The sequence below is a fragment of the Apium graveolens genome, chromosome 10, assembly GCF_009905375.1.
Source record: "Apium graveolens cultivar Ventura chromosome 10, ASM990537v1, whole genome shotgun sequence".
Classification (NCBI taxonomy): Eukaryota; Viridiplantae; Streptophyta; class Magnoliopsida; order Apiales; family Apiaceae; genus Apium; species Apium graveolens.
In genome coordinates, this window is record NC_133656.1 from 155381448 (window position 1) to 155453536 (window position 72089).

Below are 72089 nucleotides of genomic sequence, written 5' to 3' on the forward strand. Positions count from 1 at the left end.
CTATTGATAGCAGTAACACAGTCCCTACTACTGATTCTTCGAGGGGTACTGCTGCGAGGCCTCGTTTGAATGATAGGGCTGCTGAGGAGGAGTACACTAGGCTTCTGGGGAAGCCGATTCTGAAGGAGAGGGGATTTTTACCATCGGGGAGGGATGGTGAGTTGCTGCCTATGATTGCTGAGAAGGGGTGGATAGCTTTTTGTGAGTCGCCTGAAGCAGTGCCTATGAGCGTGGTTCGCGAGTTCTATGCGAACACGAAGGCCAAGAAGAATGGGTTTTCTGTGGTCCGGGGGATGACGGTTGATTATCACCTTGCGGCGATTCGCCGGGTGATTGGGCAGAGACAGAGGAAGCCCACGGAGGAGAACTGGAATGAGAAGACTGCTAAGGATTTTGACTTGGATTTGATTTGTGGTACTCTCTGTAGGTCGGGCACTGTATGGACTTTCAAGACTGGAACTAATAAGTATCGTCACTTTCCGGCGATCGTGATGAACAGGTATGCCCGTGCATGGAATGCGTTTATTTGTGCTAATATTCTGCCTTCTTCGCATGCACATGAGGTCACAATGGAGAGAGCACAGTTGTTGTGGGGAATTTTAAATGAGGAGTACTATGTGGACCTTGGTGAGTTCATCTACCAAGGAATTCTGAAGTTTTTGAGGGGAGCTAAGCACATGAACATCCCTTATGCATCCACGGTTACTAAGCTTTACCGAGCAGTTGGGGTTCAGTGTCCGTCTCATGAGCAGTTGCAGTTGCCGGCCACTCCTATTAATTCCGGGACTTTGAATGCGATGCAAGAGTGGACCGGTGGTGAGCCCGAGGAGCATGGGCTGGGTTATCGTCTTCCAGGAGGGCGTCCATCACGATATGCTACTATGGCGAGACTGAGGCGTGATGAGGCTGGTTCTTCTAGAGCTCAGAAGGGTGCTGTGATGGCTGATGCCCAGTATAGGAGGCTGTCACGGAGGATGGATGCTATGTACGAGACACAGAGCAGGTTTGCTCAAGAGCTCACCCTTGCGCTAGGGACTGCTTTTCGAGGCGTTGGAGCTGACATCCAGTGGCCAGTTTTTGGTGAGGACTCTGCATATCCGCCTCCTGATACACCACCCACTGAGGGTGATGATGATGATGACTCCGAGTAGGTATACCCTGTATTCCTTTCTACTACCTTCACTAGGGACAGTGAAGATTTTAAGTTTGGGGGTGGTAGTTAAGGAATATTTTGTGTGTATGTCATATAGTTGCATATTCATGATAGTTTAGTTCATATAATTGTATCATTTTTGCCATATAGTTTTTTTATTTATTTATAGCTTTATTTGTTTATCATGTCATGTAGCTCATACATATACCATGATCCCTTTTGCGATGATTTTCCAACTGATTTGTGATGTCGATGCGAGTGTAGTGATGGCGTTAAAGTGATGTTGAGTCGTGTAGGTTGATATGCATGCTAGAAACACTTGTATTTTCACTAAGTCTTAGAGAATGCTTAAGGACTAGGTGGTTGTTATGGTCTGATTGTTTTCGAGGTTAATCTATTTATCATGCTTAGAATTTTATAATAGGTTCTTAGTGATAAAAGGCATGAAAAGAAAAAAATGGAGTAAAAAAATGGAATTTGTTGCTAATTGTGGCTAGGCGTCAAATGGCTAGTAGCCGGCTCGTATGTTTATACGAGTAGTCTAGGGTTGAGCAAGATGGAGCGAAACGCACTTGCTCAGAAATTAGGAAAAAAAAGAAAAGAAAAAAAGAGAAAAAAAAGAAAGAAGAAAAAAAAGTATGTGTTTATGCATAATTGATCACGAGTGGGCTCTTTAGTATTTGAGTTATTAAGTTCTTAGGGGAATTTGTGCCTAGTGACCTAAGGCTTTTAGAGTCTGGGATCCGCTAACCTAACGCTCACTACATGGGTACCATTGTATAAGTCTTTTGTGGACCTCACTCATTGCACGGTCAAATAAACATTATTGTTATGAATAAAAAGCATGATTCCGTAATAAGCTCCAGGATTCTCGTAGTGTTATAAGTCACTTTGTGCCTAGAATTTTTATTCTTTGTATTATCATGTGATTGCCTTGATGATAGTTGAGTCATGATAATTGATCTAGTTCCGAAGCATATCTGTTAAGCACCTGCACACACCACGTTTCTGGCTGTATGTTAGTTTGCATGATGTAATTGATCTTTAGTCGCCTAACTTCATTTGTTGAGATGTTGTAAGTTGGTTGGTTTGGTCGTAGTAAGGGGAATCGCTGCATTTCATATAGATTGCATTCATGCATGTTTTTATTTTGTTTTTGAGTCTGTGACGCTTGAGGACAAGCATCGATTTAAGTTTGGGGGTGTGATAAGTGGCATTTTATACCACTTAGAACGTCTTATAATAGCTTAAATTGGTGTCTTGAAATCAAGTATTTTGTGTATTTGATGCATTTTTCTAGTATTTGTGCATTTCAGGGTATTAGTTGCATTTCGGGGGAGAAATCATCAATAATAAGCCTTGGCATGTGTTCAGCATTGCAAGTGGGAAGAGAGGAGCAGATTACAGCGAAAAATGGAGCAAAAACAGACTATTTTCCAGTAGGGGTCTGAGCGCCCGCTCAGCTATGCTGAGCGGCCGCGCAGGGTCGAGAATTCAGAATATTTATTTTAGACTTCTAATTCTGTTTAGCTTCCAACTTCTATGTAATCTGAGTTTTATGGGACTCCTATATAAGTAGATTTCATAGACGTTTCACGTGTGTTGGATCGTTGTATTAATCAAGGAGCGAAGGAGATAAGGAAGAAGACCGTTTTAGCACACCGCAACGAAGAGGAAGCTTATTTTCTGTGATTCTTTGTTTCGTTGTAACGTTGGATGCTAGTTTTCTTTACTTTGAACCAATTTACTCTTGTGACGTACTCTGGTTTAATATAATTAGTTTATTTATTATTCTCTTGTGTTATTTTATCATGTTTTCATATGAACCCATGATGACGATGAGTGCTAACATGGGCTAATCGTGATCATGGGGTCGTAACGAATTTACTATGGAATTCTTTAGTTAGTTGTTTAATACCTTAGTGTGTGATGATTGTATGATATCTAGTATTGGTTGTGCGTATTCGTCTTATGTGCGTCACGAACATATAAGATAGGGTGTTAATCTCTTGTGAAGCGACGGTGGATCTTGAGATTTAGAACTTGCCATGCTAGCATAGGTTCATGTACGATGTTGCATGGTTAGTGGGTAACTCTAACCGTTTTATTCGTCCTGTGCAATCAAAAGGAATAATTTGTGCTTAAATCATTATGTTGTCAATTTCTGTAGACATATAGGGACTCAACATAATTGATGCCTATTCAACTTCTATCTTAATTGTGGATGTTTGGTAGAATGGTATTTGTACAATGAAAGCTGGCTTTTATCAGTTTCGTGTTATTCGATTAATATCATCACTGTTGCATGCTAAGGGTAATAACAATGACTATTGAAGGAAGTAGTAATGAAGTTGTGATCTCATGAGTGTTTTAATATTGTTAATTCGAAGTGTTAATTAAGTGGTTAATTTTAGTAGTTAATTATAGTTAATAATTAGTTAATTAAATCTAAGTGTTATTGTCTTAACATTGAGAAGTAATCATACATTGGTGAGTGAGTTTAATTGAACATAATTAGTCTGAGTCTCTGTGGGAACGAACTAGAAAGTATTCTATATTACTTGCGAACGCGTATACTTGCGTGTATTATTAGCGCGTGTTTCCGCCCTAACACAACTCCAAAATTCCTGCTACTTTTCCCTGAGTCAGCCTCTGGGAAGTATTCTGGTATTCATTAGCAGCCATCAGTTTAATCAATTCATAAGCTTCATTATAGCTCTTAGCCCACAAGGCTCCTCCTGATGCTACATCGAGCATGGGTCTAGAAGTAGCACCCAATCCATTGTAGAAATAGTTTATAATCATCCAATTAGGCATGCCGTGGTGTGGGAACTTCCTTAGCATCTCCTTATATCGATCCCTAGCCTCACACAGAGATTCACCAGTTTGCTGAGCAAACTGAGTAAGAGCATTCCTGATTGCAGCAGTCTTCGCCATAGGGAAGAATTTAGTGAAATTTTTTTGAGCAAGATCCTCCCAAATGGTGATAGACCCTGGTGGTAGAGAATGTAACCAACACTTTGCTTTATCCCTGAGAGAAAATGGGAAGAGTCGCAGCTTGATAGCATCTTCAGTCACACCATTGAACTTGAAAGTGTCACAGATCTCAATAAAATCCCTGATGTGCATGTTGGGGTCTTCAGTAGGAGAACCCCCAAACTAAAATGAGTTATGTATCATTTGAATCGTGCTTGACTTGATCTCAAAAGCATTAGCCAAAATGGCTGGTCTGATGATGCTTGACTGAATGTCGTTGATATTAGGCTGAGAAAAGTCCATCAAAGCCTTATGAATTTATGTTGGATCCCCCATCACTACTAAAACTAGTTCCTCGATTTTCTCTTCTTCTTCTACCTTCTCTTCATCCTCAAAAACTTCCCTTCGAACCACTACAACTTCTTCCTCGGCTTTATCCAGAGTTCTCTTACGAGGCTGCGAACGCGTATGCATACACGCTCGCTAGAGTACTTGAAATAAGACAAGGAAACAGATAAGTAACAATGTCCAAGTCAATGAACTTTAACGACCATTGATGACAAACACATAAACTAAAAATTAACACCGAGTCCCCGGCAGTGGCACCAAAAACTTGTTAGTCGCTAAACACGTGCTAAAATTCGCGCAAGTATACGCATTCACAAGTAGTATAAGATATAAATCAGATTCATTTCCACGGAGACTGGTTTAGGTTAACTTTGCAATTTTATGCACTTATGCAACAATGATATGGCTATTATTCAATGCTAAGACGATTAACAGATTGAGATTGTTTTATAACTAAGATTTAAACTAACAATTATAACTAAGAGAATAAGAATAGTTGAATTAATATATATGACAAACATGGGATTCTAACTTCATTAAATACTTCATTCAATAGTCTTTTCGTTCTTAATCTTAGCACGTAATGGTGATGACACTAATCAGATAACACGAAACTGATAACCACCAACTTTCGTTGTATGAATACCATGCTACCATACATCCACAAAATAGATAGAAGCTGAATAGACACCAATTATATTGAGATCCTATATGTCTATAGAATTTGATAACATAATGGTTTAATGCACAAGTCATAATGGTTTAATGCACAAGTTATCTATCGTGATTATATAGGGCAAGTAAGATGGTTAAAATTACCTACGAATCATGCATAACAATAACACATGAACCTATGCTAGCATGGCAAGTTCTAAACCCTTAAATTCACTTTCGCTTCATTAAGAATTAACAAACTATCTTATAAGTTTGTGACGCTCATAAGACGAATAAGCACAACCAATACTAGGTTATCATACAATCACCACACACTAAGGCATCGAAACAAATCAACTAAAGAAATTCATAAAAAAATCCACTAGAACCCCACGATAACGATTAGCCCATAATCAGACTCATCATCAACACGGGTTCCGATGAAAGCATGGTGTAATAAATGTAGTCTTTATAAATGAATAATAAAAAAGTATAACACAAGAGTATAGGTTCAAGAATAAGAAAACTAGCATCCAACATTACAACTTAAACAAAGAATCACAAGTTAAAACTAGATCTTCTTTTCCTTGGTTGAATTGTGCTAAAACGCTCTTCTTTTCTCCTTCTCCTTGCTCTGTGATGTGTCTCTCTTGAAAAACGAACATAATTATGTATATATAGCAGCCCCATGCAGAGTAGAAGTCTTCTAGATCAAAAGCCCATTAGAATCAGGATTCTTTGAATTCGACCTGGCGCGGGCGCACGCTTGACCAGCGCGGGCGCGCTGAGTTTCTGGACTTTGGGCGCGGGCGCGTGCTATCACAGTGTGGGCGCGCTGACTCCCTGGATCAACTCCTGATTTCTTTATTTTCTTTCTGAATTGAGTTGGCTTTCCAAGAGCTTTTATTCCAATACCACCTTAACACCAAATTAGCACCAAAATAATGCTAATTCACCTGATTACCTAGAAAATGCCTGAAAATGCAAAACCACTAGAAAACACATTAAAATACCAACAACTTGAGTATAATTACACCAATTCAAAGCTTTACAGAGCGTAATAAAGTATCATAAATACCACTCAACATTGAGAACAACCCAAAATGGAGGGATGAGTTCCTTAGGCTAACCTGGGCCGGAGGCGATTGGGCCAGTTTATTTCGTAGGCCCTTTTGCAAGGTAGTTGATGGTAGCCCAGCTAGCATTAGCTGCCGAAGAGGAGGACACTTATCAAGCCCTTATTGCGGATAACGGCCAAACAGACACCTGGACTCTCCTAAAGGAGTTTTCTCTCAAGAAAGTTGGCCTTTCTCAGGCCTCTAATAGGGGTAATTTCACTTGCATTTTCCTTCATCTTTTTATTTATATCCTGTTATGCCTTAATCAATTATGGGTCTCAATGTTTATTTTTCAGCTTGTGAGGCTATTAAATATCTTAACAAGCCCAAGGAAGGCGAACCGAGCCGTCATAAGAGGGCCAAGCTCAGCAAAGACCCAAGGAGCAAGCCCGGTGGGCCTTCTTTTCTTAAGCCTCACGTCCATGAGGTTTCTTTGGGGGATGACGTGGATCCCCTAATCAAGGGGCACGCTTACAGGCCCAATTGGGGCTTCAGAAGAGGTGATACGGTGGTTGGGTCCACCAAACACGCGAATGATTGGTCTTTCCACTCTATCACTCCCCAGGACTACACATAGATTGTTACGAGGAGTGATATCGAGTCCATTGAACACTTGGGCTCCCGGGCTCAAGCTTCGGTAATTTTTTCTTTTATTTTTCCTTTACATTTCCTTTCTTAGCATACACAAATTGCTGCATGAACTTTCTTGTAAAGATTTTCAATATTATCTGCATCAATTCCTTTCTTAGCATACACGAATTGCTGCATGAACTTTCTTGTAAAGCTCCTCAATATTATTTGCATCAATTCCTTTCTTGTTATTGACGTTATTTGAATTTTTCCCCCTTCTGTTGCACAGTAATGCCTTCTTCCAAGCTGCACTCCACCAGGAGAAGTCCTGAAAGGATAACTCTGATGAATTTGAGAGAGAGATGAAGAAATGGAAGGAGAGGGCTGAGACTCTGGACAAGAATCTGAAGAGCAAGGGCGAGGAGTTGTCCAAGGCTCATGCCAAGCCGGTCAAGCTTAGAAGCGATAAGGAGACTCTCATCGACGAGTAAATGGACTCCCAGAAGTTCAAGGACTTGATGGACATCCATGATGAGGGTCTCTTTCCCATCCAGTTTATGCAAGGTTCAGATGCCGCAGTGAAGGCCGTGGCTGAGAAGTACCCTGGCTTGATAGAAACCAAGGACTTTATTAGTCCTGAGTAGCCAGAGCCCGAGGACAGCTTGGATGCTCTCTTTGGCTCCCCTATGCAAGAAGATCGCATCCTCGACCCCAACACTACTTCTCCTCCTGCCTCCCCAGCAAAGAATGCAGAAACTTTTGCTAATGCAGATGAGGGGCCCACTGAGGTCGAGAAGGATATGGATGCTGCTTCTAGGGATGAGTAGATTTCTATCTATTTTTAGACTTATGTATTATCTTGTTGTATTTCAAACTTATCACCCCTCGGGGTTTATTTATATCATTTCCCTTGCCTTATTTTCTAAGTACTTTTGGAGTTAGTACTTTCAGAGCATAACTTTGCTAAGTAGGCAATGTATCGGTAACTTAATGTTCCAAAGTTCAAAATAACTTTAACCCAATAACATAATCTGGTTTTTCAAAATCTAGAATAACTCTTATTCTGAAATTTAACTTGGCTTTCAAAACCTTACATAAGATGGGTGTGCCCCTGATAGCCACCAACTAGAATATAAATCCTCCTAAAACTGAGATATAAAAATCCTAAGCAAGCAAAGCTTCAAGGTGCCTTTGAACCTTGTTACCACTATAGTAAGTACGAGCTATAGGTATTAAACTTTCATGTTTTGAGCATGCCAAGTCTGAGGTACTTCTTCCCCATCCATGGTCTCAAATTTGTAAGATCCTCTTCCTTGAATGCTCTCAACCTTGTGTGGCCCTTCCCAATTTGGGGTGAGTTTTCCTTTCCGCCCTACTCCAGAAGCTTCCACCTTCCTTAGGACCAAATCTCCCTGCTTGAAAAACCTCTCCTTCACCCTCAGGTTATAGTAAAAGGAGGCTTTTTCTAATAGTCTACGATCTTTGCATGCGCTGCATCTCATACTTCATCTATCAAGTCTAGGGCTAACCTTTGCCCTTCTTCATTTTCTTCAACATTATATGCTTGGATTCTTGGAGATGAATGAGATATTTCCACTGGAACGACCACTTCTGCCTCATATGCTAGCATGAATGGTGTTGCTCCTGTAGTAACTCTACATGTAGTTCTGTAAGCCCAAAGTATTGGCAGTATTTCATCCACCCAACTATTTTTGGATTTTTCAATCCTTTTTTTTAAACCCATCTAGAATGATACGATTTGCTACCTTTGGTCTCCCATTGGCTTGAGGGTGAGCAACAGAAGTGAATCTTAGGTCAATTTCGTTTTCTTCACAATATTTTCTAAACTCTTCATTATTGAACTGTGTTCCGTTGTCGGTTACCAAGATTCAGGGAATTCCATATCTACACATAATATTCTCCCACAGGAACTGTGAGACTTGCTTAGTCGTAATCTTTGCCAAGGGCTTGACTTCAATCCATTTGGTGAAGTAATCAGTCGCCACAATCAAGAATTTCCTTTAAGCAGTAGCCATTGGGAAAGGCAAGAGAATATCCACTCCCCACATAGCAAATGGGATTGGGGAGTTTATGTAAGTCATCATTTCGGGAGGTTGCCTTACTATAGGGGCATGTTTCTGACAACGATCACATTTCTTAACATATTCTTTGGCGTCAACCATCATTTCTGGCCAATAAAAGCCTAAGCGAGCAATCTTGTTGGCTAGGGCCCTGCCCCCCAAGTGTTGGCCACATATACCCTCATGCACTTCCTCTAAAGCAAGTCGAGCCTCATCCGGCCTGAGACATCTTAAATAAGGAACCACAAAAGACCTTTTATAAAGAATCCCATCAATCAAAGTATATCTTAGGGCTCGCACAAACAACCTTCTTGCTTCCACAGCATCATTAAGAAGCCACCCGATTTGTAAATGAGCCTTAATAGGATCTATCCACGACCCTTTAAGTCCTATGGGGCAATTAACTTGACGTCTATGCTCCGTTTTTTTCAAAACACGAAAGTACACACTCCCAGAGCTTTCTTCTATTTCTGATGAAGCAAATTTGGACAAGGCATCGTCCTTAATATTTTCCTCACTTGAAATGTGCTCAACATGGCATTCATCGAACTGAGTCATCACGGCCCTTACTAGGCGCACATATTTCGCCATAGTTTCATCTCTTGCCTCAAAATGTCCCTTAAGATGGGATACCACCAGCTTCGAGTCCCCACAGACTTTCAAGTTTTTGACTCTCAACATTCCCGCTAGGCCAAGGCCAACTATTAGAGTTTCATACTCAGCTTCATTATTTATGGTTGGGAAATCTAACTTCATGGCATATTCAATCAAAAATCCATCCGGGCTTTGTAAGACTAGCCCTGCTCCACTCGAATTTATTTTTGATGCTTCATAAAAATAGAGAACCCATAATTCCTTGTCTTTGTTCTGTCCTCATTCACTATCCTTTATACCTTGAGATTCAGTATCTTCCCGCCCCCCGACTTTTTGGTTGGGGATGGTACATTCAACCATGAAGTCAGCCAATGCCTGGGCTTTTATCGCGGTTCGTGGCTTATACTTTATGTCGAATTCTCCTAACTTAATAGCCCATTTAATCAGCCTTTCACTAGCTTTAAGACTGTGAATGATGTTTCTCAAAGGTTGATTCGTTAGCACTTCAATTTTATGAGTTTGAAAGTAAGGACGCAACTTCCTTGAATCACCAGGGCTAGAGCGAACTTTTCAATAGTCGAATAATTCAACTCAGCTCCATGCAGAATCTTACTAAAATAGTATATTGGTTTCTGGATTTTAAGTTCCTTCTTAACCAAAATGGCGCTCAAAGTATTTTCTAAGATGGCTAGATACCAGTATAAAGTTTCATTCAGGACCGGTTTAGCCAACAACGAGGCTTGAACCATGTACTTCTTTAATCCCTCGAAAGCCTCTTGACTTTCCTCGGTCCATATGAAATCTTTTACTTTATTTAGGGCTTTAAAAAATGGCAAGCACTTGTCTACTGATTTGGAGATAAACCATCCCAAAGAAACAACCCTTCCAGTGAGTTTTTGAACATCTTTGACGGGCCGCGGAGACTCCATGTCCAAAATGGCCTTTATCTTATCAGGATTTGCTTCAATTCCCCTCTTGAAGACCATCAATCCCAAAAAACTTTCCGGATCCCACTCTGAAAGCACACTTTGTGGGATTTAACATCATTTTGTGGTACCTCAGGACCTCAAAGGCTTCCCTCAAATGGGTTATATGGTCAGTCTTCACAAGACTCTTGACTAACATGTCATCTACATATACTTCCATTGTTTTCCCAATAAGGTCTTTAAAAATCTTATCTACTAACCTTTGATAGGTAGCTCCTGTATTCTTGAGACCCAATGCCATAACAAGATAACTAAAAACACCAAAGTCAGTGATGAATGATACCTTGGGGATGTCATCCTTATGCATCTTGATCTGATTTTATCCACTTAATCTATCCATAAAGCTTAGCATTTCATGACAACCACTAGCATCTATCAATGTATGTATCCTTGAAATTGGAAAACAATCCTTCGGGCACACATCATTCAGATCATTGAAATCTACACACATTTTCCATTTCCCATTAGCCTTCTTTACCATTACAAGGTTTGCTAACCATTCCGAAAATTATCTCCTCAATAAAATCAGCCTCTAAGAGCTTCTCTACTTCTTGCTTGATTGCCTCCTGCATCTCAGGAGCAAAACTCATTTTCTTTTGCTTCATGGTCTTTCGATTCAGATCTACATTCAATTTGTGAGTGATCAGCTCTGGGTCTATGCCAGGCATATCAGCCGCTGACCATGCAAACACATCACAATTTTCTTGTAAAAACTTCACCATTTTCCTTATAAGGGGCTCCTCCAGTGATGCTCCAATGAAAGTCACTTTCTCAGGATCTTCAGGAACCAAAGGGATCAGAATTAAGTCTTCTGCTGGCTTTCCTCTTTTCTCATCATTCTCACGAATATCCAGATCTTCGATCAGCAAAACCTGCCCCCTACTCCATCATCCCTAAGGGAGGCTACATAACAACTCCTCACCATCTTTTGATCTCCTCTCTCTTACCCAATCTCATTCCAGATGGGGAACTTCATCACTGAATGGTAAGAAGAGGGGACTGCCTTGAAAGCATGTATTCCCGTTCTTCCCATGATTGCATTAAAAGTTAATCCAACATTTACTACCACAAAGCTTAACAACTGTGTTGCTTTCCTAGGTCATTGACCCATAGTCAAAGGTTGTAATAACCCCAAAAAATTTGGACTTTTTGTAACCCTTATGAATAGTGATTTTGCTGATTATGCTGAATAAGAAAACTTTTCATGCCACACTATGTAGGGGTTCTTTTATTGATATTCTGAGATCTTATTAGTACTCTATATGGTGTATAAGTGTATGTAAAGATCATCAGAATCCAAATTCGAACACTTTGATTTTTTTCCCGAAAATCCACCAGATACAGAAAGAATTGAGTATAAGGTAACATGATTAAAAGGATTTTAATTCAAGGATTATAAGAGAGAATCATAAAAGGAATATAAAATATTGAGAAAGGTTTAAGGGAACCTAAGTAATGAGATCCAGGGTATGATCCCTCAAATGATAAACGAGAACGAAAGTTAAGCGAACCGTATAACAGATAAGTGGTCATTAGCCAAGTAATTAGGGGTTAATCAAAGAGGTTAGTGGGTGATGATGTCATCACACCAATAAGAAGAAGACAAGTGTAAGAAGATGGCATAAGAAAGATGACATAAGCATGGTGACTTAAGCATGACAAATGGAGGGATTGATTGGTTGATTGTGAGCCATTCATTTCTTACCATGGTAAAAAGTTAATTAACAACAAAAGGATATCAACCAAGCCAAAACAAATCATAACACAAAAACACAAGTTGACTTTCATTTTGAAGAAAGAAGCTCTTGGCTTCTTCATTTCTTCAAGGAGAAGAAAATCAAAATCCAAGATCCAAGTATTGTTAAATTGTGAGGTAATTATCCAAGGTTCCTTAAGCATAGATATAGCTATCCTATAAATCTAAGCTTCCATTTCCTTCACAATATCTTCCAATAATTCATGGAAGAAGAGGGTGAATAGTGTTTTGAAGATCTTGGAAATTTTGATCTTATGTTTTTGTTTAGATATAGCTTTTGTAAGGATTTTCAAGGGTGGTTTCAAGCTCCTTAGTTACTTCTACTCACCAAGGAAGGTATAATCTCATACCCTAGCCCTACTTTTGAATATTTAGAGTTTTTATGTTTGGTATGGTTCATGAGAAGCATGATTCTTGTATACTTAGAGTGTGGTTGGATTTGTAATGAGTATGAAGTTGTAAATCTTGGATTATTGGTTAATGAACTTAAGTATAGATTTAGTTCATGTTTAGGAGTAGTATAAATTGGAAAATCTTGAGATATTGGGGCTGTTGTAGTAAAGTATGGATGGAGTTTGGTTGTAATGATGATTGTGGTTTGATTTGTGGATTGTTTGGAATGGTTTAAAACTTTGGTAATTGCGTAAACATAGTCGTCGTAATGCCCGATTTACCTTAGACTGTTTTAGTTCTTAACTTCAGGACCCTTGAACTCACTGTAAGAGTCTGACCATTGCCATTTTTAGATAGTTCATGTTACGAGCTTCATTTTGATATGTGGTTCGCTTGAATCCGATGCACGGTTTAGGAGAAACGACCGTTTTAAGTAACGATATTTCGCGAACGAACCATTACCCCTCACCTTACTTTAAAACCATGGTTAAGGTCCTTAAATGACTAATTGGGGTAAGAAACAATTATGTAAAGTGGATTAGGCAGTTGGAAGAGTACTCGCGAAAGAATCGCCTTAAAATTCTTAATGGTTAATTTATTAAAAATGGTGGAGCTGAGGGTACTCGAGCGACTTAAGTGAATCGTTAAGCGCAAAATCGAACGTTAGGGTCTAATTGGTTAAAGTCTAGATTCTTAAGCGACTTTGGTTTAATTCTGACTTATGTTGTTGTTCATAGGTTATCGGACCCACTCTAAGCTTAAGTCTATCCGGGAACACTCAGGTAGGGCTGTCAAAAATATTCGAAAAATCCGATATTCGTCCGAAAAATCCGCATTCGTATCCGAAATAAAGCGGATATTATCCGTATCCGACACAAAGCGGATATTATCCGTATTCGAATCCGACGATTGCCGATACGGATACGGATATAGGCATATTCGTATCCGATAATATCTGAATCCGAATAAATATATTTTATATTTAAATACTTAAATAATTTGAAAATATATTATATTAAATTTATAGTATGTTAATGTATACACACATACATACAAATATATATATATATATATTAAATATTATTTTTATAAAAATTTTATAGACATATAGAAAAAATCATTTGAGTTCAACAATTAAAAGATAATGATTATATTGAAAAAAAAAATAAAATTAATTTTTAAAAAATTAAAATATAATTAAATCACTTTATCACTTATTTTAATTTTTAAAAATGAATTTTTATTTTTAACTATATTTTTTTAATTTTCTTTTAATTTTTTTTAATTTTTAATATAAAATAAAAAAATTGATTAAAAATCGGATTCGGATCCGGATATTATCCGTATCCGGATAGTATCCGTCGGATCCGGATTCGGATATTATTCTTTAAATATTTCTGGATTCGGATACGGATACGGATACGGTTTTCCGGATTCGGATCCGGATCCGGATCCGGGTATAGGCAGATCCGTATCCGAATTATCCGTTTGACAGCCCTACACTCAAGCAAGTTTTCTACCCGTTATACTGTTGTTATGATGTAAATATATGTATATGCATTATCTTGTGATAAGTGCATGATTGTTATTAGCAAATCTTGCGATATATTGGAGCATGCTGATATGGTATATATGCATGCCTGTTTCGTAATCTTGATATCTAATTGTTGATTCAAATGCTTATATGTTGCATAATACCTATGCTAGAGATAAGCAGTAGTTGTGTAAACCCTTAGTATAGGGGACCCGAAGGTGAACATTTTCTAAATCGGGAGTCGATGATCCCGAGTATAATATATATATATATATATATTGATATAGTTTTCAAAACTATTAATCGAATAAGGTTTATTCGATAACTTTATTTTATTTAATGAATATTATTTGGAATATTCATTCGAGGACTTATGACTCCGCTTATTTTATTAAATAATATTCTTTATTTTATTAAAGAATAATGTTTCGACAATCAAATTTATTTTCGATTATTCAAATAAAGATCGTACTTTCGTATACGTATATCTTTGGTTATTTATTATTCATTTCAAGTATGAGTTTTAAAACTTTTACTTCAATTATTTTTATAAAGATTATCCTTTATGGGAATATTATTTAAGTAATAATATTCAGATATTTTCTCTAACATATCGGGACTGATTTATTTTATTAAATCAGCATTACTCCAAACATTCTTAAAAATGTTTTTGAGTCTTCAAAATGATTTTAAAAGTTAGAGCGGATCCTAAAACTCGTTTTCAAATTTAAGATCTTTCTTTCGAAGGGGATTTAAATACTCGCTTAAAAATCTGAGGGATCCGGCTCTGTGGTGTATTTTATATTCGCAACGAGGTTGTTGTTTTGAGAAAATATTTTGATTACTTGCTATAAGGAAAGGAGACCCGAGACGGTACTCCTATACGAAAATTCATGGACCTGTCTAAACAGAACTTAGAATTTTAACCCCCCAAACACCACCCTGAGGAAACAATGTAGTGGGAAATTCTTTCAGGGCCTTTAAGTCGCTAAGCTCTCAGAGTTCCAAGGAACAAGTTGACCCAATTGAGGCAAGAGCCTGGCTAAAGGAAATAGGGGAATGGTTTTATATTCTAAATGATTGATGAAACACAAAAGACTGTTTTATCACTTACCTTCCTAAGAGAGAGGCCACCCGCTGGTGGAAGGCTAAGGAAGATAGAGAGATAGTGTAAAAGCTTTAGAGCCAGAACAAAGGCGGACGAGTATGATGAATTATGAATCTAAGTTGTAAAAGTTGTAAAGATTCGTTCTGAGGACAAGAATCCCAGAACGACGTGATGTTTGAATTCAATGATTAGTGGGTTCATGAAATGATTGTAAGAGAAAGGAAAATAAAGGGAGACTGAAGTGGAAAGAAATAAAAAGGCAATACAGTTTGAGGAATGATAAGGGAGTTGGGTATGAGGAAACCCTAAAGACTCATAGCAATAGAAATAGAAAAGTATGTAATCGTCAGGATGAGGGTGATTCACTATGAGTTAAAGTTGATGGTTGAAGGTATAAGAGATACATATATATTATTCTCTTTAAGTTGGGAGGATTCGAGGAAACCTTGAGATAGTTCGAAGGATAAATAATGAGACGCGGATAGACGGAGGAGACAAGAAAGTAAGAAATTAGGAAATTGGATGAAGGAAGTAACCTTCAAAAATGTGAAGTGTATGTAACACCTTTGACTTGATACCCAAAAGGGAGACACCAAGTACAAAAGATATCCCAACATTGAGATGACTGTTGAGATAAACAACAAAAGTAAAAGAGGATTTGGTAAAAAGAAGTTCACGTTGAACACGACCAATATCTTCCAGAATATCCATGTTATCATTACCAAATCAGGAAAGAAAAATGGATAACCGTTATTGTCTTTTGGAGGCCATATGGATTAACCTCATTTTGGATAAGGATATTATTATGAAATTTGGTATAGAATATCGAGGGGAAATGATTGAATAAGATACCCTTATCAGGGATATATGACTTGATTTATCCATGGAAGGATGTAAGTACCTTTTTAAAGGTGGAATTAAGGATATAACCTCAATAACTTGAGATGAACCATGGGGGGAATGCACAAAGGTTGGCATTTCACCCTTAATGGGGATATTATGAGTTTGGATGGTACGGAATGAAGGACTAAGGCAACAACAACCTTTAAAGATCAGTGGAGAAAGTTTTCAGAACTATATAGACAATGGTTCTAGTATTAGTAAATGGTATCTTGATATGCCATGTACCTAGGGAGTACAGGATGAAGGATTTAAGGATAACCTTAGAGGTTTTACAAGGAGAAAGGTAATTTTCAAAGTTCTCAAGAATAGAAATTTTGATAAAGGAAATATGGCGTAATTATAATAATGCCAGGTGGGCACGTGTTAAACCATAAGAAGTATAGATTGAACCAATGGAGGTTTGAATTGTTAAAGCAAGAAGGACCCAAGATAAAAGACGTCCTAAGTATGATCGAGAGTCAGCCGTGACAATGTTCACATCTAAAGACTAAGGCAATGACTTATGGAAAAATGGTGATTTTTTTTTCTCTCTCACCAGGACTTAAGAAAAGCATTTTCACATAAGCAGTGATTGAAATGAGGTAGAAAATTTAGTTGGAGGTGGTTAAAATGACATTGATTGTAAGGAAATTTTACTATCAGGAAAGGCCAAAGAGGTGGCCGACACTTTAAGTGTAAGAGAGCAATTATAGGCGCTCGTGCCAGAGGAATACAGTGATGATGGTTAAAGCCGTGAAGGTTATATTATGGTGTGAAAGATTGACATTCCTTCTGATGATTATGCGATACTCAAACGTAATAGTAGGTCGGTAAAGATTTAATTTATTTAACCACCGTGAGGAGCCTATCTATCTTAGAAGGTCATATCTTGAGATAAGCCAGGACCATGTTACGAGAGGACTAAATGAACCTTTGAGCTTCATGTTTCCTAATAAGGACATATGGTTAATAATGGTATTAACCTGCTATCGTTGCTTTCATTGAAACTCTTCTGCAATTTTATCTGCTTCATGTCATATGTACGTCAAGTTTAGGAGTGTTCTTCATGAATCATGAATGGTGATTATATTGCCTCCTTAGAAGAATTTTATATGACATGTATGGACTCCGTATGGTTAGCTATTAAGATTTCATGGAAAACGAATGACGACAGTGGGTCAGCGGTGGACCATAGTAATGCATCAATGATTCTGCGAGTAATGAGACGATAACAACCGTGAGAGTTGTATTGTAATGGATGTTAAGATTAAGTACCAATAATCGGGTCGTGGTGATGTACAAGTTATCATTGATAGACTAATTAAGTCAATTATTTACCTATGATATATTTATTCCCTCTTATGAATAGAGAGTCGTATTACTATACGAGGAAGGTTGTAGTGCAAGCATAGAATTCTAGTAACAATGATGTCTAGAATTAAATCCCTTATTCGAGTTTCGATGTCGAGGGAGTTTCAAAAGTGAGTGTTTATGAGCTCGAGCAAGAGCATGGATCCATGGAATGATGGAAGGAATAGTAAATATTCTGGCACGTGAAATGTGATGCTAGAATACTTGATGTTGATATATATACACATATGTTTTGTTCTCCTATGACAAACCTCTATAGTTCAGAGATAGATTCCAAGCCAGATATTTGTGGCAGTATTTTTTTTCATATACAATTCTCTTCAATTCGTTCTTTTCTCTCCTTTTCATTTTGTATAAGCTGAGAAGAACAACCCTTCCAGAAGGGGAGGTATTGCTGAATGACTATCTATCTGTGTGATAGAAGCCTAGTAGGATACCAAATGTTGTTTAATTGCTTGTCAAGTACTAAAGGCTGGCCACCTTCTGTACTAACTGTGCGATGTAACAAGTGTTCATGATCATAGTGATCTCTCAATAAAATCTTTTACTTCTATATGATAGATCAAGCTTTCGAGGATGGAAGCAACTAAAGGAAGTAGTATCAGTGCAGTGGTATTCCGGATCTAACGCGTTCGTGATACTAAGGTTGACGCGGTTATTAAAAGGTTATAGAATACTAACGAGCAAAAGTGTAACCAGTATAGTATTATGTACGGAAGATAGTAATGACTACGAACAAGAAAAGAAGGAGTATTGAGAAGCAAAAGCTATAGTGCTAGAAGCTATGATGAGAGTCTGTGCAATAGACTTCAAAGAATTTGGAATGATCACTTAACGCGGATTGAGTTTTCTTACGATAATAGATCGTATGTCAGTATCGAGATATCGCCTTATGAGATCCTTGAGGGAACACAATGTCGATCTCCCTTATGTTAGGATGATGTTGTAGAGCGCAAGATGCTCGGACCAGCAGTGGTCCAAAGGATCAAGGATATAATAGATCTAATCATAGGACGGCTCGTAGTAGCCTAAGATGGACATACGAAGTATATTGATTTGACACGAAAGGATAAAGAATAGGAAGTAGGGGACCTAGTGCTGTTATAGGTATTCCCTTGGAAAGGATGGATGAGGTTCGGAAAGAAAGGAAAGCTAAGCCCACGAATTGTTGGACCCTTGGAGATATTAAGACGTATTGGGAAGTTAGCATATGAGCTAGCCCTACCCCCGAACCTGTAGCAAGTTCATAACGTGTTCCACGTATCAATGTTAAGGAAGTGTAATCCGGATGCCAGACAAATAGGGGCATATGAGCGCATAGACATGCAACCAGACGTAACCTATATGGAGCAACCGGGAAAGGTTATAGATTGAAAAGGAACAAGTGCTTAGGAGAAGGGTTATCAAACTAGTCAGAGTTTGATGGTAGAACCACAATGTGGGAAAATTGACTTGAGAGTTAGAAAGTGCAATGCTAAGAAAGTATCCCTATTCATTTTTATCTGATTCCGGGGAGGGGATACTGTAATAACCCCAAAAATTTTGAACTTTTTGTAACCCTGATGAATAGTGATTTTGCTGATTATGCTGAATAAGAAAACTTTTCATGCCACACTATGTAGAGATTCTTTTATTGATATTCTGAGATCATATTAGTACTCTATATGGTATATAAGTGTATGTAAAGATCGTCAGAATCAAAATTCGAACACTTTGATTTTTTTCCCGAAAATCCACCAGATACAGAAAGAATTGAGTATAAGGTAACATGATTAAAAGGATTTTAATTCAAGGATTATAAGAGAGGATCATAAAAGGAATATAAAATATTGAGAAAGGTTTAAGGGAACCTAAGTAATGAGATCCCGGGTATGATCCCTCAAATGATAAACGAGAACGAAAGTTAAGCGAACCGTATAACAGATAAGTGGTCATTAGCCAAGTAATTAGGGGTTAATCAAAGAGGTTAGTGGGTGATGATGTCATCACACCAATAAGAAGAAGACAAGTGTAAGAAGATGACATAAGAAAGATGACATAAGCATGGTGACTTAAGCATGACAAATGGAGGGATTGGTTGGTTGATTGTGAGCCATTCATTTCTTACCATGGTAAAAATTTAATTAACAACAAAAGGATATCAACCAAGCCAAAACAAATCATAACACAAAAACACAAGTTGACTTTCATTTTGAAGAAAGAAGCTCTCGGCTTCTTCATTTCTTCAAGGAGAAGAAAATCAAAATCCAAGATCCAAGTATTGTTAAATTGTGAGGTAATTATCCAAGGTTCCTTAAGCATAGATATAGCTAACCTATGAATCTAAGCTTCCATTTCCTTCACAATCTCTTCCAATAATTCATGGAAGAAGAGGGTGAATAGTTTTTTCAAGATCTTGAAAATTTTGATCTTATGTTTTTGTTTAGATATAGCTTTTGTAAGGATTTTCAAGGGTGGTTTCAAGCTCCTTAGTTACTTCTACTTACCAAGGAAGGTATAATCTCATACCCTAGCCCTACTTTTGAATATTTATAGTTTTTATGTTTGGTATGGTTCATGAGAAGCATGATTCTTGTATACTTAGAGTGTGGTTGGATTTGTAATGAGTTTGAAGTTGTAAATATTTGATTATTGGTTAATGAACTTAAGTATAGCTTTAGTTCATGTTTAGGGGTAGTATAAATTGGAAAATCTTGAGATGTTGGGGCTGTTGTAGTAAAGTATGGATGGAGTTTGGTTGTAATGATGATTGTGGGTTGATTTTTGGATTGTTTGGAATGGTTTAAAACTTTGGTAATCGCGTAAACAGAGCCGTTGTAATGCCCGATTTACCTTAGACTGTTTTAGTTCTTAACTTTAGGACCCTTGAACTCACTGTAAGAGTCTGACGATTGCCATGTTTAGATATTTCATGTTACGAGCTTCATTTTGATATGTGGTTCGCTTGAATCCGATGCACGGTTTAGGAGAAACGACCGTTTTAAGTAACGATATTTCGCGAACGGACCATTACCCCTCACCTTACTTTGAAACTTTGATTAAGGTCCTTAAATGACTAATTGGGGTATGAAACAATTATGTAAAGTGTATTAGGCAGTTGGAAAAGTACTCGCAAAAGAATCGCCTTAAAATTCTTAATGGTTAATTTATTAAAAATGGTGGAGCCGAGGGTACTCGAGTGACTTAAGTGAATCGTTAAGCGCAAAAGCGAACGTTAGGGTCTAATTGGTTAAAGTCTAGATTCTTAAGCGACTTTGGTTTAATTCCGACTTATGTTATTGTTCATAGGTTATCGGACCCACTCTAAGCTTAAGTCTATTCGGGAACACTCAGGCAAGTTTTTTACCCGTTATACTGTTGTTGTGATGTAAATATATGTATATGCATTATCTTGTGATAAGTGCATGATTATTATTAGCAAATCTTGCGATATATTGGAGCATGTTGATATGGTATATATGCATGCCTGTTTCGTAATCTTGATATCTAATTGTTGATTCAAATGCTTATATGTTGCATAATACCTATGCTAGAGATAAGCAGTAGTTGTGTAATCCCTTAGTATAGGGGACCCGAAGGTGAACATTTTCTAAACCGGGAGTCGATGTTCCCGAGTATAATATATATATTTATATTTATATATTGATATAGTTTTCAAAACTATTAATCGAATAATATTTATTCGATAACTTTATTTTATTTAATGAATATTATTTGGAATATTCATTCGAGGACTTATGACTCCGCTTACTTTATTTAATGAATATTATTTTTAATATTCATTCGAGGACTTATGACTCCGCTTATTTTATTAAATAATATTCTTTATTTTATTAAAGAATAATGTTTCGATAATCAAACTTATTTTCGATTATTCAAATAAAGATCGTACTTTCGTATACATATATCTTTGGTTATTTATTATTCATTTCAAGTATGAGTTTTAAAACTTCTACTTCAATTATTTTTATAAAGATTATCCTTTATGGGAATATTATTTATGTAATAATATTCAGATATTTTCTCCAACATATCATGACTGATTTATTTTATTAAATCAGCATTACTCCAAACATTCTTAAAAATGTTTTCGAGTCTTCAAAATGATTTTAAAAGTTAGAGCGGATCCCAAAACTTGTTTTCAAATTTAAGATCTTCCTTTCGAAGGGGATTTAAATACTCGCTTAAAAATCTGAGGGATCAGGCTCTGTGGTGTATTTTATATTCGCAACGAGGTTGCTGTTTTGAGAAAACATTTTGATTACTTGCCCAACGTTCGGGAAGTAAGTCCATCTATTTGAGTCGGCATAAGCAACATGGGCTCAGTGGGCGTCCATGAAAGTGTAAGTGGCTCAGTGGGAGTCCATCGATGCGTAAGTGGCTGAGTGGCAGTCCAGCTTAGGTCCTAATACGGCCAGGGTGATGAACAATGAGGAATTCGTCCATCTACTAGTAGAAAAGGTTACTTATTGGTATCTTTGCCTGATCAGCAAGATATCAGGTTTATGCCAAAATTCTTTTCTTCCAAATTCATTGGATATGGCAACTCTGTTCATACTTTTCATGACAGAGGTTTTCAGGGAATGTATGAGATATATATATAGGTGTATATATATATCGGGACTTAAATGAAGTATCTCATAACTTCATTTCTTTTGAATGATATTTCAAAGATTGAATCTATTTAAATCTTATATTGTAGTCTCATCTATGTGATGAACTTTTGAAACTGATTATAGCTTGAACGGTGGTAGTTTGAGTAGTATTCGGAAAAGATATAAGTATATTGGAGTATCTTGTAACTTCATCTTTTCAACTTATATCTAGTAAATGATTATCTTATGCATGACAAAGATTTTCAGAAAAATGTTGAGACAAGGTTAGATATATGAGATCACCTTGCAACGATATTTTTATACAGTTATAAACTGGAACTCTGTGTATATTATGCATGGAAGAGGACTTCCAAGATTTTGAAAAGTATATGTACATATATACTAAATATTTTGCGACTTGGTCGCGTTAAGATATCAAACTTGGTTCATTTCTTCTTGACCAAGACTTTCTTGAGTACTATGAGAATGCTCACATATTGTAAATCATTATACATATTATTTTGGTGGGCTTGTTGCTCACCCTTGCTTTCTTTTTTCATCACACAACAACAGATAGACAAGATGAACATGACCAAGCTCCCAATTCGTGAGCGGATAGGAAACGTTCCGCAGTTTTCTGTAGGCGTTGATGTCGTTGTAGCTGAGGTAGGAACTACCAATAGGCTAGGCTTTCAACTTTTGATGTACCAGACTTATGTATACTTATGAATTTTAATAATGGCAAAGAATATGTAAATTTATTCAGAAACCCTTTTGAGGTGTAATGGCTTATAATTGTGGAATAAAATGACTTGTGTTATTTTTGGTATTCATCTCTGAGACTATAACTTGTGGTGTGTGTGTATATTGTGGGGTCACCGTACGCAGTGGTTGGTTTTTTATTAAGATTAAGAGTTGTTAAGGGAATTGGAACTCGTGACAACCCGGATCCCCGACCCCGGATTTGGGGGTGTTACAAAGGCAGCTTAATTATCCCTTCTACGGGGCACTCAACTCCAGCGAAACCATATATCAGCATATCAATTGGGGTCAATCATGAATCATTGTAACCCATTCTTATGAAGGTATCATAGAGTAAGATGTCTACTGACGCTCCATTGTCTACAAGGACTCTTTTCACCGGACTGTTCCCTATTATGGGTGTTATGACTAAGGGATCGTCATGAGGAAACTTGACCCCTTCCAAGTCAAAATCATCGAACACCATTGCTACTCTGGTCCTGGCTCTTTTCGGAGCTTCCCCCACTATGTGCATAATATTGGATATATTTGAGATGTCATGTCTAATATGTTTCATGTTTAGTTTTCAGATCTTAACAAACAGGAAATATCAGTACTGACTGGAATTAATACTTACTGGAAGTCAGGACTTAGTGTCATATCAGGACTTAAGGTCATATCAGAACTTAAGTACGAGAGGACTTACAGTTAAGGAAGGAAGCTGATTAACAGTAGAAGATCGAGACTAATACAGAAGAAGATATGCAAGGAAAGAGTTAGAGGACTAGAAGAATTATATAAGATATCTGATTGATATATTTTAGGAGACAGAATTATATTCCATATCAATTAGAAGTTATCTTGTAACTGTGTGTCTCTATAAACATATACATAGGTTTACACTATATGTGTTACGATCATCGAAAAGATCATACATTGTAACCTAGCAGCTCTCGTGATATTTGTTCATCACTGAGAGAGAACAGTTCCATTGTAACAGAGTTTATTATATCAAATACATCTGTTTTCTGTTACTTGTGTTTTAAATCGATTTGATTGTAGTCTACACTGTATTCAACCCCCTTCTACAGTGTTGTGTGACCTAACAAGTGGTATCAGAGCCTATCTGTTAACACACATACAGTAAAGATCCAAAACAATCATGTCTAAAGAAGCAGAAAATCCAACCAAACCCGATATTACTTTCAAAAGTGTGCTCTTCTGAATATTTTTTATAGATCCAAAGATGCTGCTAATGACACAGTTGTTACCCCTCCTGTCTCTCCTATTAAAGCTACAGATGATGCTAAAGAACAAACTGACAATTCTAAAATAGATATTCATAATTTGAATATACCTGAAGTTCTTTATCTGGAAGCTCCATATACATCAAAGACACCAGCTCTGGAGATAAATTCTGCTGATCAGAATTTAGATGATGTTATTCCTAAATCTCCAGTTGCTTCACACACTGTTGAGCTATCAGAAAAGAATGAGTCTTCCTCAAGTTCTGATGACAGTGTTTCTGTTGAGACTCCATTACCTATTCTGGGCAAGGAAGAATTGGTGAAGAAATTTGTTGAAAAGGAAGCACCTATTCCTTGGGAGGATACTCACAGAGTTGTTGAGTGGACCAAGAAGTGGAATGAATCAGATTTTATTCCATATTCTAAAGTTCTGACAGAGCATATTGCAAAAGCTGATGAGTTGCTCACAAATGCTGATTTCAAGACACAACTCAAGATCACATCTCTGTCTACAAAACATCTCCAAGGTCTACATACTTCTACTCATGAAAAGGTTGATACACTCAGGGAACAAGCTGATAAGCTAAATCTATAGATCAAGCTTGACAAGAACAGGTATATCAGACCTATTTTTGAAAAAGTTGCAGCCATTGAGAAAACTCAAGAGAAGCAACAGGGCCAAATTGCCGAGGTTCTGGCTAATCAAGCTTCTCAGAAAGCTCAATTGGATGAAATCCAATCTTCAGTTGAACTTCTTCTTTCTTTCTTACTTCTTGATGATGCCAAAAAGGGGGAGAAGGTAGTTAAGTCCAAATGCTCACCTACTCAAGAACTGAAGAAAAAGGATAATAAAGGTGATGACCAGGGAAACTCTGAAAATAACAGAGGTCAAAGAAAAGTTCAAGGAAAATCTTCTATTCAGAACAAGTCAAGTTCTGATGCTATGAATGCTCAAAGACTGAAGTCAAGTGGTGATAAACAAAGTCTGATGTCAAGTTCTGATATTCTGATTCAGTCAGGATCTGAAGACTCTCAGAAGTTTTTGCAAACTCTGAAGTTAAAGGGGAAGCAGACTATTGTTTATTATAAAGATCCTAAAATCCAGACACTTGATGAAGAGATAGCAAGAAGATTATTTCTAAAACACAATCCAGGAATGGATTTAGAAACTCTCAAGGAGGAAGAAGCTAGATTTGCTGCTGAGAAGACAAATTCTAAGTCTAAAGCTTCTGATGCAAAGAAACCTCCAATGCCTAAGGAAAAAGGCATTGTGATCAAGGAAAAGTCAAATTCTGAAACTTCAAAGTTCAAGACTAGATCACAGACTGAGAGTGATCCCAAAGACAAAGGGAAAGGAAAAGTTGATGAACCAACCAAGTCATTGGACTTGAAAACTTCTCAAGATCTGATGAAACCAGTGTGTAAAATGCTTCAAGTAACTGATGATAATCTTGTTGAAGATGAAACTGTTAAAATTCTGAAAAGAAGAAAGATAAATGAAGATTCTAAAATAACCTCTGACACAGCTCAAATTGTTATTCAGAATACAGGACAGGAAGGTACAGAAGAAACAACAAATTCTGATCAAGCTATCAAGACATCAACTACTGATAATATTCAAGTTGATTTGGATAAAATGACAATTACTGATAAGAAGAAGCTGTTATGGAAGAAAGCTACTCTAGTTGAACCAAAATCCAATCTCATGATTAATCAACTTGCTACATTTGGGTTGAAATCCAAGCAACCTAGAGATAGAGCTGGATTAGGTTCTGACGAAGAGAAGATTCAAACAGGAGTAAAGGTTACTCTAAGAGATCCTTTCATATTGACAGACAAACCATATGAACAAATCAAACAAAGGCACCTTGATAAGGTGTTGTCTGCTCAAGTTGTGATAGATGCTCATGATAAGGAGAATCTGAAAGAGAAATTGATCTTATTTCTTAATGATGGAAGGACTTATAGATTAGATGATACTGATGTACTAAAGAAGTCTATCAGAGAACTTCAACATATTCATTATCTTCTGGAAGTAAAATCTGATGTTACAAGAAGATGGTCAGAATACATTTCAAAGGCTATAAGAGATCTATTCAGAATCTCTGGTACAAAGACTTCTCATTACAGTCCAATGATTACTGAAGGTGATGGAAGAGAAATTCCTATGCTGAAGAATTCTGATAAGGTGGAAGTTATTCTGAAAGGAAGATGCTTATGTTATAATGAAAACTCTTCATATCCTAAGGTTATCAGACTTGGTGATGGACTTGAAAGTACATTCATTCAAGCTCTCAGAACAGCCATTTATCAAATTGGTGATAGTAAAGAAGAAGAACTGATGCAAGGCAAAGCACAGTTAGCTGAAGTTCTGAAGAAAGCTGAAGATAATCTGATAAATGATTTTGTTAAGAATCATTATGGATTCAGATTGATTCAGTGATGTTGGTAAAGCTGGATGTTTTGTAAGTTGTAGTTAATAGTCTTATTAAACTCTTATTGCATTTGAACTTAAATGTTTTTGACATCATCAAATCTATTAACTTGTACATTCTTGCATAATTTACAAGTTGGGGGAGATTGTTGGATATATTTGAGATGTCATGTCTAATATGTTTCATGTTTAGTTTTCAGATCTTAACTAACAGGAAATATCAGTTATTACTGGAATTAGGACTTACTGGAAGTCAGGACTTAAGGATATCAGGACTTAGATTATCAGAAGATAATATCAGAAGATGGATATCAGAACTTAAGTACTGGAGGACTAACTGTTAAGGAAGGAAGCTGATTTACCGGAAAGAAGATCGAGACTAATACAAGAAGAAGATATGCATGGAAAGAGTCAGAGGACTAGAAGAATTATCTAAGATATCTGATTGATATATTTTAGGAGACATAATTATATTCCATATCAATTATAAGTTATCTTGTAACTGTGTGTCTATATAAACACATACATAGGTTTACACTATATGTGTTACGATCATCGAAAAGATCATACATTGTAACCTAGCAGCTCTCGTGATATTTGTTCATCACTGAGAGGCAACAGTTCCATTATAACAGAGTTTATTATATCTAATACATCTATTTTCTGTTACTTGTGTTTTAAATCAATTTGATTGTATTCTACACTGTATTCAACCCCCTTCTACAGTGTTGTGTAACCTAACACATAACTTCTCTGATATTAGCTTTCCGTGAGTTCTTAGACAATCCAGCAACAATTGGTCCTCCAAAGATTGTGTTTATTATTGGCCCTCAAGGCTGAGGTCCCCCAAAGATGGTGTTTATCACCGGCCCCCGAGGTTGGGGATTTCGCCCCTGATCGTCCTGATCCTTTCTACGATCATCCAAGTTCCTTCTTCTATTATTACTCATATCCCCTCCATCTCCAGTATACTTGCTCAGCCTTCCTTTTCGAATAAGGAATTCAATTTCATCCTCCAGTTGTCTATACTCATCGGTATCATGACCAGCATCCTTGTAAAATCTATAATATTTGCTCTTGTCTAACTTAGCAGGATCAGCCTTCAAGGGTTTGGGCCAACGAACATCTCTATCTCTCTCGATTTCCATTAGGATCTGGCTTCTAGGGGCATTCAACTTAGCATATTCGGTGAACTTTTATCCAGAGTCTCCCTTTCTTGGGGTTAAATCAATGTCTTTCTCAGTTCTAGGATACTTGTCCTTGGCATTGTATTCTAGATCAGTTTTTCTCTTCTTTCCACCAGTGGGATCGTTGTTCACCACCGTCTTCCTCATACTTTCCTCCAACTTGATATACTTCCCGGGCCTATCTTGGAGCTGTAACATAATTTCAGGGGGCGCTTGGCTAAGGACATCTTGAAAAAATCATCTCTAGTTCCTTGATGCAGCGCTATCATAACTACCTTGTCATCGAGGTCTAGAACCTTCAAAGCCTCCTTTGTGAAATGGTTCAAATAGTCTCTCAATGACTCCTTTGCTCCTTGCACAATGCTCATGAGAGACGCTGAACTTTTCTCATGCACTCTCCCACTAATAAATTGCTTGATAAAAGCTTGACTTCGATCTCTGAAGGACCCAATAGAATTCGGTGGAAAACGAATGTACCATCTTTGAGCCATTCCCGACAGAGTTTGGGGAAAGGCCCGACACTTAATAACATCGTTCATGGGTTGCAACAATAATGCGTTAGAGAACGTCCTGACATGATTAGCAGGATCTCCAGTACCATTATATGTTTTGATGGTGGGCATTTTAAACTTCCCTGAGATATGGCCATTTATTATTTCTTCAGTGAATGGAGGAGTTGCATCATCAGGATCTCCTAGAGGCAGAAGATCACTCAGATCAGCCCTCGGGACAACAACCCTTCTTGGTATGGGACCATCCAGGTCTATGATTGGAGGGGGAACCCTCCGCCTTGGAGGAAGTGGGAGTCTTGGGGCCAAGTGCGCCTCTAGTTCACACTTCAATCTTCGGATCTCAGCTTCGTGAGCCCTGATCCTCTCTTGTACATCTTGGGGATTTGTCCCTAGGGTGCTCTTGGGATGTTGATTAGCATCAGGCATTGGTTCTTTACCAGCACGCCTCCTTCTCGGAGCCACCTCTTCATCCGAAGATTCAGAGTCTCTTTCAGTATAAGGCACATAGAATTCTTGATCCTCCGGAATAGGAGCCAAACCACGTATGTATTGGGCCGTCTGCCCTTGTGCTTCACTCCGATTGGATTGCCCACTCCCTCCAACCTCTGGGTATAAGGACATCCCGTAAGGGGGGTTAGTGGTCACAATTGTCGAATACTCATACCCAACGGGTTGAGGATTCATAGGTGCTTGTAGCTGCTGAAATTAGGGATTCGTCCCTAGAAGAGTTGGGGTATTCGTCCCTTGAGGCTGTGCCTCGGTTGCTCCTACCAGAGTTCCTCCTTGGGTGGAGGCATAAGTTGAATGCAGGGGTATCTCCACCACCGACGAGATTGGTTGAGTTGTCTCAGCCGGTGTTCCTTCAGGGGCGTTGATTCTGCGCCTTGCGTTCACCATGGTTGTTGTTATGTTTCCCATATACGGCGCCAAATGTTATGGATCGAAAACTAGGTCGTATTTATCACTAGGGTTCGTGAGCTTCAAGGCTCGATTTGACTGCTCTTGTGTTTCGTGACTCAATTTGCCTTAACAAGATGCCTACGTACCTTGTTGTATGCCAATGATCAAGTCAAAAAAACGTAGTTCTGATTGTGGGGTGAGACCCCTTATATAGGCGTGGGATACCTTTGAATTAGGTTAGGGTTATGAGATTTGGTGGACAAGTCTCAGAATTAAAATGGACTTTGGAGTCCTATGAAGTAGGAAGCTGATTCCTTATCCTATCAGGCCTCTTAGAGGCTGATCCATGAGGACTTATATCCTTTCTAGGACTTTTAATAATAGCTGATTTTCCCCATTTATATTAATTACGAAATTAATTAATACTCAAGGTTTTGGCCCCTTTACAATGGGCTTTATTGTTGACCCAACAGGGGCATAATTAATGCAATATTAATTGCGCAGCCAGGGTTTATTTTTCTCCCTATCAATAAGCTCAATAAATTCCGATGGATAATGAATCAAATACAATTAGACAAATATCAGGCACATAATAAGCACATAAAGATCATCTTATTGCAATCGAAGTAAAGTAAACTAAAAATAGTGTACTTACCTGATGGACAAACTGAAATAATAAAACTTTCGTAATTTTTTTTTCTTCTTAGATTTCTAACACCTATTTATGCGATCGCGCTGATAACGTGTTTTAAATTATATATATATATATATATATATATATATATATATACTGAAATAATAAAACTTTCGTAATTTTTTTTCTTCTTAGATTTCTAACACCTATTTACGCGATCGCGCTGATAACGTGTTTTAAATTATATATATATAGGGAAGTGATCCCCAGCCACCGTTGGATGGGATACAGCAGCCGCATTATTTTATTGCGGGTGCACTCACCCTCCGCAATGAAACAATGTGGCAGCTCGCAATGTAATATTGCGGCTGGTGTATCCCAGCCAAGTTGGCTGTGAATAATTTGCTATATATATATATATATATATATATATATATATATATATATATATATATATATATATATATACGAAAGAGAGATTGGGATAGAGCTAGATAATCATAAAAGAGATCGTCATCTTGTCATTCTCAATCGTAAACAAAGTACACGCAAACCTTGTATAGGACAGTAGAAGGGATGCTATAAGGAAAATGGAGAGTTAAATCTTACCGGTAATAAAGATCACCGTGTGAAAGATTAAGAGTTATCTATTTATTACATAACATTTTCCACAATTTTTCCGGTTATAAATCTGAAAAGCGTGTTTTCCATTTTTTTTTGTTTTTATTTTAGAAAATATTCAAAGTGAACACATTTTCATATTTTTCTGTTTTTTAGGCAATTTTTTCTGAAAAATCCATCAGTTCTTCCCTGCATACGGTTGGGTTATTTCGACAAGAACCTGAGAGTTGAATGTTCGAGTTTCAAACCCGATGACCATCTTACTTTTAATTCGCGAAAATCTCGCCAGTTGCCGGAGAATTCAAACACTACCGGTGGTCGCAGTAGGCACAGTTGTTATGAAGCAAAATAGGGCTTTTAGCATTTTGGTGAGTCAAGATTTTAAATATTGATTCGTTTCATTAATACATATAAACTAGTTATATGCATGTATATCTGTTGTTTAAAATCGTATTTGTTTTTTTTGTGTAATCTTTGATCTTTAGAGCTGATCCCAGTTTGAACTGAATCTGCTTAATGATTGCAATAACTTTGTAAAGTAGATAATCTTGGTAAACAAAGTGGCCAAGCTTATGTTTAGTTGCCTAGATTTTTTTTTTGCATGTTTTTTTATGTATATAAGGGGCTGTCAGGATCATGGTATTACTATTGAACTATTGAAATCTTATTACCGTTTAAGTGAATGGTGATAATTTAATTAAGGTGATCTCTAGTTTATTATTTGCCTGCATATAAATTAAGTAAAGAGGAAGAATGTGCTCCTCGTTAGGCATATAGAGTTTTTAAACTTGTAGTGAAGGATTAGGATTGTGTTGGAGGCTATATAACAAACTTGTTGAAGTTGCTCTAAGGACCTGAATGAATTGTTATAATCACCGTGCAAGAATGACTATTAGTATCGAAGTAAGTTGTTCCTGTCTGTACATTTTACTTATAGGAGGAATAACTGACTGAATATATCTGTGCAGAAAGCGATGTTGTATAAATATGGGGGTTGGTACGTGTTGGGATTAGCATGTCGCTTTACGGGTTTTGATATTAGCAATATTGATATAAGAGTTGATGTTGTATCCATTTGGTTCCTAGGTTAGTTGTGGTCTATACAGACCTATTTTTTCTTGGATAAACATATTAAGTGAAAATTTATTGTGATCGAGATGCGTTGCATCATTGGCTGTACTTGATTGTTGCTGTGTCGTGTGCCCCTGTCTGAGCCAGATTATTTTTCAAACTTATTCTGCATTTGTTTGGCTCTGTGAGTAATAGCTGTTTAATAATTTATTGTTAATGGTCGTATTTTGTCCCAACCTAAAGTGTGTTTTCACAAGCGTACACTTCTGTGATCTGAAATTTCACTACTGATGTGTTAGAACTTTTTTTGTAACATGATGATATTGAGGATTTCATAATATTTGTACTTTATTTAAAATTCAACATTGGATGGTGAAATATGTGTATGCTTTGTTACCGGACATGTATTTAGCATTTAGCAAGCCAGAGATTAGAAAGAAAACTTAAAAAACAGTGATTTATTAAAGAGATCACGGAGCTTATTGATATAAATACGGTTGGGGGAGGGGGAACCAATTACAAGTAAAATACATATTACTCGTAACATATTACACTATAGTAGCTCTTAATGATTTATTAAGGCAACAATTTGAGTCATTAAAATTTTAAATAAATTAATAAAATTATTTAAGATAAAAGGAGGATTATTTTAATAAATTAATAAAATTATTTAAGATAAAAGGAGGATTATTTTGAGATAGAACATGATTGAAGGTGCAACTGAACTCGAAAGTTCCAGTTCGAAGTCCACTTTAAGTTTCAGCTGCTATACAAAGAAGGATTAGAAGATTGAAAACTATTTTTTGCATTTAGGGATTGGAGATCCCGCATATAGATTTGAATGTCTTTTATTTATTGGGAAGTTAAACTTCGAGCTTTCTAATTTTTACTCTTTTCATTAAATTGGACACATAAAAATTGGTCCCCTTTAGTTTTGTTTAAATTGGGGGCCCAAGCGAGTTTTGCTCCTGCACGTGCCGTTAGCCAGGCCTGGGCCTGGTGGCATGCTTTGCTGCAGCAACTTCCCCGTGAGCTGAGGTTGGCGTTTAACTGATTTTGGCTTTGCATTTCTATTTCTTCCTCTTTGGGGTTTTGGAATTTAGCAGTTACATGGTATTTTGAAAAACCGATTGCCAGACCCCTGTTTGTTGAATAAGGGAAACAGGTGGCTTTGTTATATTGGACACATTACGTGTCACTAAAATACGTGTATTTATTAAGACAAGTTCTCCCAATACGCAATTTTTGTGTATAAAAGAGGTCTTGCAAATTGGGAGAGTACCAGGGCGTTCATCCAGCCAGTTGACTGGAAAACCACTTGAGAAAGAAGATAACAGTCTTGTGAGCAAGTGATAAAGGCGATTCATCGTAACAAATCAAGTAAGTCTTGTGATTTTGTTCCTTACTTAAAAGCGAGGTTTTCTTAACCAAAAGTGTTCGGTGTTCTGTTAAATTCAATTGAACTGCTGATCTGTTTGTTGTTGAAATTATAGATTCCGTATTAATTACTCTTTCCAATTACGTTATTGAATTATGCTAGAATGAACCGAGAGCCACTCAAGATCATCCTCTCAAAGAAGGGCCAAACCTCTGATTGTGCAGGGGAGAAACTTCCGGGGACAGGGAAAAATGTTACAGCAGCATGTCCCGACCACCTTGTCATATCTGATCTGCCGGTGGCGAAAGGCATTGGACGTGTACCTACTGCTGCACGTGTGAAAGAAGTTGGTTTCACTGTTCATACCAAAAAGGGAGGAGAGAAAGTTCATTTTTGTGCCATGTGTAATTTTCCAATTGCAATTTATGGCCGCCTGGTATAATTTCTTTCAAGACTCTTTGAATTCTTTGATTCTTTAATTTGTTGCAAGCTCAGAACTGCTGAATTTCATGGAGAATTATCTTTAGCACTCAAGTTGTAATTGTATAGGATAATTCAACTAAGATAGCTCTTGGTCTTTTCATCTTGTACGTAATGACAATTATTTTTGTGCTATAAAATAATTAGCTTACATTTGCCTAAAGGCTCCAAACTTTAGTTCACTTCTCTACTTCTGTCTTTGCTTGCCATTTCTTTTGGCATATGGGAGTTTTCTTAAACCAAGAAAGATGATGGGTTTCGGTTTAGTTTCAGTCTATGTTCAACTGCTAGATCTTTTGTTACATGATATTTTAGTCTGAACTTTTGATAGCCAAGTACAATTTATTTTATTTTAATATATACTGTATGTTGCAGATCCCCTGTGAACATGCTTTTTGTCGGGACTGTGCCCTGGAGTGCGGAAGCAAAGGTGAATGCTACATGTAAGTTCAGATCAATGTATATATCTATCATGTCATTCTGTTTTCTATTATGAATTTATTTGAGCAGCTCGATATATTCTGTAAACAATAGAGGCGTACTAGTTTTATAACCAGTTTCTTCCTTAAATATCAAAATACATGTTTTTCTGTGGTGGTTACCATGAAAAAATCTTCTGTGGTGGTTACCGTGACAAAATCACAGAATTAAGCCATTTTTTGTGTTTTTTGGTTACTTAGGTGTGGAGCACAGATCGAGAAGATACAGCCCATCAATAAGGGGAAAGGAGTGATCTTCATATGTGGCGTGAGTAGCTGCCTCAAGTCGTTCTGCAAGGAAAATGAACTTAGGAGTCATATTTCCGAGGTCCATGGTGCAGCTGGTTTGAACACCGTCATTAGTGGCGGTGATGGAGATCTGCATCTGGTACCATTAAATGGACCACTCCCCAGGCCAACTGCACAACCGAAACCTTGAATTAAAATCATTGTTGCTCTTTAGAGCTATCCTCTTTTCTGTACTTGGCTGGATTTTAGTTTGCTTTCCTTTTGTTGTGTTTCATCTAAGACTGTTGGATTTTCTTCTGTTATCTTGCGTTGAGACTGTTGAATTTTCTTTTAGTTATGCAGGATATTACAACATTTGTTGCCTTCTAGTTAAGAATTTAATTGGGTTTTTATGTAGTACTACCAAAAATGTACTTGGTTCTTGCCCTGTTGGATTTCCAAGATCCAGTTGTGAACTAAAATACATGAATTTGCTACCTTGTTTATTGTTAGAATTAAATGCAAACTTATAAGCATGTACGAAAAGAAATCTATCTGCTATACAGATTAACAAAGTATCCTCAGCTAAGACTGCTACTGTGATTTCTGTAGTACTTCGGTTTTCCAAAATTCAACTCAGAAACTTTACATACATACTTTTCATCAAGTATATGGCGCAAAGCATTCTTAGGTAAGATTGCTACTGTTCTTTCGTCTAAGTTTTGTTCGTTGTTCATTACTTCCGTTCTGTTCCATTTCTTTCAAGTGAAGCGTAAGTAGACACTAATAGTTTCTGTATTTAAATTATAATTCTTAGATGTTGTAGGAAATTATAAGTCATGTTGACTACTAGTGGATATGCAAATAGGAAGGGCTAATTGTAAATATTTCATGCCTTGTAATTTTGTATAAATGAAGTAGTATCAACTGATAGATTAAAGGTCTTTATCGGATGAGAAACAAAGCTTCAACGGATGTCTCTAAAGTTTCAACGGATAACATCCATCAACGGATGAGTGCATCAACGGATAAAGCTTCAACTGCTAATGCATCAACGGATAAAGCCATCAACGGATAAAGCCATCAACGAATGAAAGTTTCAACGGATGCTAAGTTCAAATAGCAGTTGACAGTGACAATTTATAAGCTGACAGAGGCACATGGGTTGACAGAGACAATTGGAATGTGGTGGCCTCTTGGAGGAATCAAGAAAATGCAGCATTTTCATTCTGGTGCAAACAAGGAAGTATTCAAAATTCACAGATTATCCTATATTGCATTGGATAGAGAAATTAAGAAGAAACATGTGAAGAACTTTTTTAATTGTATTTGTACTTTTGTCTTCACTTGTAAACTTGGTGATATATAAATCAAGTTGTAACTAGTAATTAGGTGGTGAATTTTTTCAGAGCTGTTTAGAAAAATCCAGAGAGAAAATCGTCTAGTTTGTATTAGGACACAGCTGTGATCAATTCTTTGAATCACAGATTCTCTGAAATACACATCTCTGGTGGAACAACAAATCCACCAGAAAAGTTTTTAAAGCCTTTGTGTTCTTTACATTTGTGTCTTGAATATATATCTGTCTGTATTTGCTCAAAGCAATTCACACACAACTGTTCATCAAAACACTTAGTCTTTGAAACTGCTCAAAACTTGAAAAAATTTTGAGATTTACATTCAACCCCCTTTTTGTAAATCTCATTGTTAGTTCCTTGGGAATAACAGTTATGTTTTTGCATTTATGATTCATTCTAATATGTAAAGCGTAAGCAATATTATTAGTCATTTTGGTGTCAAAAATTAGATGTTTAAGACTATTCAATATGGAGATTGTAATATTATTTTAAACTATTTTCAAGTGTTTTAGATTTTGAAACCTTATGTTTTATTATACTTTTTTATATTAATTTTGTATATTTAATAAACCGATCAAACCGATCCAAACCGAACCAAACCGAAGTATCCACATTGGTTTGGGTTACAAATTTAAACGGTTTGGGTTGGGTTGAAATTTTGAAAACCCGAATTAATTGGGTTGGGTTGGGTTGTTAAATTCTCCCAACCCGCCTACACCCCTAGACACTATGAATTGAAAACTTAGGAGTCAAAATGGACACATGGAAGTGTGGAGCAGAAGTGCAAAAACTCAAGATGCTGAACTCACATTTTACAAACCATTAGTTTGTTCAGCTAGATTATCATACCGGTAAAACAAAACTTTTAGTTCGGGCCAAGAAGCACACCTGAATCATGTAGTTCTTTCGCTTGGCCTTAATTTACGTTTGGTTGCTAGAGATGCATCTGGATTCATAAAGAAACTATGCAGGCATGTTGTACTTCCGTGCTAGGCAGATTGCAGTCAAATTTACAAACTAATTTAGGTAAAAAAACACTGCAACAACTGTTTACAAGAGATTACTTATTCTTCCTTGCATCTAATTAACTGCACCTGTATTCTACACTGCAATTATCATTCTTGCACAGATGTCCACAGGGATAGAGCATACAAAACTCGTCCGTTCCATCCCTGCAACATCCATCTGTTGTCTTCACGTACGAGAAACTTTTTGTTGTATTGCAATCTCACCTTTCCTTTTACTTCTGCGAGGATCTCTTTTGGCAGAGGAGTCTGCATAAAACCAGCCTTCATGATCCGGGATGTCCACAGGCTGTACTTCTCCGGCCTTTCAACCCTTGCAGTTCCTTCACACGCTAGGACATTAATAGCATCCTTTGCAAGCATTTCTTGCTCCATTACCAACCTGCTTGCATCTTCATTGGCTAGAGTAGCCTCAAACATATCCGAGAGGGTAGCAAAATGAGACATAGCATCCCGGAACCGTGTGTTAAAAAAGGGAGAACTATAGGTGCCATTAAGTACTCCAACGACAAACAATTCAGGGTTAATTCTCTTAATTAATTTCAGAACCACGTTTCTTGGGCCACTTTCTACTGCTGATTCATCAGGTACTTGCCTTAACCTGTACAAACAATTGACAACGAGCCTCTCACCTTCTTCGATCTTTAAATCCTCTAACTCAATTGAATCCCATTTCTTCGCAATGCAGTTATACTCAAATGGGATGTTAAATCTCTTGCAATAGTTACCTAAACAGGAGCCTGTCTTTTCCACCCTCTTCAATGGCAGGAAACCAGGTTCAGGAAAATCAATCCCCGTGATACGAAGATATGGTGACCCGCCAGGTCTTGAGGAAAAAGCCTGGATGATACATGGCCACTGAAATCCATATGAAATCCCGAAATCAATAATGTGAAGCTTTGTTGCTCCCATAGTCTGTCTATATATTGCCTTGTTGGCAAATATATTTGACATCCTCTGGAATGGGACTGCAGTAAAATATGACTGATAAGCCTTTAAAGTATCAGCAAATGTTCCCATCAAACAACAATCTGCATATAGTTTTGTCCCAGTTCCATGTATCCGTGCCTCAATAGCAGTAGCAATGTAGTGCGCCAATCTCTGCGTACCATCTCCATGCGGTGAAAACTGTTCGCGAATCATATCAAGAGTTTGTTTAGCAGCCAAATTATCGCCACTTGATATTGATAATACACACTGGTTTAGGAGCCTTTTTAAGGCAACCACCGGCCTTCTCTTGTCTTGAGGAAACCTGCCCTTTGATACTTGCAGCACGGACTCCTCAGTTTTCCAAGTAGTATTGAAATCAGGGCAAAGTGAGACTTTGTCTAACATGTCTGATAGGTCGGTGATTTCTTCAGAGTATCTTGCCAATTTCTTGTTACTCTGTGTTTCTTGAAGGCAGTCATTAGTATTCGTAGATTCTTCATGACTATGCTTCTTCCCCTTCGAAGCATCCAAATAAGAGTTTGCCAATTGGACAAGGGGATTGACATTGTTGCTTAACGAGGCTGATGAGGGTGAAACAGATGGAACAAAATCATTTAAATGATATGACTTAGTGAAAGAGGATTGCAGTTCACCAGGATTCTGTGTCTGATTGGGTTCCACCACATTTTCCGGTGCAACAGTAGAGGCACAGTTAATGTACTGAGTATGGCAATTGCCAATATTCTCATCAGGTAAACGATAACAGACCTTCTGCTTCAGGGCGTCACACAACGACTTCTCAATAGCCTGGATAGCAGACTCAGGGAACACGGGCACCTCCTGAACATCTTCCACGAGCATCTGGACAAGAGGCTTGACATTGTTGCTTAACCAGGCTGATGAGGATAATATAGGTGGAACAAAATCGTTTAAATGATATGACCTATTGAGAGAGGATTGCAGTTCACCGGGATTCTGTGTCTGATTGGGTTCCACCACTTTTTCCGGTGCAACAATAGAAGCACTTTTAATGCACTGAATATGACAATTGCCAGTATTCTCATCATGTGAACGATCACATGAATTAACCTTCTGCTTCAGGGCTTCACACAAGGACTTCTCAATAGCCTGGATAGCAAACTCAGGGAACACGGGCACCTCCTGATCATCTTTCATGAGTATTTGGACAAGATAATTGACATTGTTGCTTGATGAGGCTGATGATTGTGGCCTAGGTTGTACATAATCATTTGAATGATATGATTTAGTGGGAGAGGATTGCGGTTCACCTGGATTTTGTATCTGACTGGAATCCACTACATTTTCCAAAATTGCATCAGTAAGAGTGGTTTTAATGCTCTTATCCTGGCAAGTACCAATATTTTCATTAAGTGGACAAACATTGGAAGGGACCTCCCGATCTAGGACTTCATTAAAGGACTTCTCTTTAGTCTGGATAGCAGACTCATGGAACATGGGCACATCCTGGCCATCTTCCATAAGCATATCGTTTATGTACTGATGAACACCATGAAAGTAGTCACCTTCCAAAGACATTTCACTCGGATGTTTTTGAGCCTAAATACCTTGCAGGATCTTTGATCTCGAAGCTGCAATTTAATTGTAGGCCTTCTTTTGTGATTGTAGGGGTTGAAATTTTGTGTGTTGTGTTACTTGTGATTAGTTTGAGTTTGAAGAATTGAGTCCATAGAGACACTTAATAGAAGCGAACAATGTAAAGCACAAAATGAAGATGATAAACTAGAATCTTTAGTCATAGATATTAGAGCAAAGTCCAATGGCGGTTGTTAAAAGTGGTGTTATTTCTATAGTATAGCACCCATGGAAAAAAATTCACTCCAATTGAGTGCTAAACATGAATGTAAAATAGCGAAATGCTATACTAGTGCTTAATATAGAACGAAAGTATAGATGTTGCTAAAATTGACACGACAACATAATAGTGCTAAATATAGAACCAAAGTATATATGTTGCTATAACCGACACATAAGCAGGCAAGTGGATAAACGAGTTAATAAAATAATAGTGACAAACATATTTGTGCAGTTTAAGATTATGTAATTGAAATTTAGCTTTATCCGGATATTTTTGGTGCCATTTTAAAACCATAAGTTGAAGCACAAGTTCTATTTTTGATGTTAAAATAGAACTTGTGCTCCAACTTATAGCAACAACTATAGTTTTAGCAACAACTACACATTTTAGCCCCAGACTTGCTCTACTATGTCAGCTTAAGTAACAAGGTTTTAATAATTGCACAGAGTTGAATTTATCGTTTCTGCCGAATGTATCTGTGAAGACATTAGTTTACCATGTTGACCAGAACGAAGATCACAAGGGTCCTGGATAATGAGATTTGTTTACTATGTATCTAGAGCAAGTACATATGAACTTGTTGCTGACAGAAAATTGGAAGGATGTGACTACTATATAATAAACAAAAAAAATATCCTCTCCGATATTTGATAGAGAGGATATGAAAGTAAAATGGATTCGTGTCCTTGTACAGAGTCTTCGCATCAAAGTATTTACATCAGAAAGAGGCACGTAGCAGGTGAGTAGGTTCATCGATCTTTTTTCAATTTCATCAAATTGCAGTAATTGTTTTTAAAGATATGAATACTAGTAATATGTTCCTAGATTTAGGATTCAGTTAAAAAAATGCTGTTTACTTGTTCTGATAAATAATGGATGAGATCCTGAAGATTGATTTTTACAGCTGATGGGTAGTTTTTATGTATATATTGGATATATGTAGATGTCCAATGATAGCTGAGTTTTTAGTGCATGTAATACTGCAAATTCTTCGATCTTGAAATAGTGACGTAGTTGTGTAGGGTTAGAGGTAATTTTCATTAGGTTAAGCATGAAAAAAATGAAACCAGGGTAGTCAAATTGTTCATGATATCAGGTGCATCTGGAGAGATATTTGCATTTTGTATTTTCGTCTGAACTACAAGTAAGAGGTAAGGCGGTCTCATCTAACTTTAATAACTTCTATAACTGATAAACCTTGTACTTTGAAAAATTATTATGAATGAATGTCCATGCATGTATTATGTTTGGTGGCAAGTAGACATTCATGTGACCTGCATTATGTGCAGGGATGACAGAGCATAAAATTTAGGGTTGTCGAACCTTATCCTTTGTAGTAGTAGTCCTCTGGTTGAAGAAAATTTACAGCTAAAAAGGTGATTAGTTGCGAGTAAAAACCCAATATTGTCATTTCACAACTGCAGCATCCTTCAACTTTTGCTGTGTTTTGATAGGAGAGGTGTTACAGGGATTCTATGCTTAGTTTAGGATCTAATGGATCATCTTGACTGAAATGTATAGGGACTAATTTTCAGTGCAAACACAAGTATATGAACACTATTGAAGATAAAAATGAATTCAGCATAGTTCTAATTATTTAGCCGTTAAAGTGTTCCGGGTTGATAGTTTATAATTTTTTTTTGTTAGAATACAATATAATTGGTAAGTCCTTTCCTTAACCATGTTAAGTCACCGGTTCTTCCTTAAATCTCTAGGTGTTAGGTAAATAACTTACATACGATTTATTGTATTCGACAACATTTAATTATCTAGTTTCATCCATCTCAATTTTTTGTTACTGTTTAGCTCAAATATTAAAGGAGACTAATAGAGTGTACTACCACTATAAGAAAAACGCATATTTCTGATCATCAATTTTGGTTAGAGAAGAGTTCCTGTCAAAGATATTTGTGTAGTACAAGATATTTTCTGGTAAGCTAGAATCTTTGATTACAGCTATTACTGATCAAGCACATGTAACAAGGTCTTGATTATTTGCAGAAACAGAAGTTGTCTGGTGCAAAGAACTGGACAAACACATCTACTTGCTTGCAATGTTCAGGTCGGTATGAAAATGTGAATATTATATAGTGAAGAAAATCTTCTCTCTATCAGTGATTGCAAGGAGATGAGAATGCTGTATTTGTAAATGTGGATTCGTGTCTTTGTACTACAGAGCCTTAGCCATGAAGATGTTACATTAATAGAACAGGCAAGTTGAATATATAGGCTTGTATTATATTAATTTCATATTGCAGCGTACAATAGTGCTATATACCTGAATTCAGCCTAAGGATTCTCTAGTCCATAAGTTAAAGAAGAAAAAATTGTTTTTATGGTGTTGGAAAGACACAAACAGCCACACAGGTGTCAAGTCAAAATGATCCATTTTCCTTTATATATACTTAATCTTCATCCTTTTGCATTTTGTTTTTATTTTTAAGTGCAAAACTGCAGTTCAAGTTGAGTTTTGAGAGACTAACAACTCGATAGTGTTTGTATTTTTTTGTTTTCAAATTTGAAATGCTACTTTAATGAATATTTTGTCTAATAAAAAATTGAACTTGAGATTAGAATGAAAGTACATAAAAGATAAATATTACTTAATTATGTAGTATATATATTTGTTTGGGTTAATCCAAATAAGTGAAATAAAACCTTATAGAAAAATATATATAATTATGTAGCTCCAGAATTAGATATGATAAAAAAAATTGCTCAGAAAACCTATAAAAAGATAATACTATGCCCAATATATATATATATATAATTATGTAGTTTCAGAATTAGATATGATAAAAAAAATTGCTCAGAAAACCTATGATATTATGCCCAATATATATATAATTATGTAGTTCCAAAATTAGATATGATAAAAAAAATGGCTTAGAAAACTTACAAAAAGATGATACCATACCCAATATATGGATTTTTTGTAACTGCTACCCTCTTCCAAACTATATTACAAATGCATGTCTTGTACCTCACCACTTTTTACTGGTATAAACATATATGTATCACGTCATTAGGGCAGAGACTCTTTTAGATGATCAAGTTTTCTTTAATTCTTTTTGTCTAATTAAAGAGAATTACTTTTACTCCCATATTTTTTCAATCTGAATATCTCTTGTAAATGTTGTCAATGACCGAAAAATGGGATAGGAAGGGTTCACTCATGATAAAATCAGTTAATATAATAAAATAATTTAGTGATAACCAAAATTTGTTATTTTGATAATATTTTGGAAGTAAATTTAGTAGGTTGGTGCCATATTCTGTTATGTTCCATTAAAAATGTATTGTGTTATTAATAATGGGTACAATAGTATATAAATAAAAAATTAATTATATTATTATTAATATTATGTGTAGTTTATGAGTTATTAAAAATTTAAATCTATAAAATATGAATTGTACATTTAATATTAAACTTTGATAAATTTTAGAAACAAAATTTGTTAGGTCAAATTTTTTTACCAAACTTTATTTTTCAATCTTATAATTCATATTTTTTAATTATAAAAAGATCATTTTGAATATTTTAATTTAATTTTTGAATTTGATAAACACAGGATTTAAATATTTAAGTTTAGTTAGTTATTGTTACCGTGATTTTGTTGTGCCCAAACAATCGTTTGGTTGTCTAGGGTTAGAAATAACGACCATAAAAAAAACGGCTGTGTGTCTGTTAGGTTAACTATATTCTCGTCAGCATTTTCAATGAAAGGCTTTGGCAAAACAGAAGTCTTTGTAACTAAAGAATTAGGCATTGAAATTCTTTCATCACACGCGATTTCATTGACAACTCAATTTCTCACATTTTTAATAAAAATAAGTGTACATGATATATGGTTATTTGTAATATTCTAAAATTTTTAAAAATACTAAAGTTAGAAAAAAGAAACTAGTTTTCCATTTGAATAATGAGTTTTAACTAGTTAATTAGATTTAAAATGAGATTTTAATACACAATTATACTAAACCTTATATACAATATTGTGCAGTTAAAAACCCACCATTCAAATATCCAGTAAATTTAATCTTCTTAATAATAATATGTGTTATGTTTATCAAAATAAAATATTAAAATTTTGATAACTAAAATTAGATAAAACATTAACATTTCTAATATTTGATTTATTAGGTTGGATATAAGATCTTATATATTAATACTTTAAAAATTGTAAATTATATATTAGTTTAAAACATTATGTCATTTTATTTCAAAAACATTTTGACATGCATATTAATTTTATTAATATGAAAATAAACCCTCTTTTTGGAAGGCTTTGGTCTAAATCCTTATACTATCTCCAAAAAATTAGCTAAATGATCTCTTAAATTTAATATTTAAGAAATTTGATCTAATATGTCAGGAGCCTCTTAATGATCCATTAAAATTTTGATATTCTCTCCATCTTCCTTATTTTAAAAGAGAGCCCGGTTCCATCCCTCATTTCATTATTACGATTAAAATATTTAATTCCCTTTATTAGAAATATATTGTATATATTATATATAAGATGAATATGGGAGATAAGACATTAAATTGTATTTTATTCAAATATGTGTCTTACAAGATGAGACTTGAGTCCTATTTATAGGCTCACTAGAACATAGGTAGAGAAATCCAAATGCCAAATACATGTACTTGAAAAGCCAAAAGTCAAGAGTTATGACTTTGGAAAGTCAAGAGGTTGTTCTAGAGTATTCCAGAGACATTTATATTCTAACACCCCCCTTGGATGTCCAATTTTCAATAATCATCCCTCGTTAAAACCTTTCTAGGAAAAAATCCATTGGAAAAAAAAATCCTAGTAAAGGAAAAAGAGTACATCATTTTTGAAAAGTTTATTTCAAGTTCTTAAGTCGACGCATGCCAATCTTATGTACCAAGCTTTCAAAAACTGATGGGGGTAGCGACTTCGTGAATAGATCTGCAAGGTTGTCACTTGAGCGTATCTGTTGGACTTCAATTTCTCCATTCTCTTGAAGGTCATGTGTGAAGAAAAACTTGGGCGAAATATGTTTAGTATTATCGCCTTTGATATAACCTTTCTTTAGCTGCTCGATGCATGCTGCATTATCTTCGAACATTACTGTTGGTGTCTTGTCATGATGCATGCCACATGACTCCCGAATATGCAGACATATTGATCTCAACTAGACACATTCTCGACTAGCTTCATGGATTGCAAGAATTTATGCATGATTAGAAGAGGTAGCAGTCAAAGATTGTTTAACAGATCGCCATGAGATGGCTGTATCCCCATAAGTGAACAAATATCCTGTCTGTGATCGAGCTTTATCTGGATCAGATAAATATCCTGCAGCTGCATAACCCGTTAGCACTGCTTTGCATTTATTGGAATTAAATAAACCCATATCCGTTGTGCCTCGAAGATACCGAGAAATATGTTTAACACCATATCAATGCCTCCGAGTTGAGGCGTTACTATGTCTTGCTAATAGATTCACAGAAATGCTATATCGGGTAGTGTATTATTAGCAAGATACATAAGCGCGCCTATATCACTGAGATAGGGTACTTCAGGACCGAGTATCTCTTCATTTTCCTCCTTTGGTCGGAACACGTCCTTTTTCTTATCAAGTGATCGAATAACCATTGGAGAGTTAAATGGATGTGATTAGTCCATGTAAAACCGTTTCAAGATCTTTTCTGTGCATGATGATTGATGCACAAAAATTCCATTTGGAAGATGTTCAATTTATAATCCAAGGCAAAGATTTGTTCTCCCAAGATCTTTCATTTCAAATTATGCTTTTAAGTAATCAACTGTTTTCTGGAGCTCTTCACGAGTTCCGACAATATTCAAATCATCAACATACACAACCACTATAGAAAATGAAGATTCTGTTTTCTTTATAAAAATATATGGACAAATAGGGTCATTCTTTTAATTTTTCCTTAGTAAATATTCCCTTAACCTCTTATACCACATTCGACCAGATTGCTTTAATCCATATATGGATCTTTGTAACTTAATAGAATAAAGATCACGAGAGTATAATTTAGATGCTTCAGGTATTCGAAATCATTCAGGAATCCTCATATAAATATCTTTCTCAAAGGAACCATACAAGTATTCTGTCACAACATCCATTAATCGCATTTCTAATTTTTCAATAACTGCCAGGCTAATAAGATAATGAAAAGTTGTAGCATCCATTACAGGGGAATATGTTTCCTCATAATCTATGCCTAGTCTTTGTGAAAATCCTTGAGCAACTAAACGTGCTTTATATCTCACAATTTCATTTTTATCATTTTTTTTCCGCACAAATACCCATTTATAACCAACGGGTTTAGTCCATTCAGGGGTTCGGACTACAGGTCCAAAAACTTCATGCTTATTAAGTGAGCTCAATCGCTTCTTTCCATTTTGGCCAATCTTCCTTACGTCGACATTCTTCGACAGATTTTGGTTCAAGATCCTTGTCTTCCATCATTATATCAAGCGCTACGTTATATGCAAAATTTTCATCGACGATGATGTTATTTCGGTTCCATTTCTTTCCCGTGACAACATAATTTATAGAGATCTCTTCTATTTCAACATTTTCAGGTACCTGGTCCCCTTCCGGGGTTTGGTTATTCATGTCACGGATCTCTTCTGGAGTCTCTCCTTGAGATTTTATTTCATCTATTTGGGCATTATCATATTTTGCTCCTTTTCTTTTCCGAGGATTTTTATCTTTGAAACCGATTGGTCTACCTCGCTTCATGCGAGGTCTTGACTCATTTGCCTTGATAATTTGTCCTTCAGGGACTTCAATTTTGGCAGGAGCATTTACAGCTGGTATGTGTGACTTAGTCACTCTATTGATATCATTGAATGCATCAGGCAATTGATTTGCTATGCCTTATAAATGGATTAGTCTTTCTACTTCTAGTTCACATTGGTTTGTACGAGGATAAAAAATGTTCAATGTTGGTGTATTCCATGTAATTTCTTTCTCCAGCTGCTTATTTTCTCCCCCTGATTTAGGGAAAATTTTAATCTCTCCCCCTAATTTTGGAAAAACATTTTCATCAAAATGACAGTCTGCAAATCTTGCAGTAAATAAATAACCTGTCATTGGTTCAAGATATTTGATTATTAAGGGAGATTCATAACCAACATATATTCCCAATTTTCTTTGAGGACCCATCTTTGTGCATTGTGGTGGGGCAATTGGGACGTATACCGCACACCCAAATGTTCTAAGATGGGAAATATTAGGCTCTCTTCCGGAGGCCAATTGCAAGGGAGAGAATTTGTGATAGCTTGTAGGTCTGATGCGTATAAGTGCTGCTGCATGTAAAATGGCATGTCCCCAAACTGTAACTGGGAGGTTTGTTTTCATAATTAACGGTCTAACAATCAATTGGAGTCTTTTAATAAATGATTCTGCAAGACCATTTTGTGTATGAACATGAGCTACAGGATGTTCAACACGTATCCCAATTGATGCACAAAACTCATTAAAAGCTTTTGATTGTGAATTCTCCGACATTATCCAATCGAATTGTTCCAATATTATAATCCGGAAATTGTGCCCTTAATCGGATTATTTGCGCGAGTAGTCTCGCAAACGCCAGGTTACGAGAAAATAATAAGCACACATGTGACCACCTTGTTGATGCATCGATTAATACCATGAAATATTAAATGGTCCACTTGATGGGTGAATGGGCCCACATATATCACCCTGTATTCTTTCTAAATATTTAGGAGATTCTGTTCCAATTTTTGCTAAGGAGGGTCTGATAATCAATTTTCCTTGAGAACAAGCAACACAAGAGAATTCATTAGATTGAAAAATCTTCTGGTTTTTCAATGGATGCCCGTGTGAATTCTCAATAATTTTTCACATCATAATTGATCCAGGATGCCCTAGCCGATCATGCCATATAACAAAATTATTTTTGTCAGTAAACTTCTAGTTTACTGTGGCATTTACCTCAATATTTCGAATATGGGTATAGTATAATCCGGAAGAAAAGGCTGGCAATTCTTCTATAACACATTTGCTACCCGAAGTAATACTTGTAATATAAAGAAATTCTTTATCCCCTTTATTCACCGTTTCAACTGATATCCATTTCTTCGAATATCTTTAAAACTTAATAAATTTCTTTGTGATTTTGGGGATAACAATGCATCATTTATAATAAATTTTGTTCCTTCGGGTAGTAATATAGTAGCTCTTTCGGAGCCTTCGATCAATTTTATACTCCCGGAAATTGTGCATACATTGCCTTCATATTTATTTAAAGAGGTGAAATATTTTTTATTTTTAAGTATAGTGTGGGTCGTTGCGCTATCTACAAGACAAATATCTTCCTCTTTTGTTATATGCCCTATGCGAGAATGTAAAATATCCATATTGCTTCAATAACAGATAAATATAAAATTAGTAAGGATAATCAGGAAGAGATACAATCATATGCATGCGAATGTAAAATAAAGCATATAAGTACATCAAGCATTCTGTTTATCATCTAGGGTAGTGGTAAAACTCAGCAGTATCCAAATAAGTCATTGTTAAGAGATTGTCTGCATGGTCTTTATCTTCGAAAACTAAATTTGTTTCAACATTCTTGCCTTTATCCTTCAGGGACGCTTGATAAAGATCAGCTAGGTGTTTTGGCGTACGGCAGGTACGTGACCAATGGCCTTTCATTCCACATCTATAACATTCACTTTCAACAATCCTTTTTCCTTTATTAATATTTTTCTCCAACTTCGGGTTGGAATTAGATTTATCATACTTGAAAATAGGGTAATTTTGGATTTGAGATCCACGACCACGGGTTCCTTGTCCATGAGCAAAAGCACGTCCACGTCCATGATTACCACCTCGTCCACGCCCGCCACCTCGTCCAGGCCCATACTTGTATATTACCGCATTCGCTTCACGGAATGGGCGAGATCCTGTGGGGTGAGACTTATGATTCTCCATCAAAAGATTATTATTTTGTTCAGCAACAAGAAGACAAGAAATCAAATCTGAATATTTTGTAAAACCTTTTTCACGATATTGTTGCTGGAGGAGTACATTTAAGGCATGAAAGGTTGAGTAAGTTTTTTCCAACATATCCGCATCAATAATATTCTCTCCGCACAGTTTTAATTGAGAACTTATTTTAAAAAGTGCGGAGTTATATTCACTGACGGTTTTAAAATCTTGCAGCCTCAAATGCATCCAATCATAACGAGCTTTTGGAAGAATCACAGTCTTTTGATGATCATACCTATCCTTTAAATTTTTCCATAATTCAAGTGGATTTTTCACCGTAAGATATTCACTTTTAAGTGCCTCATGGAGATGGCGGCGAAGAAAGATCATAGCTTTTACGCGGTTTGACTCAGTCTCTTGATTTTCCTCTTTAATTGTATTTCCAAGACCTTGTGCAGCCAAGTGAATTTCGATATCCAATATCCATGACAAGTAATTCTTTCCCATAATATCAAGAGACTCGAATTCAAGTTTCGTAAAGTTTGACATATTATAAACTATACAAAAAGTGTTATTAAAATATATTAAATATTTATTACAAATAATAAGACTAATAAATCACAAGTGTAATATTTTAAAAATATCCACTCTTATCATGCAACAATAATAAATAATTATGAACAAAGGTTACTCCAATAAATTTAGTTCTAAACTACAATGAACATAAAATAATGAGTAAAATAAAATTAACAAAGGATAACCTACAAAATATTATTTTTATTCTTAAAGATTTTTGTGCATAATATCATGCATAACACGTAACTAATCAATAAACAATTATATGCACAAGACTAGCATCAATATTGATATTAATTTCTCGTTTCAGATAAAAAACAAAGAATAAATATACAAAATGATGGACACAAACTCTGAACTATAACCAAAAGGTACACATTATCAAAATGTTTGTGACTAAAAATGAGACACTACTGTTTATTACACATGAATAAAGATATCCAGTACTAGTGCCTAGTGGTTACTCATTTTTATTTATTAATATTCTTACATGACACATACAGAACATGGAGCTTCAATCACTACTCTTCATTTTGGAAATTTCATTCCTAGATAGGCACGTCATGGTGGAAAAAAAAAGTATAAATTTAATCTAATCTTTTTACTCATGTTAGTCACTAACAACAAAAAAAGCAAAGAGGGTCTAGTTTGCATGAATTTAGGGTAGCAAAAACAAACAACCAAGAACATAATCCAGAGGATTAAAATAATATAGTATTATCCAAAATAAATTGTAATGCATGTAGATCATACCTTTGGCTTAAATAGGATATAAGAGATTGCTCCTTCTAAACTTTATGCAAACCAAACTCCTTTCAAAGTTTTGAGCAACTCGTGCTGATAACGTATTAGAAATATATTGTATATATTATATATAAGATAAAAATGGGAGAGAAGACATCATATGAAATTGTATTTCATTCAAGTGTGTGTCTTACAAGATGAGACTTGAGTCCTATTTATAGGCTCACTAGAACATAGGTAGAGAAATTCAAAGGCCAAATACATGTACTTGAAAAGCCAAAAGTCAAGAGTTATGACTTTGGAAAGTCAAGAGGTTGTTTTAAAGTATTCTAGAGACATCCATATTCTAACACCCTTCATATTTTCCCTCATTTTCCCTTTTCCCCATCTTTTTTGCCTCCTCTTATCCCTCTTTCCACTCTTTTTAACCCTCCCCCTCCTTCCATATTTCACCCGAGCCACTAGTACTAAAACTTTCTTATCAAAATTTTAGTTGGTAGTTTTGGTGATCATATGAAAAAATGATAGAATTTTTGGATTCATCAACTATCCATCATAATTTATTACCCACTTTTCCTAACCTTCATCCTCAGATTTTTTTTCATATTTCTTTTTATGCTCTCTAATTAAAATGGGTATATAAATTTGTAAATATTCTTACATTATATGAATAGCCTTTGAAGGTTATCATTATTTTGTTATTTTATAGTGAGGTTAGTTCATAAAATGGATTTAAAATATTAGTGTTGATTTTAAAACTTTTGGAAACATCTCATGTTCTTTGAGAATAGGTTTATTTTGTTACTCTATTTACTAGGTTTATCGTGTGCTAGGTTAATAGTGTGCAAGTATCAAGTTTTACGGATATGCTTAATTCAGAATTTTATGATTATGATGAGTTTGCAACACAAATTCTAAACACTAATCTTTCACTGAGAGAAGAAGAGAGTGTGGAAATAAGCCCCATTTCAGCAGAAGTTTTTTATTCAAAAAAATAAGAAAAAAGGCACCGTACAAACAAATTTACGAAACAAATTTACAAATAAATTCTAAACACTAATGCTTATCTCAGCATGGCAATTGTTTCCATGAACCCAATTGCTGAAGTCGATCAAACAAGCGATACCTATTGACAGACCTATTGGCATAGAGTCCACAACTAATTTATGAAGTACAATAAGTTTCAATCAAACTGTTCTATATCATCATTAATGCATCACTGGTATATGATTCAACTTGCACTGAGTACGTGTCAGGAATTCTATAATCAATTTGATGGAAGCAATGGGTTTTCTGAAATTAATAAACTAAGTTGCTTTCCTTTATATAGTTGGTGAACTGTTTAAAATTTAGATAAAAATTGAATTTTTTATGTTCAACTTAATAGATTGATAAAGCAAAGAAGTTGTACAAAGTTATTTGCAAAGCCAACTTTAATTTTGAGTATTTTTGGAAGATGTTAAGATACTTGCCGAAATGAAATGATTCTTTTGCTACAAAAAATTTAAAAGACCGCAAAGAAAGTTTGACTTCTCCCCCATCAACTGCGAATGGTGTGATGCTAGAAATATCCATGTTACCGCCAATGTCATGTAGTTGAGCAATGCTTCGACCTCTGATGCATACAATCTATGCTACCTAGCATGCCAGGAAATCTTTGTTAGGTCACACACACTATAGAAGGGGGTTGAATACAGTGTATAGTACAATCAAACCGAATTATGAACACAAGTATATAACAAAGAATAATCTTATTAATAAAACAGTATTGCAATGAAATCGTCCTCTCTCAATGATGAACAAATATCACGAGAGTTGCTAGGGTTACAATGAATAATATTCTCGATTATGATAACACTTCTAGTGTAAACCCTATGTCTGTGTTTATATACTACACAGTTACAAGATAATCTTCTAATTGATATCGAATATGATTCTGTATCCTAAAATATATCAATTAGTTATCTTTTCCTCCAAGTCTTCTATTCTTCATAGAATTCTTCTCCATGCATATCTCTTCTTGTTTTAGTCTTGATCTTCTTTCCTTTCAATCAGCCGCCTTCGTTATCTGAATGTCTTCTTAAGTCCTGATATTATCTTCTGATGAATATCTTCTGATATCTTAAGTTCTGATAACTTAACTTCTGATATCTTAAGTTCTGACTTCAGTATAAGTACTGATTTCCAGTTAAGTCCTGATTTGTCCTGTTAGTCAAGATCTGAAAATTAAATACAAATCATTATTAGACATGACATCACAAGTATATCTAACAATCTCCCCCAACTTGTAAATTAGTATAATATACAAGTTCAATAGATATTTGATGATGTCAAAAACATTAAGTACAAATGCATATGTGAATTTGACTAGATAACTACAACTCACAGTCCTTGTAGCTTTTACCATCCTTAAAGTCTGATATCAGCTTTAGCCTGTATATCCTTCAAAATTTAACAGTTGTAGTTCTTGACTTGGCTTCATTATTTGATCTCTTGAATGTCAGGAGTTGTTCTGACATAGTTCTTCAAAAGAGTCTCTCAGCATATTCAAGTTCATTTATCATCCTCCTTTTAGCATCTTTAAGTTCAGCTGTATCTTCTCCTGTCTGAAAGATGCAGCCCTGAGATCATTAATCTTTGCTTTCCTTATTTCCTGATCCAGTCTGATCAGATAAGCTTTGTCAGACTCCAGATTAAATTCAATACCCTTAATACCCAGAAATGTAGTGATCTTGGCAGTATTAGGTTTCATCTCAACTAATTCACCATTGTGAGCTCTGTACTTTGGATGGTATGGTCTGTCAGACTTTACAGAGTAAAGTTTCTTCTGCCTTTGAATATCAGATTTTAAGTAACTGGCAGCACCATCTGTTGACCTGTTCTTCACTTGAAGTAGAAATAAAACATGTTGCAGTTCTTCATAATACTTCAACCGAATTGCATCCTTTCTTATCTGGAATACTCTTCCATCTGTCATAAAATAAAGCATTATGTCTTCTTTCAGCTTGGAATTGTAAAACCATCTGTACAGAATCCAATTGATTTAGTCTTTCTGGAGTTATCCCTAATCCTGGTTCAGAAAGAGATGTATGATCTAAGGTAGAGTTGTTTACTCTTTTCTCATAAGCATTACCCAGTCCTGTTTTATCTCTAGCTTCCTTCCCTTGGAGCAATCTGCCCTTAAAAACATTTGTTGAAGTCTTCATAGGTTGAGCAGATTGTTGAGCTTTAGTAAACACCCAGGTAGTAGAATTTTTGAAGGTTTAACATGAGCAATGTCAGAGGTTTCCTTTTCTTCTGATGTCAAGACAACTTGAGCTCTGTCAGAGGTTGCTTGAATATTGTTTTCTTCTTCAAAATCAGACTTGTATCTTCATCAGATTTTACTTCCAGATCTATGGTTGGCATATATATATTTACAAGTTCATCAACCTTTGCCTTACCCTTGAATCTAGGATCAACTTCCACCTGTGATTTGGACTTGGCCTTAGATGCCTCAGAATTTATCCTCTCTTTGATCACAATGCCCTTAGGCTTAGGTGGTTTCTTTGCAATGACTTGAGCTTTAGACATTGACTTAGATTTGTCATTTTCAGCTTTCAGTCTAATCTCTTCTTCCTTCAGACTTTCAATATCCATGCCTGGATTGTCCATTAGGAACAGTCTTTTGGAGATCTCTTCATCAAGTTTCAGAGTTTGTACATTAGAACATATCCTTTTACCAGTATCAGAACTTGTTCTTCTCCCAACATCAGAACTTGTTCTTTGACTTGTAGTTCTGGATTTGCTTGATAAAGAATCCCTGCCTTGACTTAGACCTCTACTCTTTTCATAGTTTTCCTGGTCTTCATTATCATCATTCTTACCCTTCAGTGGTTGATCAGTTGTGCATTTGGACTTAATCACTTTCTCCCCCTTTTTGGCATCATCTGGTAGAAACAGGGAGATAAGCAATTCCCCAAAGTTTTGGATTTCATAGAGTTGGTTTTGTTGAGCAGCTTGATTGTTTAAAATATCATATAGTTGAGCTTGCTGCTTTTCTTGAGTCTTTTCTATATACTCAATGCGGTCAAAGGCTGGCTTAAAAAACCTTTTCTTGTCCAATTTGACATTGATGTCTTGCTGAATCAGTGTTTCTTGAATTTTGTTCACCTTGGCTTGAGTTATTGAGTATTGACCTTGAAGGTTCCTGGTACTCAATGCAGTAACTCTGAGCTATGCTTTGAAGTCATCATTCATCAGTATCTCATCAGCTTTAGCCAGGTGCTCAATAAGAATATTTGCAGTAGGAACAAAATCAACTTTGTTCCACTCCTTGATCCATTCTCTTCCTCTGGAGGTTTCACTCCAAGGTACTGGTGCATCCTCTCTCACAAACTTTTTAATCAAATCAGCTTTATCAACTTTTTGTAGAGGTGCATGTCCTGAAGGACCAGTTGCATCAGCATTTTCATTTGTAGCAGCTTCACCAGTATTTTCAGCATTTATTTCAACAGAACTTGTAGAATCTTCAGTATCAGCATCTTGTGATAAAATAATTGTATGTGAAGCAATAGAAAATTCCTCTGCATGGACATCAGCATCTAGCAGTGGAGTTGTTGGTGGAGTTTGCTGAGGAATGGTTGGAGCTTCCAAGTACAGAATCTCAGGCACATTCAAGTTGTGAATATCTATTTCAGCACTTGTACCTGGAGTAGCAACATGTACTTGATCAATAATAGGAGACACATGAGGTGTAGGCATGTGTTCTTGAGTATTCTCTGGCTCTTGAATAGGAGATTTGTGAGCTTCAGGAAAGTTTGGTTCAGTAGTGGGAAAAGATTCAATCACAATTGGGTCTTTTGAGATCAGAGATTCATGACCTCCTTCCTCAGCTGCTGCTTCCATTCCTTCTTCAGAGATTGATGATTCTACAACCCTCCTTGCTCTTTGCTTTTTAAGTCTCTTAGCTGATGGAGAGACTCTGGGAGCTTTATCATCAGAGTTTAGCTTTCTAAGCCTTTTTAAGGGCCTAGAACTCCCAGTTTCTTGAGCATTCTGAGAAGAGACCTTCTCAGCTACTTCAACAACAGGTTCTGATGGTTGAACATGTACCTCATCATCAGACTCATCTCTTAAAATCATCTTCCTTCTTTTTTGCTGTGACTGAGGAACTGTCTTAGTCCTCTTTGCTCTAGAAGAAGAAGGCTTCACTTGATTATGTGCTGATGGCTGTGGTTGCTGTGTTTGATTAATGGTGGGTTCTGATGGTTGTTGTGTGTTGGTGGGTTGGACATCAGGATATAGCAATGAATAGGTATCAGAATCAGCATTTACCAGAGCTTGCTTTACTGATAAAGGAATTCTAAGGGATCTCAAAACTTCCTTCTTGTTGTCAGCAGTTAAAAGATCAGTAAAAGCCCTCTTAGCTAATCTAAACGGTTCTATCTGTTCACTTGCTAATTGTGGTTCTTCTGAAGTACAATGACTGTAAATTAATTGACAGAACCTAGCAAAGTAAATTAAATTCCTGTCCTCATGCATCCTATCTCCTATAAAACATAACACACTCTTTGCATAATCAAAATGAGACTGGTTTAGGAGTGCATACCCAATTTGTTATGTCAGAATAGGAATGGCATCAAAATTTGAGCACTTGTTGGAAAACGTCTTCGTGATGCAATCGAAGAAAAAACTCCATTCTCTTCGAATATGTGGGCGTTTAAGTTGGCCCAACTTTGCCAAACTCTCCTCATACCCTAAATTAGCCATCATTTGCTGTAGCAAGGGCTCCTCCACAGTAGAATTAAATTGACAGTTTTTAGGTAGGTGTAGAGCTTTTCGAACTGTTGCCGGAGTAACAACATACTCAACCTCCTTTTCTATAAACACGATGCTTGGAGTCCCTTTCGTACCACCATCATCATAAAGTCATGTACGCCAGAACGTCAGAACTTGAGTTCCAGATAAACTGGATGGCTGCGTCAAAGCGAACCCAATTTCACTATGAGATAAGAAATCCTGAATAAAATGAAGTTCCGCAGGAGCTTCACTCTTAGTGAGAATGGCAGCATAGTTGTTGGGGACGAACTTTGCTCCATTAAAGATTATATCCTTGGGTGCCATTAAAAATGAGTGAGAATTTAGAGTGCCTGAAAGGTGTTTGATAAAATGTCTGGATAGAAAACCGTTAGAGAATATGAGAAAATAAGAAAAAGAGAGAGAGTATAGAAAGAAATGTAAATAAAAGATTTAAAATCTTTTCTCTCTTTTACTTATACACGCCACTTGACAGTAGTTATTGAGAAGTGGAACAGACTTTACACCTGTCAGCCATGCAGTAGTTAAGATAAAAGTTAATGGGCACGGGAAATAAGTAATGATTACTATGTACATGCAGTTTTTCAAAAAAAAAAATTGTTCCCACTAAACAAATGATTATTACTGTCTTTATCTCACTTAAACCAATATTCTGATAAAATATAACCGTTCAAGTATTGACCAAAAATAAATCAAGTAAATAAATACTGCCACGTAAGCATCAGAACTTGATTATTATCAGAATTTAAAGGTCATCAGAATATGGCCCCTGTACTCAAAAAGTGAATGTTTATTTCTGTAATTCTTCACACAAATACTGATATGGTTGCAGCAGAACTTAATCATCAGAACTTCCATCAGAACTTGTCCTCAGAATTTATGCAACTAACACTTAAACTGTTCATATAAAACAACATTGATCACCACAGTAATTTTCATCATTCATATGGAGTGTAAGTGTGTGCGTTAAGCTAAATATCAGACAAAGAGTAAAGTCTGATTCACTTCAGTACATCTTAGAAATAAGGCATAACTAAGAACTTTGCTCAAATTCTGTCACTAGTCTGAAGTCTACTATAGAATGAGTTCATGCATGAGTCCACCTCGACTGTTTTGTACTCATTTTATGCATCTTTTGAAATTCCATTTTACAGTGGCTTCTCAGTGTAAGTGAGTCATGATTGCTTATCAGAATTTATGCTATTATCAGAGTATTTCTCCAGTAATTAGAGAATGTGAAAAGTCACCAAGAAAGTTTTATTTTGCTTTTCTAATGCATATTACTTAATACCAGCAATGCACTTGGGTCTTCCCTTCCACATATATTTTTCTCTAGATCTCAAAGGAGTACCCGATATTTATTTCTTTTCTTTACTTTTTCTTTTGATAAGTGAGGCTTATCAGCACTTAGTACATCCATAAGATTTACCAACATCAGAACTTAACAAATAAGAAGCACTATTCTAGTTTTTGACTTAGTAATAAGATACAAAAAGTAAACCTAACCAAGCTCAATATCAGAATTTGCTTATGTTAAAAGATTTCCACATAAATAATTACTTCAAACATGGGATCATTAGTATATTAGAGACTACTAGGTCAGCATCTAGCACAGTTATCCTCATTGGATTGAATAGTCACAGAAACATTCATATCACTATCAGAGTTTAGAAATTCACATCAGACAACAATCAGCACTTAAGTAAATTTCAATTTAAGCACAGATTACATAAAGATAGTAATATATGTAAATACTGATCATAAAGTCTGATGTATCAGAACATAAACTAAGCAGATTTAGAGAAAGAACCTGAAACCATTCCAAGTTCATTTACCAATCTTGTAAAAGTAGCTTCACATAGTGGTTTTGTGAAGATATCTGCTAGTTGTTGATCTGTTGGAACAAAATGCAATTCCACTGTACCCTCTATCACATGTTCCCTTATGAAGTGGTATCTAATGCTGATGTGCTTTTTCATTGAGTGTTGAACTGGATTACCTGTCATAACTATAGCACTTTGATTATCACAGTAAATAGGGATTTTAGAAAATTCTAACCTATAATCTAGTAACTGATTCTTCATCCAAAGAATCTATGCACAACAGCTTCCTGCAACAATGTACTCTGCCTCTGCAGTTGATGTGGAAATTGACTTTTGTTTCTTGCTAAACCAAGAAACTAATCTGCCTCCAAGAAATTGGCAGCTTCCACTTGTGCTTTTCCTATCAATTTGGCACCCTGCAAAATCTGCATATGAGTAACCTATTAGCTTAAAGTCTGATTCCCTAGGATACCACAATCCTAAATCAGTTGTACCCTTAAGGTACCTGAAAACTTTTTTCACAGCTGTTAAGTGAGGTTCTCTTGGATCTGCTTGAAATCTTGCACAAAGACAGGTATCATACATAATATCAGATCTACTTGCAGTTAGATAGAGTAGTGAGCCAATCATACCTGTGACGGTCTCAACCCCGAGGTCAGGAGTTGACGTCACTAAACACAATTACCAAAAATATAAACAACAGAATTATTATTAAAATATACTAATTTGACCCCGAACCAAGATCCGATCCAGGTTCAAGTATAATTCAGGTTCTCATTATTACAAACTTTCTATTCAACATCTAAAACACACTAACTTTATTCAGCAACTCCTCAGACCTCATGGCCTGATACAAACTACCTCAGAGGATCCGGGTCCAGTAGGGGCGGGAACATAGGTCGGTCTGACTGATCTTCTAGGCATCTGCGAAATATACAGAACAGTTTGCAAGGGTGAGCATAATCGCTCAGCAGTACCAAAATATGAATAACAGAATAAATCGGTAATGCAACAATAATAGGAACAGAATTGAATCATGATATCAACATTATACAACAAAGTTAGAGAAAAACTGGATATCACTAACTAGCATGCTTCATTAAAACAACGTAGCAGTGTGCTGTAAAAACACCAGAGTCCAATTTTAGCATACTAGTCACTCTTATAAAATCACTGTATCAACTACCCGTACCCTTACGGGCAGCACAAAACCCAATCAGATACGTAATGGATATGTGAAGACAGCCGATCAGGCTATCAACACCAGTCGGCTCCAACTGTCATCTCATTTATGGCTCCAACTGCCATCTCAATTACCTATTCCGAAACTCAAAGACTAGCTAGGTCTCTGACCTGCTGGACTAATCGGTTTTATAGTGCGCGCAACCGAATTAGCCTCTTACGCCAACTCAATAGGCCTACTCTGGCCCCAACGTATCCCATATCTGATCGTTTTAATCCAGTTTTCAAAATCATCACTTTTACCTATCTCTTTTCAAAAAATCAATTTTGTCACAGCACACTATTCCAAATTCTCTTTCCAATTAAATCACATTTAGAGATAGGTGTTTTCAGAAGTTACTTTTCCCCAAAACATAATTTTAAACAATATTTTCAAATACAGGGGATACGTAACTTAAAATGTTTCTGCTCCATTACGAGAATAAAGCAATTAGCTATTTATATGCACTGAACCATAAAAGAATGGTCAGGGTACTTGCCTTGCAACGCTTTACAAAACCCTAAGTAGCTTTCACGCAGACTTCGATCCTGGGAAAACTCGACTGGTATCTACAATTACAAAATATCCTAATTAGTTATACCGACATGCTTGATATCCTCAAATTCTAATAACTCAATCCGATAACCTGACTCGTATTATTTTTATACACATAAACCTGTAATCACATAGTCACGTAGTCGGAAATATTGTTAGGGGTAATACGTAGAATATAATTATGTATATTTTTGAATATATATTTTTAGGAAATTTTGACAGCATCTTATTTATTTATAAGACTACCCGTCGATTACAATCGACGTTAACAATCACAACCATTTATAATATCAAATCCACCATTTTCATACAACTTGCACCACAACACAATTCGTAATACAATTAATTATTTAAGTCCAAAAATATTTTACGCAAATCATTTTTATTTATTTATAAAATTTAGGACTCAGAACATCGTCATCACCGTCCACCGTCCGCTCGTAACGAGTCATCGCGGTATGGCGGCAAAATTCTCGGGGTACCCAGTAATTCGAATTCCAACCGAAAATTTCACCGATTAAAAATAATTTCCCGCAACTAAATATTCATATCACAAATATTATTCAAGATAATTTCCTGCAGAATAATAATAAAATAATTAAAATTCCATGACCAACACACGCGTATAACACGCGCTGCACACACAGAACCAAAACCATGGCTTGAAAACACAGGGGCGGCAACACTACCGGAAAAGCACAGATACACACACGGGCACACACACACACACGCTCACACGAACACACACACACACATGCGTATATATAAATATATACATACACACAACTAACTGAACTATCAGGCTCACCGGAATAGGAATCATAGTGGCGGCAATCGCACAAGGAAGCAACGGGGACGGAAGAAGAAAAAAAAAGGAAGAGCATTAACGGATGGAGCAAGAAACATAGAAGATGAAATCACGAGAGAGAGAGAGACTGAGATTAGAGAGAGACAACCGAGTACAAGGGTGAAAGGGAAAGGGGGTCCTGTTGTTTATTTTTTTTTTATTCCTTCCCCTTCTGCACTTGCAACACGTATCAAAAATTAATGGATGCGTGTCAATTCATTTGTATATGAAATTGACACGTGTCCAAATATTATCTGGGGACCGAAAATTGCACTTATCGAACTGCTGCGACATTTAAAACGATCCCAGAAAATCATGAAAATCATCTTAATATATTATAAATATCCTGAAGAGAATAAAAATGTAACTTCCGAAATTTTAAAATAATCTTTAAAACACACTTTATGCCCGCTTTTTGATAAATAACGAAACAACGCGCGGTTAAAACAACTTCCGAAAATTTCCAAAATAATTTTAAAATTCTCAGAATAATACGAATTTAATAAAATATAAGTTTCATAATTTTTAAAGATTCCCATAATTAAATATGGATTTTAGCATTTAACACACTCATAAAATCATTTAAAAATGAATAATTAACGAAATATTTATTTCTCAATTTTATAAAGTCCTAAAAATAATTATTGAAATTATAAAATTAGAAAACAAATTTTAAAGACGACCCAAATATTTATGGAATTAAAATTACAATAAAATCACTTTTACAAGCGAAATAAAATCATATAACTCACTAATAAATCACATAATCCAATCTCACATATCAACAAATTATAATAACTAAATAACAATCAGTAACCGCTGCCAAAATCAATACACACCTTTTATTTATTTATTTAAACTTGTATTACACTTCCAAATATTCGAAATAAAATAAAAATACACGAGTCGTTATATTCTTTCCCCCTTAAAAAGATTCTGTCCCCAGAATCTAGCTCAACTAAACAAATGAGGATATTTATCAAGCATGTCTGACTCTAATTCCCAAGTAGACTCTTCTACTCGAGGATTTCTCCACAAAACTTTGACTATGGGGATCGACTTATTCCTAAGGACTCTCTCTTTACGGTCTAGGATTTGGACTGGTTGTTCCACATAAGACAAATCTGGTTGAAGCTCAATCGGTTCGTATTCTATGACTTGATTCGAATTAGGGACGTAGGGCTTCAACATAGACACATGGAACACATTATGAATGTGCTGCCACTGTGGTGGTAACGCTATCTCATAAGCGACCTTGCCCACTTTCTTCAAAACCTCAAAGGGTCCTATAAATCTAGGACTAAGTTTACCCTTCTGACCAAATCGTACTAACCCTTTCCAAGGTGATACTTTTAGTAACACCAGAGCTCCTATCTCAAAGTCCATGTCTTTCCTATGCAAATATGCGTATTTTCTTTGTCTATCTTGAACTGCTTCCAACCTTTTCCGAATCAATACTATGGCATCTTTGGTCTGCTGAACCAACTCAGGACCTAACACTTTCTTTTCTCCTACCTCATCCCAGTACAATGGTGATCTACACTTTCGTCCATACAAAGCTTCATAAGGTGGCATCCCAATACTGGCATGGTAGCTGTTATTGTACGAGAACTCAATCAAAGGTAGGTGCTCATCCCAATTACCTTTAAAATCTAGAACACAGACTCTCAACATATCCTCTATGGTCTGAATCGTCCTCTCACTTTGGCCATCCGTCTGAGGATGATAAGCGGTGCTCATATTTAATTTCGTTCCTAGGCACTCTTGGAATTTAGTCCAAAACCTGGAATTAAATCTCGGGTCTCGATCCGATACTATAGAAACATGAACTCCATGTTTGATAACTATCTCATCCAAGTATAACTTAACTAGCCTTTCCAATGAATACCTTTCACTAATCGGAAGGAAATACGCCGACTTAGTCAACCTATCAATGATTACCCAAATAGCATCACGATTCGCTCTCGTCTTTGGCAATCCCACTACAAAATCCATATCAATCTCTTCCCATTTCCACTGGGGAATCTCCAAAGGTTGTAACAATCCACTCGGTCGTTGATGCTCTGCTTTCACCGTTTGACACACGTGAGACTTACTTACCCAATTGGCAATATCCTTCTTCATTCCTGGCCACCAAATTTTTTTCTTCAAATCCTGGTACATCTTGGTACTACCAAGGTGAATAGAAAACCTAGAGTTATGCGCTTCCTGCAATACTTCGTTCTTCAATTCCATTACATTAGGAATCCAAACTCTGGACGAAAATCTATACAAACCTTGACTATCTTTGTGAGTACATAACTCTTCTCCTGTCAAAGTATCCAACTCTTGTTCCATAACTCCTTCTTGACATCTTCTAATCTTTTCAATTAATACCGGCTGGAAAGTAATTTCATATAGTTGGTCCTGACTTTTGTTAGACATTCGAACTTCAATTTCCATCCTTTCCAAGTCTCGTGCCAATTCCTCCGCAATCTTAACCATATTCAGCCTTTCCTTCCTACTTAAGGCATCAGCCACTACATTGGCTTTACCTGGGTGATAATTAATCGAACAATCATAGTCCTTAATCAACTCCAACCACCTTCTCTGTCTCATGTTCAGATCTTTCTGCGTGAATATGTACTTCAGGCTCTTATGGTCTGTATAAATGTCGCATTTCTCACCTTACAAATAGTGACGCCATAACTTTAAAGCAAATACTATAGCCACCAATTCAAGGTCATGAACTGGATATTTCTGCTCGTGAGGCTTTAGCTGTCTGGAGGCATACGCAATTACCTTGTCATGCTGCATTAACACACATCCCAATCCTTTCAAAGAAGCATCACTATAAATTACAAAGTTTCCTGTCTCATCTGGCAATGCTAACACTGGAGCCATCACTAGTCTTCATTTTAACTCCTGGAAACTCTCTTCACACTTTTCCGTCCAAACGAACTTCTCATTCTTCCTGGTCAACTTAGTTAGTGGGGATGCAATCTTCGAGAAATCTTTCACAAACCTTCGATAATATCCTGCTAATCCAAGGAAACTTCTTATTTCCGTTGGTGTCTTCGGTTGCTCCCACTTTGATACAGCTTCGATTTTTACCGGGTCTACTTTGATACCTTCCTTACTCACCACATGTCCAAGAAACTGTACTTCCGTCAGCCAAAACTCACACTTAGAAAACTTAGCATACAATTGCTTTTCTCTTAACTTTTGAAGGGCAATCTACAGATGCACTGCGTGATCTTCTGGATTCTTCGAATATATGAGGATGCCATCAATAAATACAATAACAAACTTATCCAAATACCCCTTGTATACCGTATTCATCAAATCCATGAAATCCACTGGCGCATTCGTCAATCCAAACGACATTACTAGAAACTCGTAATGGCCATACCTTGTTCTGAATGCAGTCTTAGGGATATCCTCGGGCTTTATCTTCAATTGATGGTAGCCAGACCTTAAGTCAATCTTTGAAAAATAACATGCTCCCTTAAGCTGATCAAACAAATCATCGATTCGCGGTAAAGGATACTTATTCTTTATCGTCAACTTGTTCAGCTCTCTGTAATCAATACACAATCTCATACTTCCATCCTTTTTCTTCACAAATAACACTGGAGCGCCCCACGGGGAAACACTAGGTCGAATAACTTCCTTATCCAATAATTCCTGAAGTTGCTTAGCCAATTCTTTCATTTCCATCGGGGCCATCTTGTATGGAGCCTTGGAAACTGGTTCAGCTCCAGGTATCAAATCAATGAAAAACTCTATCCCACGATCAGGTGGCAATCCTGGTAATTCTTCTGGAAAAATGTCAGGAAATTCTCTTACTACAGGGATCTCATCTAAGATAGGGGTCTCTTTCTTCGTATCCACCACATGAGCCAAGTACGCTTCACATCCTTGACTCAACAATCTTTTTGCTTGCATCACGGAGAGGAACTTCCTATCTTGCCTCTGCCCTTGGTAACTAATCCTTTTATTATCTGGGGTGTACATAACCACTCTCTTTTTCTTACAATCAATATTTGCCCTATATCGAGACAACCAATCCATACATAAAATAACATCAAAGTCTCCCAACTCGAAGGGTATTAAGTCAACAGGGAACATATACCCCGAAATCTCTAGGGAACAACTAGAACAAAATTGCTTTACATGTACTTTATCTTTATTAGCCACTTCTATAGTTAGAGGTTCGTCTAAGTCTTCTAACATCAATTACATTTTATTCACACAATTCACAGATATAAAAGATTTGGACGCTCCCGAATCAAACAAAACGTTAATAGGTACGGAATTAAGAATAAGCGTACCTGCAACCACATCAGAGTCATGAACTGGAGACTTCCGGGTCATCTTAAAAGTCCTAGCTCTCATAGTACTGGTTGCTGGTCCTTGGGACACGCTCCTTCCAACATTACCTTGAGTCACTGACTTGCAATTCCTAGCTATGTGTCCCACTTTGCCGCAACTAAAACAGGTAACTCCTTGAATCTCAGACTTACACTCTGTGGAATAGTGACCTTTCTGTCCACACTTAAAACAATTAACATTCTCTCGGCACTGTCCACTGTGCTTTTTCCCACACGTCTTACAATCAACCACTGGCTTACTCATCCTCGTCGGGGCAGAGTTAACTGATATTGTACCGGGCTTCGCCTGAGGAACATCCTGCCTCTTGAGCCTCTTATTCTTATTCCTTCCAAACCAACGCTGAAACTTCCGACTCGCTATTCCTGATTCTGATCTAGCGGGTCCACTTTCAAATTTTCTTTTCTTCTCACCCTGCTCTTTTGCAGCTAATATCTGATCACTTTCTATCACTAGGGCAGCCTGAACTACCGAAGTATATGTCTTGAGTTGTAAGGCTACAACTCCACTTTTTATTTCTGGCTTCAACCCTTGCTGAAACCGCTTCACTCGTTGAGCTTCTGAACTCACATATTCTGGTGCTATACGGGCCAACTCCGTAAACTTTGCTTCATATTCCGTGACACTTTTATCCCCTTATTTCAGTTCCAAAAATTCCACTTCCATTTGACTATGGAGACAGTCTGGAAAGTATTTTTCCAAAAACAACTCTGTAAATCTGGCCCATGAAACTAGACCTTCTCCTTCTTGGGCTCGCGTAGATTCCCACCAATAGTTCGAATCATTCCTTAGAAAATAACTAGCATAATCAGTCTTTAAATTCTCACTCACCTTGGTGAGCGCAAACGCCTTTTCCATCTCTTTTAACCATATCCTGGCAGCAACAGGATCTACCTCTCCCTTAAACTCTGGGGGCTTCACTGCTTGAAAGGACTTAAAACTAACATCCTGATTTGCCCCTCTTATCTCATACTGCTGCTGGATTTGTAGTTGCTGCTGTTGGATTTGCTGTTGTTGTTGTATGAGCTACTGTTGTTGTTGTTGTTGTTGTTGTTGTTGTTGTTGTTGTTGTTGTTGTTGTTGCAATTGTTGCTATTGCTGCTGGAATTGTTGTTGCTATTGGGACAGCTGTACAGACTGCTGATGCAACAAGTTCATCATGTCACTCACAGAAGGATCCCCAGCAGATCCGTTATTGGGCTGAGAATTTCTCTTTGGTGGCATCTCCCGAAACATAACAGTCATATATAAGAAAATGGATTGCTCCAGCAATTTATATTTATGCATCAGGAGAGCATTGCCACTAAGACAATATTCTCATCCCCCATTAAAATTGGATCCGTCCTGAGTGAATGATTATGATCTAAAAATGCCAGCAATAGAAACAATAATAATAATAACAACAATAATAGCAACGCACAATATATAAAAAAACTGAACAATAAGATAAAACAGCTGAAATACAATAACCAACAGAATCCAACTAGTACAACTGAAAATCCAACTACAAAGAACCATCCGAATACACACCAAAATTGGCTGTCATAACAGCCTCGCCTACTACAAACTATCACAGCATAATGTACATATACAAAGAAAACAACCACAGAACTCCTAGAAGTCACTCTGAGCTCTGCATCTCTCTGCTACAACTCTGTCTAGCCACTACCACTGCCACCAATGGAACCTAGCTCAAACACTAGCCAGTTCACTAGGTCCTGATACTGCACCGCTCTGAACTCTGAGCTAATGAAACGGTCAACAGATCAGGCCCTCTCTACAACCATCTGGGTCAATGCTCGCACACGGGCTCGCACCTCAGGGGAAGGGGCAGAAATACCCTGAAATAGTGCAATAGGTACCTGGTCCAACTGGGCAGCAAACTCTGGACTCTGGTCTCTAATAAAGGAAGTATTCACCACCCTATGAACATGGTAAGGGATCGGTGAAGAAGTACCACTAGGGGCCATAGGAGGTCTCATCATGGAAGAACTGGGACCACAGCCGGGAGGGAAATCCCTGATAGCAGACACAGACCTACGTACCCAACGGGGACGAGGACCAGATCCAGGGATGTCTCGAGGCACAAAAAAAGGAACTGGGGGATGAGGCATAGAGGTCTCCTGAGTAACAGCATCAAGGGGTCTCTCAGAATCTGAGCTATCCGAATCAGAAGGATACTCCCGAGATGGAGAACTCGAAATCGCAATAGGCCACTATCAACATAATAGATATACAGGCAGGACACAACCAGGTCAAGGCAATTCTATCAAAACATTTAATAGATGCCAGGGTAACGCCGTCGGAACCCTCGACTGACTCTAAAGGTTTGCTCCTCTATATGAGTTGCTGACTCACACTTAAAGACTCCCGTTATCACCTAATTGACACAATCCCTAACCTGAATCAGGGACTTGAACCTGTAGCTCTGATACCAACTGTGATGGCCTCAACCCCGGGCTCAGGAGTTGACGTCACTAAACACAATTACCAAAAATATAAACAACAGAATTATTATTAAAATATACTAATTTGACCCCGAACCAAGATCCGATCCAGGTTCAAGTATAATTCAGGTTCTCATTATTACAAACTTTCTATTCAACATCTAAGACACACTAACTTTATTCAGCAACTCCTCAGACCTCATGGCCTGATACAAACTACCTCAGAGGAGCCGGGTCCAGTAGGGGCGGGAACATAGGTCGGTCTGACTGATCTTCTAGGCATCTACAAAATATACATAACAGTTTGCAAGGGTGAGCATAATCGCTCAGCAGTACCAAAATATGAATAACAGAATAAATCGGTAATGCAACAATAATAGGAACAGAACTGAATCATGATATCAACATTATACAACAAAGTTAGAGAAAAAATGGATATCACTAACTAGCATGCTTCATTAAAACAATGTAGCAGTGTGCTGTAAAAACACCAGAGTCCAATTTTAGCATACTAGTCACTCTTATAAAATCACTGTATCAACTACCCGTACCCTTACGGGAAGCACAAAACCCAATCAGATACGTAATGGATATGTGAAGACAGCTGATCAGGCTATCAACACCAGACGGCTCCAACTGCCATCTCATTTATGGCTCCAACTGCCATCTCAATTACCTGTTCCGGAACTCAGAGACTAGCTAGGTCTCTGACCTGCTGGGCTAATCGGTTTTATAGTACGCGCAACTGAATTAGCCTCTTACGCCAACTCAATTGGCCTACTCTGGCCCCAACATATCCCATATCTGATCGTTTTAATCCAGTTTTCAAAATCATCACTTTTACCTATCTCTTTTTAAAAAATCAATTCTGTCACAACACCCTATTCCAAATTCTCTTTCCAATTAAATCACATTTAGAGATAGGTATTTTCAGAAGTTACTTTTCCCCAAAACATAATTTTAAATAATATTTTCAAATACAGGGGATTCGTAACTTAAAATGTTTCTGTTCCATTACGAGAATAAAGCAATTAGCTATTCATATGCACTGAACCATAAAAGAATGGTCAGGGTACTTGCCTTGCAACGCTTTACAAAATCCTAAGTAGCTTCCACGCAGACTTCGATCCTGGGAAAACTCGACTGGTATCTACAATTACAAAATATCCTAATTAGTTATACCGACATGCTTGATATCCTCAAATTCTAATAACTCAATCCGATAACCCGACTCGTATTATTTTTATACACATAAACCCGTAATCACATAGTCACGTAGTCGGAAATATTGTTAGGGGTAATACGTAGAATATAATTATGTACATTTTCGAATATATATTCTTAGGAAATTTTGACAGCATCTTATTTATTTATAAGACTACCCGTCGATTACAATCGACGTCAACAATCACAACCATTTATAATATCAAATCCACCATTTTCATACAACTTGCACCACAACATAATTCTTAATACAATTAATTATTTAAGTCTGAAAATATTTTACGCAAATCATTTTTATTTATTTATAAAATTTAGGACTCAGAACATCGTCATCACCGTCCACCGTCCGCTCGTAACGAGTCATCGCGGTACGGCGGCAAAATTCTCGGGGTACCCAGTAATTCGGATTCCAACCGAAAATTTCACCGATTAAAAATAATTTCCCGCAACTAAATATTCATATCACAAATATTATTGAAGATAATTTCCTGCAGAATAATAATAAAATAATTAAAATTCCATCACCAACACACGCGTATAACACGCGCTGCACACACAAAACCAAAACCATGGCTTGAAAATACAGGGGCGACAACACCACCGGAAAAGCACAGATACACACACGGGCACACACACACGCTCACACGAACACAAACACATGCGTATATATAAATATATACATACACACAACTGACTGAACTATCAGGCTCACCGGAATAGGAATCACAGTGGCGACAATCGCACAAGGAAGCAACGGGGATGGAAGAAGAAAAAAAAAGGAAGAACAGGAACGGATGGAGTAAGAAACAGAGAAGATGAAATCACGAGAGAGAGAGACTGAGACTAGAGAGACAACCGAGTACAAGGGTGAAAGGGAAAGGGGGTCCTGTTGTTTATTTATTTTTTTATTCCTTCCCCTTCTGCACTTGCAACACGTATCACAAATTAAAGGATACGTGTCAATTCATTTGTATATGAAATTGACACGTGTCCAAATATTATCCGGGGACCGAAAATTGCACTTATCGAACCGCTGCGACATTTAAAACGATCCCAGAAAATCATGAAAATCATCTTAATATATTATAAATATCCTGAAGAGAATAAAAATGTAACTTCCGAAATTTTAAAATAATCTTTAAAACACCATTTATGCCCGCTTTTTAACAAATAACGAAACAACGCGCGGTTAAAACAACTTCCGAAAATTTCCAAAATAATTTTAAAATTCTCAGAATAATACGAATTTAATAAAATATATGTTTCATAATTTTTAAAGATTCCCATAATTAAATATGGATTTTAGAATTTAACACACTCATAAAATCATTTAAAAATGAATAATTAACGAAATATTGATTTCTCAATTTTATAAAGTCCTAAAAATAATTATTGAAATTATAAAATTAGAAAACAAATTTTAAAGACAATCCAAATATTTATGAAATTAAAATTACAATAAAATCACTTTTACAAGCGAAATAAAATCATATAACTCACTAATAAATCACATAATCCAATCTCACATATCAACAAATTATAATAACTAAATAACAATCAGTAACCGCTGCCAAAATCAATACACACCTTTTATTTATTTATTTAAACTTGTATTACACTTTCAAATATTCGAAATAAAATAAAAATACACGAGTCGTTATAATACCTCTGTAATTAGTAATATCTACTGATGCACCAGTATCCTTATCCAATTTTGTTGCAGTGGCCATAGGAGTGGATGCACTTGAACAGTCTTGCATTCCAAATTTCTTCAACAAATTTCTGGTGTACTTAGATTGACAAATAAAAGTTCCTTCTGCATTCTGCTTGACTTGAAGGCCCAAAAAATAGCTAAGTTCTCCCATCACACTCATTTGATATCTTGACTGCATTAGTTTGGCAAACCTTTTACAAAGTCTATCATATGTAGAACCAAAAATGATATCATCAACATATATCTGCACCAAAAGTAAGTCCTTTCCATGGTTGAGATAGAATAAAGTTTTGTCAATAGTCCCTCTGTTAAATCCACTTTCCAGAAGAAACTGAGCTAATGTCTCATACCATGCTCTTGGAGCTTGCTTAAGGCCATAAAGTGCTTTATCAAGTCTGTAGACATGAATAGGAAATTTTGAATCTACAAAACCTGGAGGTTGTTCAACATATACTTTTTCTTCCAATTCTCCATTAAGAAAAGCACATTTTACATCCATTTGAAAGACTTTAAACTTTTTGTGAGCAGCATAATCCAGAAATATCCTTATAGCTTCCAATCTAGCAACTGGTGCAAATATTTAATTATAATCAATTCCCTCATATTGAGAATATCCTTTTGCAACCAGCCTTGCTTTATTCGTTGTAATTATGCCATCACTATCAGTTTTGTTTCTGAACACCCATTTTGTACCAACAACTGATCTATTCTTTGGTCTTGGCACTAGGGTCCAGACTTTATTTCTTTCAAATTCATTTAACTCTTCCTGCATTGCTTGCACCCAATCAGCATCTTGAAGAGCTTCTTCCACTTTCTTTGGTTCAGCCTGAGAAAGAAAAGAATGATAGAGACATTCATTTGATGTTGCTATTCTAGTTCTAATACCTGCTTCTGGATCTCCAATAATCAAGTCAGGTGTATGTGCTTTAGTCCACTTCCTTGCAGATGGAAGGCTATCTCTAGAACTGGATGCTCCCCCATGATCCATGCTGTCTCCATCAACATTTTCTGATGCTCCCCCTGAAATCATGCTCTCTGAGTTGGATCCTTCAGAATTTGAGTTTCCAGAATTATCAGAACTTGGCCCATCAGAGCTTGATGAATCAGAATTTGAGTTTCCAGAATTATCAGAACTTGGCCCATCAGAACTTGATGAATCAGAATTTGAAGAGCCTGTTCTAGGTTCTGATGCTTCTTGAGATGTGGTTTGATCTTCAATATGCTCCCCATGCACATGTGCATTTTCCTTTGGCGTAGTCACCACAGTTTCAATAACATCAGAGTTTAACCCATCAGAGTTTGCAGTTTCAGGATTTAGACTATTAGAATTTACAGAATCAGAATTTAAAACTTCATTCTCAAATCTCACCTGATCATGATCATTGAAATTTTCAAGTCCAGTAATCTTCTTATCATCAAACGAGACATTGATAGATTCCATGACAACCCTTGTTCTTAAATTGTAGACTCTGAAGGCTTTTGTGGAAAGTGGATATCCAACAAAAATCCCTTCATCAGCTTTTAAATAAAATTTCAATATCTGTTCATGATGAGTCTTAAGAACAAAATACTTGAATCCAAATACATGAAAGTACTTCAGATTTGGCTTCTTTTTCTTCACCATCTCATATGATGTCTTTCCATGCTTGTTGATAAGTATTGCATTCTGAGTAAAACAAGCAGTCTGCACAGCTTCAGCCCAAAAGTAGGTTGGTAACTTTGCTTCATCAAGCATAGTTCTTGCAGCTTCAATAAGAGTTCCATTCTTTCTTTCAACAACTCCATTTTGTTGTGGAGTTCCAGGAGCAGAGAATTCCTGCTTTATTCCATGGTCTTTGCAGAACTCTTCCACAATCATATTCTTGAACTCAGTGCCATTATCACTTCTTATGATTTTCACAGAGTCTTTGACCAATTTATCCAGTTGTTTGATATGATCAATCAAGATAGATGCAGTTTCACTTTTTGTGTGCAAGAAATACACCCATGTGTATCTGGTAAACTCATCTACTATGATTATAGCATATTTCTTCTTTGTAATAGACATGACATTCACTGGACCAAATAGATCAACATGTAGTAGGTGATAAGGTTCAAAAATTGAAGATTCAGTCTTGCTCTTGAATGAAGATTTTCTTTATTTTACCTTTTGACATGAATCATAAAGGCCATCAGGAGCAAATACTGATTTTGGCAGTCCTCTCACAAGATCTTTCTTGACTAGTTCATTTATATTGTTGCAATTTAAATGAGAGAGTTTCTTGTGTCAATCCCAGCTTTCTTCAATTGATGCTCTGCTTAACAGAAAGATTGCAGAACCATCAGAACTTGTTAAAAGCATATAGATTTGCTACTTTGTTCATAAATTTTACCATGCCTGTATCCCTTCAGAACTACTTTGCATATAGATTTGCTAGCAACTTCACAATATTCTTCAAAGAAATCCACATGATAACCTCTGTCACAGATTTGACTAACACTCAGCAGATTGTGTTTAAGTCCTGAGACTAGAGCTACTTTTTCAATGATGACATTCCCAAGATTGATATTGCCATATCCCAGAGTTTTTCCCATGTTGCCATCTCCATAAGAAACTCCTGGGCCAACTTTCTCCACAAAGTC

General features: G+C 36.4%; 3 protein-coding genes, 1 long non-coding RNA gene and 1 other non-coding gene across 5 annotated transcripts; 3 read left to right on the forward strand and 2 right to left on the reverse strand.

Moving 5' to 3' along the window:
* Positions 1–3968: 3968 nt before the first annotated feature.
* On the forward strand, positions 3969–4075 carry LOC141694831 (small nucleolar RNA R71). The gene has a single exon (XR_012564113.1). It is a non-coding gene; the product is annotated as a small nucleolar RNA R71 (small nucleolar RNA).
* A 4765-nt stretch (positions 4076–8840) lies between these two features.
* On the reverse strand, positions 8841–9491 carry LOC141691187 (uncharacterized). Its single transcript, XM_074495926.1, has one exon. It carries the CDS (start codon positions 9489–9491, stop codon positions 8841–8843), a length of 651 nt encoding a protein of 216 aa, XP_074352027.1.
* Positions 9492–30543: 21052 nt separating this feature from the next.
* Positions 30544–34464, forward strand: LOC141693873 (E3 ubiquitin-protein ligase HAKAI homolog). Its single transcript, XM_074499061.1, has 5 exons — positions 30544–30763; positions 32725–32846; positions 33007–33280; positions 33700–33767; positions 34005–34464. The coding sequence occupies exons 3-5, from the start codon at positions 33008–33010 to the stop codon at positions 34240–34242; spliced, it is 579 nt and encodes a 192-aa protein (XP_074355162.1). The 5' UTR covers positions 30544–30763; positions 32725–32846; position 33007; the 3' UTR covers positions 34243–34464.
* Positions 34465–36498: 2034 nt separating this feature from the next.
* Positions 36499–38901, reverse strand: LOC141691188 (scarecrow-like protein 30). Its single transcript, XM_074495927.1, has one exon. It carries the CDS (start codon positions 38899–38901, stop codon positions 36505–36507), a length of 2397 nt encoding a protein of 798 aa, XP_074352028.1. The 3' UTR covers positions 36499–36504.
* Positions 38902–46405: 7504 nt separating this feature from the next.
* LOC141690190 (uncharacterized) lies at positions 46406–47999 on the forward strand. The gene is made up of 3 exons (XR_012562685.1): positions 46406–46537; positions 47804–47846; positions 47968–47999. It is a non-coding gene; the product is annotated as an uncharacterized LOC141690190 (long non-coding RNA).
* The last annotated feature ends 24090 nt before the right edge of the window (positions 48000–72089 follow it).

Bases quoted from the DNA above. Each gene is read 5' to 3' on its own strand.
- LOC141691188 (XM_074495927.1), bottom strand. From the start codon at position 38,901: ATGTCTTTGGAAGGTGACTACTTTCATGGTGTTCATCAGTACATAAAC.
- LOC141693873 (XM_074499061.1), top strand. From the start codon at position 33,008: ATGAACCGAGAGCCACTCAAGATCATCCTCTCAAAGAAGGGCCAAACC. The intron at 33,281-33,699 runs GTATAATTTCTT...TGTATGTTGCAG, and splicing joins TTGCAATTTATGGCCGCCTG to ATCCCCTGTGAACATGCTTT. The intron at 33,768-34,004 runs GTAAGTTCAGAT...TTGGTTACTTAG, and splicing joins AGCAAAGGTGAATGCTACAT to GTGTGGAGCACAGATCGAGA.
- LOC141691187 (XM_074495926.1), bottom strand. From the start codon at position 9,491: ATGGCGAAATATGTGCGCCTAGTAAGGGCCGTGATGACTCAGTTCGAT.